This window comes from Misgurnus anguillicaudatus, unplaced genomic scaffold (genome assembly GCF_027580225.2).
Source record: "Misgurnus anguillicaudatus unplaced genomic scaffold, ASM2758022v2 HiC_scaffold_32, whole genome shotgun sequence".
NCBI classification, from domain to species: Eukaryota; Metazoa; Chordata; class Actinopteri; order Cypriniformes; family Cobitidae; genus Misgurnus; species Misgurnus anguillicaudatus.
In genome coordinates, this window is record NW_027395282.1 from 2274681 (window position 1) to 2335628 (window position 60948).

The 60948-nt window shown below is 34.9% G+C and overlaps 1 protein-coding gene and 2 long non-coding RNA genes across 6 annotated transcripts; 2 read left to right on the forward strand and 1 right to left on the reverse strand.

Moving 5' to 3' along the window:
* Positions 1-5495: 5495 nt before the first annotated feature.
* LOC129434477 (uncharacterized) lies at positions 5496-8197 on the forward strand. Of its 3 annotated transcripts, XR_012368614.1 has the most exons (6): positions 5496-5552; positions 6255-6345; positions 6463-6637; positions 6791-6947; positions 7099-7153; positions 7243-8197. It is a non-coding gene; the product is annotated as an uncharacterized lncRNA (long non-coding RNA). The 3 variants fall into 3 exon arrangements; XR_012368613.1 differs by lacking the exon at positions 5496-5552 and having other exon boundaries at positions 6037-6345; XR_012368615.1 differs by lacking the exon at positions 5496-5552 and having other exon boundaries at positions 6046-6345; positions 6514-6637.
* Positions 8198-12898: 4701 nt separating this feature from the next.
* On the reverse strand, positions 12899-58898 carry LOC141363134 (uncharacterized). Its single transcript, XR_012368641.1, has 4 exons — positions 58761-58898; positions 58611-58671; positions 56698-56738; positions 12899-13119 (listed from the first exon to the last, which is right to left on the reverse strand). It is a non-coding gene; the product is annotated as an uncharacterized lncRNA (long non-coding RNA).
* Positions 16388-25615, forward strand: LOC141363127 (V-set domain-containing T-cell activation inhibitor 1-like). 2 transcript variants are annotated; one of them, XM_073865677.1, is made up of 4 exons: positions 16388-16489; positions 22329-22366; positions 22469-22789; positions 23763-25615. In XM_073865677.1, exons 1-4 carry the CDS (start codon positions 16479-16481, stop codon positions 23906-23908), a joined length of 516 nt encoding a protein of 171 aa, XP_073721778.1. In that variant the 5' UTR covers positions 16388-16478; the 3' UTR covers positions 23909-25615. The 2 variants fall into 2 exon arrangements, with proteins under 2 accessions (XP_073721778.1, XP_073721779.1); XM_073865678.1 differs by lacking the exon at positions 16388-16489 and adding an exon at positions 21826-22040.
* Positions 58899-60948: the final 2050 nt, after the last annotated feature.

A 60948-nucleotide genomic window follows, 5' to 3' on the forward strand; every position in this document is an offset into this window, starting at 1 on the left:
AAAAACATTCAATGCAGGTACAATCCAAATTACAGCTATAAACCAAATGTGTGTGTGAGAACATTTCAGTCTGACCAAAGAAAGAAAGTCAAACTCAGATTCAATTTCAACCAATCATAATCAATACAACACATGGTTACTGAAAAACAAATAGATTCTCAAAGGGTGATGTGAAATACAAAATCATTTTTGAAAATATGCATCTGAGGTTTATTGAACTCTTATACATGGATGTTGATAAAAATCACAGTACTCTATTCACAATTGATACCCTCCTTTGCAGACATCTGAACTCAGTTAAAGCTAAACAGTGAGCTACAACCCATAAAAGCTAGCAGCTATTGTGGTCAGTTGTTGCACGAAGGTCTCCAGAGAGCTAACATCTTAAAAATTGATTATCAAGATGTTGCTCAGTATGTGTATCATACTCTTGTATTCACAATTTTGGAAGCTTAAGAGCAGCATAGATACTACTGGCTTTGTTGTCAAAACAATACTAAAGGTTACTGAAGTAATACAGCATTACAATTTTTCATCCAATTAGCTTTATAAAAACAAATTGATGACATCATGGTTTGACATATTTTACCCATACACATCATAGCAGTAGGTCACCGGCTGTTGATCAGTACTAAAATTGTTGTGAATATTCTTCCAATGTTTTATTTCATACTATAGACTTTTAATAGTACTTAAAGGCGACATTTCATGAAAATCTGACTTTTTTCATGTTTAAGTGCTATAATTGGGTCCCCAGTGTTTCTATCAACCTAGAAAATATGAAAAAGATCAACCTAGTTTTGTAAACCATTCTCTGCAATCATATGAAAAAATAGGTGTTTAAAATCTGGCTCCCCTTGTGATGTCAGATGGGGATCTTACTATAATAATACTTCCCCTTAATGTGCACTATCCAACCACGACACTGGCATTTAGTGCAGAGATAAACTCATTTGCATGTAAAAGGACTATAATTAGAAATAAATTATCTATATGGTTTTTTGAGCTAAAACCTTACATGCATACGACTGGGAACACCAAAGCTTTATTTGACATCTTAAAAAATGTCTCCTTTAGGAACAACAATTAATTTAAAATTAGTTTAAAAGACATGCAGCATATTATATTTGTATTATATTATTGTATATTTGTATTGCTATATTTTGGAGCCTGAATTGAAGAGATAAACTCCCATATGTCCACAATGAACAAACCACCATTCAGTAGACCAAGAATGATGGTAAGAATCTGCTATAGACAACATTAACAAATGGCTTTTGTGGACCAAACTTAACTTCCAGTAGACTTTCGCATAGAATCAATAACAACAGAGCTCTTCTAGAGTAGATTATTTTTAATAACAAGCATAATAAGTGACCAGTAAATTACCAGTTCAAATCATAGCTAAAGCGTATCAACTATTACACTGAGCTAACATTACTGTGTAAAATTAATCTATACAATGTTAACTATAGATCCTCGAATTCATGTCTAGCTGCTAAATTCGCACAGCGGGAATCCATACTCATAGCCTCCCCTTGTTTTTTAGAAACTAAAACATTTTAATTTTCCACAAGGTATTTGGTAAGGTAACCTTTTACATGATTCTTCTCGGTTTGTGCTTTTTGTTGGCTTTACAAACAAAGTATGCAATCTTTAATGGTATAATTAATGTTAAATTATATCTAAAGTATACTGTATCTAAAAAAAATATATGATTACAATACAGCATGCAAGTGCTCTTGATAACGGCATGATCACTTATTTATATATGTAGTCTGGTGGCATTGCTAAATTTTAGAGGTGTATTTGTCTTAAACTCCTAAGTCATCAATAGTGATGTTATTTATAAACAGATGATTTCTTCAATGAATGATTTCTTCATGCAATGTTTGAACCCTATAGCCAAGATACAATTTGCCGAATTAATGTAAAAAAACAGTGCAAACAGCATGCTTACAGATAGAGTTTCAACCAGTCTCAGTCATTTTTAAGATACATTTATTGTAAAACACAGATTTACAAAAAAGACAAATAAGACAATATAGAAAAAGGTTTGTGATCAAATGTTTTATAAGCTAAATTTGTCAGCAGTTCATGCTTAATTGTTGCATTTTTTTTTCAGTATTGATGATTGATATGGTATGATGTAAAATTCTTGTGTCTATGAGTTTGGCAGGTTTAAAGCAGCATAGGTGCTGTTTTCTTGGCTGGGCCGGATATGTTTACGCAGTTTGAAAAAATCCACCGCCACATACTGAAAGATCAACAACAGAAAATAGTATTTGCATTTAAAGTGATGCTCTTTCTGAACAAAATGAAATGTTTCAGAATCTATCAGTCTACTTTGATATTTTGGTGTAATAGTTTGGCAAAATCTTCTGTAATGTTTTACCTGCAATTGGTTTGGGTCTTGATGCTCCTCTATAACTTGTGTCTGTAGATCAGTGTTATGTTTTCCTGAACTGTTTCCACATCTTTTCCAGCTTTCATTTCTCACAACATAAACCTTTAATAGTCCTAATGGCACAGGGAATTTTTATGCAATATAACATGAGCATTAGCTTTAGATTTGATTAAAAAATTCTGCATAATCTGCATTCTGTTAAAACACTGTAAAACATGTGCTGTAATTATGCAGCTAGTTGCCAGTAACTTACTGTAGAAGATAAAGACTGAAAATGTTTCATGTTCATTTAATTTCGAACAAACTGTTGCCAGTAAATAACATAAATGTAAATCTACAGTAAGTTACTGCCAAACAGCTGCCAGTAATACTGTTATTTCTCCAGAAATACATTCTACAGTGTACATAAATATATAAAGAAATATATTTTGAATGTTAAGATTGGTCATCAATTCACATTTCACCAGTTTAATTGTTTTGTCCCTGTTTGCCGTGTTGTATTACAAATCAGTCTGTAAAACTATAAAACTTTTAAATTAAATCATTAGAAATCCACGCATAATATCTAGAAAATACTAGTAAATATCTTTGTAAATGGAAAGTATCATGTCACACCGCAGGACATCTCAATTCCCTTTTACTAATGTTTATGTATAAGCCGTTTTATCCACCTAAAAATGTCTTCATGCAAGGCTTACAGTCCAATTAAGATATACATGCTTTCACAATCATGCTCTACCAATTGAGCTACAGAAACACTTTTTAAATAACAAATATATAAACAAATATAAACACACATGCAAGCATGCACGCACACTCGAGGGCACACACACATACACACACACACACGTGCGCGCCCACGCACACACACATTCTGGTTCAATAAACATCATTTTGTTTGATTTATAAGCTTGTTTTCTCATGGGGACCTCAAAGTGTCCCGACAAGGTCACAGAAATACTGATATTCCTGTCGTTGTGGGGACAATTGATCCCCACAACGTGATAATTACCAGGTACACTGCAAAAAATGACTTTCTTACTTAGTATTTTTGTCTTGTTTTCAGTAGAAATATCTAAATATTCTTAAATTAAGATGCTTTTTCTTGATGAGCAAATTGACCTTATTAAATAAGTCTAGTTTTAAGACAAATAATATACAATTTAAGTGAAATTGTACTTAAAACAAGCTAAATTATCTGCCAATGGGGTGAGAAAAAAAATATGAAAGAAAAAATTTATTTTTTCTTAAACACTTAATTCAAGTAAAATTTTCTCACTCCATTGGCAGATATTTTTGCTTGTTTTAAGCAGAATTTCACTTAAATTGTATATTTTTGTCTAAAAACTAGTATTAATTTCTTAGGTCATTTTGCTCATCAAGAAAATACATCTTGATTTAAGAATATTAATATAAAATATAGATAATATAGAAATATAGATATTTCTACTGAAAACAAGACAAAAATACTAAGTAAGAAAGTCATTTTTTGCAGTGTATACACACACACACACACACACACACACACACACACACACACACACACACACACACACACACACACACACATATATATGTAAATATAAATATAAACAAATAGCAAAAAGTAAGTATTATAGACAAAATGATAAATAATTTGATTTTTATATAGTTAAAACCTCATCAATTTACTAGTGGACAGTGTCATGTCAATATTTAAACAACCATGTATTTATATTTTTACTAAAGAATAAAGCATCACCCACCTATGACTGTAATGATAAGAACACCATTCAGCAAACCAGATACAAGAGTGAAAGTCATCCATTGTGTCCAACTGGTTTCTGGCATATTTGTTGAATTTCCCCCCGTTACATTTGTGGGATTCGTGCTTAACTCACTTAGTTGAGTTGGTTCTGTAAATAAAGTTTGCAAACTCTGTTAAGGTAATGCATGTTATTATTTGTGGACAGTAACTGACTGCATAGAAATTAGTTTAATATGTATAACACATTTATTTCTGGATGGAGCAAATAAGGAGTGACTCAATTATGTTTTACATACAGTAAGTGTATGGATTTCCTAAAAATAACACTGTTAATCAATATGTTTTATTCACGTGAGCAAATGTACTTACCAATGATGTTCAGTCTTGTGCTGTTACTGAGTTTTGGAGGTGTATCTGTGTTCATGCAGTAATAAACTCCTAACTCATCTACAGTAATATTATATATCACCAGACGGTGTTTAGATTGTGTTGAATATTTGTTTTTAAATGTTTTATTAAAGTAATGAGCTGATTTTGAGAATGAGCGCAGTATCACTGTATGAGAATCTGATTGTTTCAGTAAAATCCAATAAACTTCATTTAAGTCCAGATCACAGTTTATACACTCTTAAAATTGATGTGTTAAAATTTTACACAAAATATGTGTAAAAGGATTCCAACACATTTTTGTGTTAGAACTGACACATAATGTGTAAATATTATGCTTAACTGCTTACACAATGAATGTGTAAAACATGTTTACCAGTAATTTAATGATGATTTATATTTAAACGAAGTAACAAAATAAAATATATCTACTGTTAACCAAAATATATCTACTGTTAACCACTACTACCACATAACAGCCAGCGGGGATTTTCATAAGGACTTGCCGAGATCAAGCTGCGTTGGGCGGGGTACATTAGCGCTGAGTATCCGGTGGTTGTCTGGATCAGAACTCCGAAAGAGTCGGAGCAGATTTTTTAATAAACGCTATCTTTATAAACCGACCGCACATTTGATCTTTTTATACATACATTCTCGCCTAAATAGCTTTTGAATATACATTTTGTGACACAATAAGAGTAATATTTCAAACATTATGCAGGCGTTCTCTTCCATTGGTGGCTGTTGTAAGTTCACACGAGTCAGCTGATGACGTTTCACTTGGACAGACAACCACGCATTGTTGTATATTTTTTTGCGTGTGTTATTATTATTTTATTATTATGAAATTCGTGAACATTATTATTGAGCCTTGGCAGTGTATTTAGTATTTGTTTTATTGAGGAGAAAAAAAACAGACAAGAACGCATATTGTGTTGCGCCTGCGCTGTGACGTTCTTTTTTCAACCGCATTTCCAGTCGAGAGGTCAAGAATGCTCCTGTCTACATCAGGTAAGAATTTAAATAAAAAATTACCGTTATAATATGATATCTATTTTTCATTTAGTGTAATAAACTTTAGCATTAATTGTGCAGGAGACTGTTCATTTAAACTTTATTGTGGTAACGTTAAATGCTCGCTCGTTTTGCAAAGTTACGTTTGGAGATTCATGTTAACAGTCATTGTTTAATGAAAGGCACATTGGACGGGTTAGTATGTGTGACACTTGCAGCACTTTAACGTAAATCTTTAACACCGTGTCATAAATAGACGTGACACGCGGTAACGGGTTTCTTTTCAGTTTATGTCCTGACGTTAATAGGACGGGATATTATAAATTATGCCTTTCGATTATCGCGACGCCTCGTCGCGTTTGGTTAAGCACATGGTGGATCAGTATGCACGTCACTGTACCTACTGTACACCTTTGAGCGGCATGACGAGACAAAAGACGGTAAAACTCATTATTATTCGGTGATGCTGTAACATACTGGATGCACCACCACATTTTATAATAATGTTTTTTATTTTCGTGTCGCACCCTCGCGTTCAACATAACGTAGTGGTCTAAATGTAAGGAGTCAAACTTTACGAACCTTTCACTGCTTGCAGTAAGGCTGAAGTGCTAGGTAGTGAATAAAATGGGTGTAGTCTTGTGCTACTAGATGTAAATCACAATTCTTGTGTCAATGTTTGTTTGTAATCTTTTTCAGCTATCCATCTGAAAAAGAAAAGCTGGCACTCGCAAAGGAGATTGTGTTGTTGGATTATGGTCTCATTTGGTCAAAATGAGGGACATGTACTGTAAGGATGCTTTGTTTTACATACTTCATTAATGTGTATGAAATTACTTACTTGACAATGTGTATAAAAACTGTACTTGACTCTAACTTAGTGCTATTTTTGCATTGATCATGATAGGAGCATTTTTCTTTTTTTTTTCTTTTTTTTTTTTGATGGGCCATCACACAGTGGATTTATAAAAATGAGACTACAGAACATCAGACGGAAGCTTCAATGGATTTGACGTGAGAGGACATCATCAATAAAGAATGCCATTGACCAAACCTTCAGTCATCAACGGAGATGGATACAGGTAATGACAAAATCACCAACTGTTGGTGAAATCTTTAAGGAATATCCCCAATGTCTGGACATGCCAGTCTTTGTAATATACTTAACTGCAGATAACTTTAAACAAAGTGTTTCATCATTTCAATATTAATATTTCTTATTAAATTTACTGAAGGTGGACATCAAGTTTTCCAGACTTACCGATAGGAAAGAAGACATGTTTATCAGGAAATGGGAGGTGACAATTATTGAGAAACTCAGGGAAATAGCATCTTTAGAGAAGAAAATGGACATCAGACATTCATTGAAGAAAGCTGACAGTCAACATAATGGTATGATTTCCTGTCTCTGTTCCAAATTTTTTATTTGGAAAATGACATTTAAAATGTAACATTTAATGTAAGATATAAAAGTAATCCTTTTTAAAGATTTTTTTCTCATAATTTATATTTTGCATGTGACCTGCATGTTTACCACACCCAGATCTTCTGCTGTGTGAATTCTGTGTGAAGTCTCAGACCTGTGGGACTTGGTGGCGGTAAGCTTTGTGACTAAAAACTTTATATAAAATAAGTAATTTTCATGCAACAACATTTTCTAATGATGTATATTGTTTCATTTCTGTAGGCTGGTACCAGCGTGACCTCTTTGCTTACTAAATCATGAAAAGGTGTCTAAAATCAGCTCAGCCACAGTTGGTTTCCAGCGGTTCTTCAGGACATAGAGGCCACTATGTAATTGTCGCAATGAATGATTCTCTTGCCTTTCCACTTGATGTTTACAATCTGACCTGTGCGGTAGAAAGACTTTTCAAATTTACTAGCTAAGTAACCTTAAGTATCCCTGCCAACTGTCTTCAGGTTTTTTTTTGGTATGAATATGATCTACCCTTGTCCCAGTCCTCTTGCAAACGATCCAAGCCAATGGAGTTTCAAAATGGACCGAAAATTGCAGTCTGTTTTAACCAATGCATGCACTGTGTGGCGGTTTCCCGGACAGGGATTAGACTAGTCCTAGACTAAAACATTTTTAAGAGCTGTCCAAACTGAAAACAACTTGCACTGACATATCTTAAAATACATCAGTGCCCTTTGTTTTGCCTCAAAATGCACACAGGTAATGTTTTTAGTAAGGCATGTTTGTTAAAACCAGATATATTTCCTAATTAATCTAAGGCCTAGTCCTGGATTAAGATAATCCCTGTCCGGGAAACCGCCCCTAAATATTTTGTGATGGAAATTTCTTTGAATACACTTGTCAAGTTCATTTGAAGTATTTTTCTTAATGTAAAATAACGTGTTAATGTTTCAGGACAAGGTAAGAATTTTTGATAACTTGTATGTTGAAAACGATTTCAGACATTGTTTCAACATGTTTAACACATGTGCTTTTAAATTCAATGAATTATTTTATAAATGGTGTTTTTTTATGTATGAATGTAATGTATGTTTGAAGTGATTATACTTGCACTTAAATTTATTTAAATTAGCATACATCTTGCAGCATAAAGTACTAGCATATTTTCATGCTAGCATTAATTGTCAAATATTTATTATTATACAAATAAATGTTGTGAACAATATTTAATAGTTGTCTGCTTGATTTCATTATTTAAAGTTTACAAATCGTATGTTTTTTTTCTCTTTTATATTAAAACTAAACAATTACTGGGTAACACACAGTTGTGTTAAATTAATAGAAAGTTACACATTAATGTGTTTACTGAAGCAACACATTTTTTGTGTTGCATTTTATAACACATATTCTGTGTTAAATTTAACTCAACATGTGTTGTCCCTGCGCACACTCAGAACATGTGTAAAAAATAACACATGTTGTGTTGTTTTTAACACATTTGTTTTAAGAGTGTAGTCACATTTTGTCCAAAATCTGTTAGTTGATCTAAAGACACTGCCGCTTGACACAACATTAACACATCTGAAAAACAATAAAATCACCATAAAATCGAAAACTGTAAAGCCAAAGAAAACAATGTATTACATTAAAAACCTAAACTCGCATAAATTAACATTAATTAACTCACAAATCTGAATTTGAATAATCCTCATATTGTAGACTTGTAAACAGCCATGTAATGTCTCCCTTTACGCAGCATTTAATCAAACTCTGCTGCAGAGAGCTCTGACACAAAGACAGGAAAACCTTTTTCATTTAAAAGTCTGTCAAAGCAGAGAGGAAGTCTCTCAAGTAAGCTCTGGCCACGTTGTATTCTTTCTCCCCATGCACAGAATGCCCACTAAATGCACCATTAATATTATTACATGAATCAGTTAATCAAGTCAGAAAACTTTCTTTTATTACCCTGTACCATTTTTTTTGGTAACCTATTCATTTTGATAACATTTACATTTAGGTATTTAGCAAGGCTAAAGAAATTCTTATCTTCATGATTGTGATCTATAAAGTACACAAAATAATGTAAAATGCAGTCCCACATCCTTGCATTTGTAAAACACCCTCTATGTGTCAGGGTTCTGCTATTTGTGTTCATGTCTTTAATTTTGAAGTTGCCTTTTTATTTTGTAGTCCTTGGATCATGGTCATTGTAGTCTTGTCATGTTTCCCTGCCTTAATTGTTTCCAGGTTGTGTGTGTATACCCCTGTGTTTGCCATTGTCCTTGGTTGATTATTGTTTCATGCAATGTGTGTTTTTCTGTCCTGTTCATTGCCGTGCCATGAAGGCATGTTTCTGTTTTTAATGTCATTAAAGTTATAGATTCTTCTCAAGCCTTTGTTTGGATTTCATGTAATTATAGGCAACCTGTATACAGTATATAGTATATCATTTACGTTGTTGTATTTGGATTATGTTTTAAGTTACATATGTATTAGAAATTAGACATTTGTAGCCTACTGTAAAATCACAATAATATAATTAAATCATCAGTAGCCTACATATGAAATGCATATAAATAGCATGCAGTGTGAAAAGTATTGCAATACATACACCAATTTCATAAAAAAGTTGGGTCTTGAGAATACCTTTTGGGTAATTCTCCTGGTCCTCCCTATGGCAAATCCAGGCAAGAAATCATGCATAGAGAAATGTACACCACCCCTGGTGTACATTTCTCTATGCGTGATTTCTTGCCTGGATCAATAATATTTTTATTTTATTTTGTAGGCTACTCTTTTGAAATGATTTCCTTAAGCAATATTGTTTACACATTGCAATCTCCACAGTTTTTAGAGAACATGAACCTTGTTATGTAAATTGCGAGTCTGTTGTACACTATAGGCCTCAAAAGCAGCTGGTCAATAGGGGTTGTTATGGTGCAACCCTTCCTTTGCACACAAACAAAATAAAAATATTATAAAGCCCCTTTAAAGTAAATTTTGTTAATTGTCCAAACACATAAATCTTAGAGATGTATTGCTAAAACACATCACTGTAACCTATGTAGTAGATCGTTAAACAGTTTTTCACTATTTCTGAGTTCAGGATTTTAGGCGGGCCTAAAATGATGGCAAGATGAGACACTTGAGCCACCGCGCATGACCCCACCCCTAACACAATCACAAGCATCTATTCAGGGGTATTTAAAAGTTAAGAGAGATGACAGCTTTCCCACTAATGTGCATGGTTTCAATGCAGACAGTGGACACGCCCCCACCGCTTGAGATTTCCAAGATTTTTTCAAGATAACTTATTTTATTTATTTGCTGTTTTTTCTATCACTTAAATTTTGCCGGGTGATTAATAACACATTTTTCTGTGGTGTGATAATTTCAGAATACATTTAGTATCTGACTTTACAGGGATATAATAATAAATGACAAAATATGTTAGAAAATCATCTCTGCAAAATATATTCTTTCCCTACCTCAAGTCTGTCTGTCCTCACGTCTTAAACTCATAGCGAGATCACCCACAGAAGGTGGGTCAATGTACAAATTAAGGCTAATGAAAATGAACATATTCTTTACATGCCATAAAATTTAGCCAGTCAGTATGAGTGTGAGTGTGTGATTTATCTGAAAGGTTTCAGACAGCATTAATGCAGGACTCATTGACTTTTTCCAGGCAAAGTAAGTAAAATAATAATAAAAGACTCTAATACTAAATTTATGGAATTTATTTGCGATATTTTATTTATTAATGTTTATTCATGTAACAACAAACTTTAAACACCTTTTTTATTTACAGTAGCTGTGTGGTTGTGTGACTTACACAGTTTGTGTTTTAGTGGGATGATCAACAGTAGATGTTCACTATTATAAAAATTCTGGCATTACATTCATCCTCATTCATTTCACCATTTGCAGTTTCATCACAATACCTGGATCTGCGTGAGGATCATCAGTTTGCTCAAACCATGTTATGATTAAAGAAGATACAGCAGAGGTGTAAAGAGTAGCTGAAAGCCATACTTGAGTAAAAGTACAGATTCCTTACTGTAAAAATTACTCCACTACAAGTTACAAGTCACCAATTTAAATACAACTTGAGTAAAAGTATTAAAGTAACCCAATTTAAAAGTACTTAAGTATTTTTACTCATACTGAATGTTGGCTCAAGATGCACTAGTCCTCAACACAAAGAGACATTGTAGGTCAGTGAAAACCAAGAAAGTTTATTTATGAGGTTTTACTTCCTAATATAGAAAAGAAATCTAACACCTCAAAATTTTGACCTGGCAGAACAAACACAGATTAAACATAGTCATAGTCTTTTGACTAAAATTTAATTTAGTTTTAGTTATTTTTGTCATCTGAATTCATTTAGTTTTAGTCTAATTTTATTCAACTAAATGCCATGAGATTTTAGTCTACATTAAATTTAATTTAAACCCATATAATTTAACTCTACTGGACTTGAATGTGCCATGCTGACAAATATATAGCCTAACTGTTAAAATATGGTAACACTTTACAATAAGGTTCATTAGTTAACATTAGTTAGCTACATGAGTTAACATGAACTAATAATGAACTGCACTTATACAGCATTTATTAATCTTTGTTAATGTTAATTTCAACAATTACTTATACTTTAATAAAATCTTGTTAACATTAGTTAATGCACTCTGAAATAACATGAACAAACAATTAAAGCTTAAATTTTTATTAAGTAACATTTACAAAGATGAATAAATACTGTAACAAATGTATTGCTCATGGTTTGTTCAAGTTAGTTAATACATTAGCTAATGTTAACTAATCAACCTTATTGTAAAGTGTTACCAAATATTCTTATAGGCCAATCCTAAAAAAGTTATAATCTAAATATATCAAAAATTCCAGTATTAGAGTAGGTTGTTACAGTTAATATACAGTAACAGAAATGTGCATATTAAAAACGTGAAGTTGTTCATTTGAAAGATTAATTGAAAACACATGTAGTAGACGTAACACCACTATCTCACATTAAGTGCACTACATTTCTTCAGTCATGCATCCCTCTTTAAAGTAAATACATTACAGCATCCTTGAGGACAGTGAAATTGTACACTTATTATCAATCTTAGGCAATCAGTACAGGACATCGCTGGTTTATTTTGGCTTATAGTAAGTTATATCAACCAGCTCAGGTTAGCTGATAAAGTAGCATCAGAGTATATAAAACATTTGTGCTTGCCTTTGAGGTGCGGGATGGCCCTCCTGCAATCGCGCATCACTTTTGTTTTGATTGCAGCATCACATGTTTAACAAAGGGTCCCTTGAGGAATATACTATTGAAAACTGCGGTCATAAAACTGCAGCCTCCGGTTGTGCAGGAATATACTATTGAGCAAATGTGATATGCATCCATATGTTTGCGCTTTATCTCTTCTCTCAGATAAGACGCTAACTTTTCTCTACAGTTTATGACATACGCAGCACGCAGATGTCCCGCTACGGTGGCTCTGTGCAAGCCATTCAGCGTTTGACATCAAAGTACCGCGAGACCAGACTTCTCCATATGCATTTGATTCGCTCTCGCAGTACTTTGATTTCATACGATTGCTCTGCGTAGCGCCACATGAAGTCCCTCAGTTGTGTGTGTGCGTGTAACCTCGCGACCACAGATTCTATCCATCATCACACTCTGACACTTTCGTCTCGTTTTACTTTGACGAATAAACAATGTAGCGAGTAACGTTAAGTGTCATTTCAAATGTAGTGGAGTAAAGAGTACAAATACCCAATCAAAAATGTAATTGAGTAGAGAGTAAAAGTTGCTTATATTTTTGATACTCAGTACAAGTACAAAGTAGCCCAAAAAATACTTAAGTACAGTAACGAAGTACATTTACTTGAGTACTTTACACCTCTGAGATACAGTGACATAAAATCATAGTTTTACACTCTTGTTAATAGACCGCTAATGTTTATTTCAGTTTCCATGTGAATAAGTCTGATGGTATTAAGCATTGAGTATATTATTGAGCATTGAGTGAGTTATTTAACATAGAGATTGTGAAAAAAGGCTTCAAAATATTTTGTTAACACACATTAACAAAGATGGTGACTCGTCAGATAAGCAGGTAAGCAGTCCAGACCCTGTGAAAGAGTGAGAAATTAAGATATTAGGTTTTGTTCAACCATATGCACTCTGGATAAGAAACATACTTACATCTTGTACAAGAATAAACAACCAATGGTTTGGTAAATTACAAAATTAAGTGTACTGCTTTGGTAAAAATAAAGTGGCGACATGTTTCTTTGGGACATCATATATTTACTTTTGTCTAAAATTTACTTTTTTCTTTGTGTTTGAAAGGAAATTCAACATCTTGACATCTTTTAGATCGTGTTTGTGGTTCAGATATGCATTATAGCAGCTATCTGACTGTGGTTAGTAAAATATTGGCGGTCAAATCAAAAGTGCATAACATGTTAAAAACAATTATTTAATGGGGTACTTCATGTGGACTTTCGGTCTTGTGGCCTTAAATTGCGTGTGCTCTCTTAGTCTACGAGTCCTTAGGGTGTCCCATCTGTCATTTTTATGCTTCAAAGTGTGCTCATCAGCGCCCCCTTTGCCCCCTTGATGCGGTCTTCAGCAAAGCCCGCACTGCAGCAGGCTTTGCGCACTTTACCAACCCAGAAGTCCTTGCGAAAGAGCAATCAGACCAATCAGACGACTGAGGGAGAAGTTCACACTGATGGGCAACTTATCTTCCTATTTCTGGCGTGACCCTTGAGTCTGTCCCAAAATATGGCTCCGGTGCACCCTCGTGAACTCGCGTCAAGGGTCTCTAAGGTCTGCCCTACATGATGTCATCAAAGGGTGGACTCTGAGGAAGTCCATTTTCCGGAGTGTGCCATTTCGGACAAAGCCAAAGAGTATACCATACTGTCTTGTGGACTTAACAGACACACGCATGCAATGGCCATTGTAAGTCCACAAGTGTTTGTCATTTGGGACGCAGCCAATGGAGTTACACGCACCATCCATGTATATTTGAATGTCAATTATTTACTGGATTTATTACAGTATAGTCTTATTGGACTTTATGCACTGCCGCAAGAACTGACAGGCAGTGCCATTTTGGACGCAGCCTCAACCAAGACTTAATGCATCACACTGGTACAATTTATGGGTTAGTAATCTGGCCTTCAAGTGGAGTCAGGAATATCGTCATTTTGATGAACATTCAGACAAAGTTGTATTTAAATAATAAAAAAATTTGCAAGTTGTGGCACGTTCATTTCAGTTGTCAATTGTAATGAGTGATTTTTCATAGTTATTTTAGTTTAAGGCTACATGCTCTGTCAGTACTTTATACAATCATCAAAAAAGATTACTAGGATTTTCATGCTTTTGGTATTGGGAAAACTGTCTAGGCACTTTTCCCCACTTGAACGTGTCATATGTCATAATAACGAAAGTCCTACTTGGAGGTACAAGTTTCCCAGATGTACCTGAAGGCAACGTAAGCCGTGCCATTTCGAAGCATCCTTCGGGTTATCCCAAGATTTGTAAGGATAAATATACATCTCAAAGTCCCTGTCCCAAATGGCATACTCCGGACTTATGGACTTCCTCAGAGTTCACACTTTGATGACATCATGTAGTGCAGACCATTGGGACCCTTGACTTGAGTCCAAGAGGGGCACTGGAGTCGTATTTTGGGACAGACTGGAGCGTCACCCTGGAAATAGGAAGATAAGTTGCCCATGAGTGTGAACTCCTCCCTTCCGTTGTCTGATTGGTCAGATTGCTCTTTCGCAAAGACTTCTGGGTTGGTAAAGTGCGCGAAGCCTGCTGCAGTGCGGGCTTCGCTGAAGACCGCATCAAGGGGGCAAAGGAGGCGCTGATGAGCACACTTTGAAGCATAAAAATGACAGATGGGACACCCTACGGACTCGTAGACTAAGAGAGGCCACGCAATTTAAGCTCACAAGACCGAAAGTTCACATGAAGTACCCAATTTGTGACTTTTGTGGACATCAACAAAGCGACCATTTGTCCTTCCTATTAGACGTATTGCAAGTGCTGCTTGGTAATGAGGCATTTACTTTGGGGGTTTGTCACGTCATGCTTCTTGCGCCAGGTGTGGACAGTTGACACAGTGTAAAGACTAGAATATGTTCACCATATACATATATGCGGTAGATTCTATTTACATACATACATACATACCTACAAACTCACACAAATACATAAATGTATGCGGATAAATATATTTTTGTTTATTTCTGGTACATATATTTCATTCAGTATCATAAAACTATAGCTCATATAAAATCCCATGTTAAATTCTTAAAGCATTTTGTTCAGGAACAAACTCATGCACACTTTACACATATAAACTTTTTAGGCCTTTACACATATAAACTTAATAGCACCAGACTATAGACCGATTGTGTCACAGCAGCGTGACTAAAGGCTAATAAGGCCATCACAATTCGAAGGATACTTCTGAGGCAGCATACCAAGGCAGGAAGGCATCAAGGCATGTACGAATCCAATGTTAGGTTTACTTCCTGACTCCTGAGATACCTCCATCGTCCTGTCCCACAATTCTATGCGTGTCTGCGCATGGGGAAGGTGATTGGTCGAGCCTGGTCAAGTTCGAAAAAAATAAAATGGTGGTCAAGCAAGCGGCTGGAGCAAACATTTTGTGTAAATAAATCCTTTTTACACCTTTTAATTGCATTTCTAGCGAAAACAAATTGTATTGTAGTTTTCAAATATGTGATTAGTTATCACAAAGGCGCTCTCTGTTTATATTTCAAACGTGCTGCCTATGAAGTGTGTCCAAAAGCCTTTCTCTAAGCTGCCTTCATGCATCTGAAGTCATTGCCTCATGAGGCAGTGAGGCAAAAAGTTAGCTGTAAGTTTTCGGACGCAGCACTAAAATGAAGCCTCAAAATGCGTCCTTATTTCTCTGCACTGTTAAGATAGAACAAATGGATCCTTCACAGCCGAGGCTATCCCAATATTCTAAAATAAACAATTAAAACCTTTTTTAAATAAAAGTGTGTATTTAGCAGAAAACATTTTTCTTGTCACTACTTTAGTATTTTAAGTTATGTTTTTTGTTAAAGGGATAGTTCGGCCAACAAAATAATACTTTATTATTTTCGGTCGCTTGTTCTCCCGACAGCATCAAGTTGCTCTCATGCTAGCACATTGACCCCAGGGGATTTACCGAAAAACTTTCCATTATTTTATTCAAAGTCAACGAAAATCGAGCAGGACCAAACCATTTTACAGCTGATCCCCTGTGTGCCAATTCAACTTGGAATTGATTCTTCTTGGAATCGATTCCCAGCCATAGTAAAAAAGAGACAACTGTTGGTAAAAATGCGGAAGTGTCGCGTTTTATAGAAATAGTGGTTTACCTTAATTCCAGATAGCTATTTAAACTATATATATATCTCGCAAGATATATTCATAGTATTGCAGTACCATGAGCATCAGGTATGTAAAAAAATATCGAAGTTAGTTACTGTACGTTGTAAAAAGACGTGTCGTAGTTAGCTAGCATTAAAGGCTAATGTTACTTTATATTAGTTGTGGATTGATTTTAGTTCGCTGTGATCTAATTAAATCGTGGCATTTGCTATAATGATTACTTATTGCAGTAATTCATTGCAATGTTATACTGACAGTGTGCAGTGCAGTTTGCACAAAACTGCCTTCAAGCTAGTGTTTTTCAAAAATGTTAAGCGTCAAGTATAACCACAGCAATGGCAGTGTTCTTAATATGACAAAGTAAGTGTTTTGTAAGTGTTTTTTAATCAGTGTACCACTGTTCAACTAAATGAATATAAAATGGCAAAGATGAATGCACATTTATACTATAGACTTATAGCATTTTGAAAAAAAAACTTTATTTATTAACTTTATGGATTTATTGCATTTTGTGGAAAAAAATATTCGTTTTTATTAAAATATTTGAAAATAAAGTTATGGATTTGATTGTTTTTATGTTTTATAACCTAAAGATGTTATGTGAAAGTTTGTAACAGAAAAAAGTGGTTTTCATCTTGTCACTTTCTTGGTATAGAATCACGTTTTACAGAGGGGCAACCTTCCGCTTCACCCATGTCCAGCCTCTTTACCCATTTTCGGTTTTCCGCGAGTGATTCGTGGTGACGCACGGCCAAGATGGCGACCGCAGGCAATGCCTACTTTAAGCTTCAAAAACGATCTTCAAAAACCAATGGGTGATGTCACACTACATCCATATTTTTTAAGGTCTATGCTTTTACCGAAATTTGTCAAAACGGATTTATTGCGTTTTGGAACCAAACTCTTTAAATATCCATTTTAAAAACTTTAAAAACGAAAATAACTAGCTTCTGGTAAGGCCGCCATCTTAGTGGCGTCCGCATTCAAGATCAGAGAATACGCAGTTTACAGAGGTTTCTTTGCTGCTGCTCTGTGCCCCCGCACTCCGAATTTGTCATACGTCACTAAGAAAAGTGCATACACTATGCTGATCTCTCCTGAATACAGAGGAGTTTAAGATAGTGGCTCTACCGGAAGCTAGTTATTTTTGTATATTAAGTTTTAAATATGGATATTTTTACAACAACACCGCGCGGATTACCCTCAGAAGGCCTTTGTTTATCATCGTGGAGCCGTTTGGATTTATTTTGTGAAGGATAAATACACATTTTTTGGACTTGAAGGACGTGGACCCCATAACTTCACATTTGATTAACTGAAAGATCTAAAACATTTTCTAAAATAACTGAAAATGTTTTCTTCTCAAAAAAGATGGACATATGCATCTCAAACCGCTTGGGGGTGAGTAAATCATGGGTTTAATATCATCTATCCCTTTAATAATATTATTCTGTTTATGTTGCGTATATTTCTAAGGTTGATTAATTTGATATAGCGTAGTGTTAGTTTAATCTACATCAAATTGTAACATTTTCTAAAATAAATTAATATTTTTTTGGTTTCATATTTATTTTAATACGTCAGACGTCTACGCTGTTTTGCTAACAGGAGCGAAGGGCGCGTGCTAGCCTGGTGCAATCAGACTCTCGTACATTAATTTCATTTGTACAGAGAGTCTGGCCACGCTCCATTGCAAAGCGTTACTTCCGTTAAGGAGGGTCCTCTGTTGAAGTTTAAAATTATTGGATCTGCCCAGAGTCACTCTGAATCTGCCATAACCAATCGCTAACGTTTGGTCGTGACGTATGTCACTCAGTCTGGCGAACGACCTCAACGTCTGTGTTCTTAGCCACTCCCCGCTGTTCGCTGATTGGACCTGAAGATTTTTGCTGGAGAAAACGAAACTCTACAGAGCAGTCCCAGACGTTGTTCTGAAGCGAAATGAAAATTAAGCGGAAGAACGTAGGAGGGCGGAGCCAGGCTAGGCGCGTGCAGCAGGTGATGCAAATGATGGGTCCTTTGAAGCCTAGACCGACACAGGCGTTGGAAAGTTAGAGTCGACTCCCCTTAATGGGGGAATCGACTCTCAACGCCTGTGTTCCAATTCAACTTGGAATCGTTTCTTCTTGGAATCGATTCTCAGCCCTAGTAAAAAAGAGGCGACTGTCTGTTGGTAAAAATGCGGAAGTGTCGCTTATGCTTTTTGTTGTTTTATAGAAATAGTGGTTTACCTTAATTTCAGATAGCTATTTAAACTATATATATCTCGTTATATTCATAGCATTGCGGTACCATGAGCATCAGGTATGTAAAAAAATATCGAAGTAAGTTACTGTACGTAGTAAAAAGATGTGTCGTAGTTAGCTAGCATTAAAGGCTAATGATATTAGTTGTGGATTGATTTTAGATTGCCAGGTTGTTCGCTGTGATCTAATTTAATCGTGGCATTTGCTACAATGATTCCTTATTGCATTAATTCATTGCAATTTTATACTGACAGTGCAGTGCAGTTTGCACATATCTGCGTTCAAGCTAGTGTTTTTCAAAAATGTTAAGCGATGATGACGTCAAGTAACTGCAGCAATGGCAGTGTTCTATATACGATAAAGTAAGTGTTTTGATTAATGCCATTAAAGTAACAGTATGTAAGAAATTTATATAAATTAATCATAAAATGGCCCTGATATGTCACTAGACATTAAGAACTCTTTTTTATTTCAAATACTTATATCACTGACAACAGTGGTCTGGCCAGGATATTGTCATTTAAAAAGTGGAGTTGCAGCCCTCAACTGATGTTTATGTTGTCATTTTGTGTATTGGCCACCAGTTGTGTGATTGCAATACCTGTTTTGGCCACAATCCTACATACTGTTCCTTTAATGTTTTTTATCAGTGTACCACTGTTCAACTATATAAAATGACAAAGATGAACGCACATTTATATATTGATTCAACAGATTTTTTTATGTTTTTATAACCTAAAGATGCTATGTGAAAGTTTGTAACAGAAAATAGTGGTTTTCATCAGGTCACTTTCTTGGTATAGAAATTTGTCAAAATGAATTTATTGCGTTTTGGAACCACACTCTTAAAATATCCATATTTAAAACTTTATGAACGAAAACGCCACCATCTTAGTCACATCCGCATTCAAGATGAGAGCATACGCAGTTTACAATGGTTACTCTGCTGCTGCTCTGTGCCCCCGCCCTCCGCATTTGTCATACGTCACTAAGAAAAGTGCGTACACTACGCTCGCTGATCGCTCCTAAATACAGAGGAGTTTAAGATGGTGGCTCTATCGGAAGCTAGTTATTTTGGTTTATAAAGTTTGAAATATGGATATTTTTACAACAACACCGCGCGGATTACACTCAGAAGGCCTTTGTTTATCATCGTGGAGCCGTTTGGATTTATTTTGTGAAGGATAAATGCACATTTTTTGGACTTGAAGGACGTGGACCCCGTAACTTCACATTTGATTAACTGATGTCATCGTCTGAAAAATGATGGACACATTTCGGACCGCTTGGGGGTGAGTAAATCATGTCATTTTTGGCCGAACTATCCCTTTAATAATATTAGTCTGTTTATGTTGCGTATATTTCTAAGGTTGATTCATTTGATATGTTAGTTTAATCTACATCAACGTGTAACATTTTCTAAAATAGATTAATATTTTTTTGGTTTCATATTTATTTTAATAAGTCAGAAGTCTACGCTGTTTTGCTAACAGGAGCGATAGAGACAGAGCGCAGTTATGCAAATTTGAAAACCACGCCTACCGGGGGGAAAGCGATCCAACCGTCTCCATTGACTTTGTATTGCGAGAAGCCGCCTCCTTGTCTTTTCTGGCTTATAACAAAAAACTGAATAATGCCTAAAAGCTGCTGTGTGACAATATGTACAGCTAACAAGCCAAAGAACCCAGAAATAAGTTTTTATAAGCTGTCGAGCCGTAAAACCCAGCTTTTAAGGAGAATAAAGTGGATCGCCGACTACGTTTCCCCCTATTGGACGCAGTTCTACTAATAGAAGTACTATGAAAAGTTGCCTGTATCCATTTTTGTGTCTTTAAACGCTCGTTTTTTGGGGTCGACAGCTTATAAAAAGTTATTTACAGATTAAACTTAAAAACAGATTAATACCTAAAAGCTGCTGTGTGACAATGTGTACATCTAACAACCCCCCAAAAAAACAAATACGTTTTTATAAGCTTTCAACTTCAAAAAAACGAGCGTTTATAGACACAGAAATGGAAACAGGCAACTTTTCATAGTACTCCTATTAGTAAAACTGCGTCCAATAGGGGGAAACGTAGTCGGCGATCCACTTTATTCTCCTTAAAAGCTGGGTTTTACGGCTCGACAGCTTATAAAAACTTATTTCTGGGTTCTTTGGCTTGTTAGCTGTACATATTGTCACACAGCAGCTTTTAGGCATTATTCAGTTTTTTGTTATAAGCCAGAAATGACAAGGAGGCGGCTTCTCGCAATACAAAGTCAATGGAGACGTTTGGTTTGCTTCCCCCCCGGTGGGCGTGGTTTTCAGGTTATGACGCGCTGCGCTCTGTCTCTATGGGCGCGTGCAGCAGGGCTGCGTTCAGCCCCGACAAAACGTTGCACAACGTTTATTAAACAGAAACGGTGATGCGTTGAACACCCTGTTGTGATGACGCAAGAGTTGCAACTACGGTAGCTGAGAGGCCATTCTTTGTGTTCTTTTTTAAATGTTTCTGAAGCCTGATGGAATAGTTATAAATGTGTGTTTAATACTGTAAAAGACACTCAATGTTACAGTCACTGACCTTGCTGTCCAGAATGAAAGACAACATTCCAACTTGAACCCATTGAGCGAGCTGTCTCTTTACTACCGCGTGGTTTTATACATCTTGCCCCTGATTGGGCTGACATTTCTAACACACCCACCAAACAAGAGAAAACGCTTCTAAAACCTGTTGCATTCCGTTGCACACCGTTTCCAGGAAACATGTCGTTCAACCCGGAAACCGTAGCAAAACGTTGTGCACCGTTGTGAGATTGAACGTGCCCCAGGTGACGCAAATTATGGGTCCTCCGAAGGCTAGACCGACACAGGCGTTGGGAAGTAATGCTGCGTTCCAGGCAACCTGTAACCCGTGAATCACGACTTCAAAACCACGACTCACGACTTTGAACTGGGAGTACATCGATCTAGTACGAGTTCACGGCTGGGAAGTCACGGGTTTGACTGCCGTTCCAGTGCACGTTCACAGGTAGAAGGTTGTAAAAACACGGGTTACAGGCTGCCTGGAACGCATAGAGTCATGCATGGTTTTGAAGTCGTAATTCACGGGTTAAAAAACCTACCTGGAACGCAGCATTAGAGTCGACTCCCCTTAATGGGGGAATCGACTCTCAACGCCTGTGTTCCAATTCAACTTGGAATCGTTTCTTCTTGGAATCGATTCTCAGCCCTAGTAAAAAAGAGGCGACTGTTGGTAAAAATGCGGAAGTGTCGCTTATGCTTTTTGTTGTTTTATAGAAATAGTGGTTTACCTTAATTTCAGATAGCTATTTAAACTATATATATCTCGCAATATATATTCATAGTATTGCGGTACCATGAGCATCAGGTATGTAAAAAAATATCGACGTAAGTTACTGTACGTTGGAAAAAGATGTGTCGTAGTTAGCTAGCATTAAAGGCTAATGCTACTTTATTAGTTGTGGATTGATTTTAGATTGCCATGTTTTTCGCTGTGATCTAATTTAATCGTGGCATCTGCTACAATGATTACTTATTGCAGTAATTCATTGCAATTTTATACTGACAGTGTGCAGTGCAGTTTGCACATAACTGCGTTCAAGCTAGTGTTTTTGGTCCTAGAAACTTGTTTTCGACTTTTTTCTTTTTTTTACAGTTACTGCATCTGTGTGTTGGCACTGCTGATAAACAAAGGTAAGCAGCTTGTGTAAACTAATTTTGAACTTGAAACTTGTGCTTTATTCAGAAATGCCAAATTGTGTGTTTGTTTGTAAAAAAAAATTTCTTTCATTTCAGTATCCCTGCATGTTGTTGGTGTTATTGGAGGTTCAGTGGTTTTACCATGTACTTCCAGTGAAATTGAGGTCAAACTTTCTAAAATTATTGTGCACTGGAGATACAATGGTAGCTTAACTGTGTATGACATAATAAATGGCCAATGTTCAGTAGAGGACCAGGAGCCAGTCTTCAAGAACCGAGCTGAACCTGTGTCCAAGGAGTATGAGAAAGGAAACTTCTCTCTCAAACTTAAGAGTCTTAAACACTCTGATGCAGGAGAATACCAGTGCTTCATCACACATTCATCTGAACTTGTAAAGGAACACCTGCTGATTAAAGGTGTGTAAGGTGGCTGGATATTACATGAAATTTTTATCTTTAGAACTCTGAGGTTTTGTTCACATTAGAGCATTTTGTTAAAACTAAAACAACCCGCGACCTTACATATTGCGCAAGCATGTGAAAAAGCTCATGCATGACGTATTCGAATCTACCGCTCAGTATTTACAAGTGAGGAGAAAGAGGACCATTCCGATGTTGCTGTATGTAACAAGTAGGATGTGCTGATTCACCCCAGCATAGGTTTATTTATCACCCAACACATGTTCTGTCTAATATTTTCCCAGAATTGAGTTAGTTAGGTTGGTGTGGTAATTGTCCCGCCCTTCCTCCACTTTGATAGGACAGCTAAGAGAAAAGTGCCAAGCACAGCATTTTCCCCACAGTTAAACATTTCTCAAATCTTTAGAGGACCCAAAACTCACCAATAACAACATTCTAAGGCATGTGGTGTGCTTTCATATGGTGATAATTTTGTAGTTGTCGAAATCACTTATGGGGGACACAGAGCTCCACTGCTGGTGACTGACTAAAAGGCAGGACTAAATTTAAAAAAAAAAAACATATTTTTTAAATCCTCTTATTCTCCTCTTATTTTTAACTTTTCCATATTTGTCAAGTTGTATGTTCACATTTGACCACCACTACCATGATATTACACTATAGACTAAAACTAAATAAAAACTAAAAGTCATGATTTTTGAAAAATATAAACAAAATTAAAACTATTTATGTACCACTAAAAAGAACTAAAACTAAACTGAAATAAAATAAAATAACACATTACTAAACTAAATAAAAATAAAAACTACTACTTTTTTAACTATAATAACCGTGCTGTGTATGTAACGCATTAAAATTAATGCCGTCTGAATACTTTAAATGTCCTAAATTTAATTTAACTAGTTTCAGTATGAATTTTGATGCTTTTATCACATTGAAGTGATGTTTTTTCAACTATTCTTTGCTGCAGAATCAACAGCAGATAATGGAGTCCAAGAAGCAGAAACAACACTGCAGACAATATTAATTTCTTCTGTTTTTGCTCTATTAGTTATTTGTATCTGTATAGTAATTATAGTAAAGAAAAAGAGCTTCTTCATGAGGAGTGTCCTGTAGAGGTTTGATGCCACTAATCAAACACACTTGAATCAGCTGTTCAGGGTCTTTAAAATTACTCAGGGCTTCAAATATTTGAGAGTGGTGGCACTGGTATCAATAAGTTATCAGATTGTTGCATCTCCACACAATTTTGAGGTTTTTTTCAAATTGTGTTTCAAGGTCTATGCATTTCATTACAGGATATGTTGCTAATCAACTGAGATCTGTCTGTCAGTAAAAAAATTTGCTCTGTGCATACTCAGAGCCCTTGGGCTGTACAGAAAACTGGCTTGTCATTAGGTGTTTCCCATATGCAAAAGTAAACTGCATCACATAACCAATGAGGTTTGGCCAAATTTGCAGGCATTTTTGTTGCCATTGGGAATCTGTTACTGGAAAATTACAAACAGGGTGTTTGAATATTTAGTTAAAACAAAATTTTGCCCCACAGCAGATCTCTAGGAGCAAGAGTGGACACTAATGTTAACAATATCAAACATACATTCATATACTGCTTTAATTCCGCTTGGGAAAGTAGACATATTCTGTTACAGCAATAATAATAGTTTTTTTTTTTCAATTAGACATAAAGATTTGGTCACTAGTGTGGCCTTGAGGTATAGTCAGAAATATCTTAGTGTTGAGTTCAAAGTCTTGCTTGTAGCATTTCAATACTACCAATTTATTACATGCAAACACACATATACTACTAACTATGAGCTAATGACTCACACAAGTTGCTTTAAATTAATACAGATTTTTTTTTTTAGATGCCATGCATAGTAAATCATTTGATATGGTTGCATTTATTTCAACAATTTATTAAAAAAAAAAAAACATTGTAGTCATTTATTGTTTTTGTTTTCAACCTGAATGTATGACGTGTTTAATAATAAATGTCCAACTTGTTATAAAAGTTTAAGTTACAGCACCTTGATACTTTACCTCATCTCTATAGCACTCTCTACCTGTTTTTTTAGCCTTGTATATTGCACTTGTTGTTGGCCTTAAAAGCGAACTGTTAAGTTCCCCCTTATTTACATGTTGTCTTTTGTATAAATGTGTACTAATATGTCATTTAAAATCTCTTTTACTAATATGTTTAATTCTGTTGCTCGATTTTAACAGTATGAAACATAACCTTTACTATTTATCAAATTTTATTTGAGTAATGAGTAATTCAGGTTCTTGGTGCAGATAGGTCATTATGCATGGTGTATTGTGAAGACATTTGTGGCCATTTGACAGAGCAAATATCATTTTTAGCACACGTAGCTCTTTTACAAGTTACATTTGTTGCATGGCAATGTTTTTACACTGTATATGTGAAAGAATGAATACATAATTTACTTCATAAAATCATATAAAGTTGTGTCTAATAATAATCCATGTGTGGTATTTTATAAAATCAGTAAGGAATTCTGCTAGTATTTAATATTCTTGGCATATTGCATATTTTGCATGCAAAATTTGGTTCAGTGATTAAGATAAATCTGTCCTTTTTCTGCTTTTAAAGTGGTTGGTGCTGTAATATATGTGATCTGCCACAATTGTGATCTTTTCTGCTGGTTTGTCACAGTTTTGGTTTAGATTTTGTTTTTTGTTTGTTTGTTTTTAGATAATTGCTTGGATTTGGGGTTTTTAATATTCAAACTCTCATCTGTTCATTGGACTTGTGCTAGTTGTATTTTGAGTGCTTTTTAATAAAGTTTTTCAAATTAAGCCCATAGTTGTCTTAGTCACATAACTGCATCTTTCTAAAATGTTAAACTTTGAACTAGAAGAATATATATACATAAAGACTAATAATTGGCATACACAACTCCATGGGAAACATATTCGTATATTATAAGCTTGAGTTGACCATTTATCTAAACAAAAAATCTGTTTATATAAACATATTTGTTTTGGATGCTATTTTTTATTTATTTATTTATTTATCTTTGCTTTAAATATGTATTTAAAAATGTGTCTGATATGAGTGTTCGTGTTATCTTTGTGACAGACATAATCTGACATGAGAATATACGCAAATTATACACTTGCATTTTGTCTACTTTTAGATTTAATGACAAAAGTGTGCATAATTAAAAGGGGATTTCGTTTTAATGATTTTTTTGCCCTAAATAAAACTAAAAACGCATAATACGCTTTTAATTATGTCTTAATTAAGTTCAATTTTTTTAAAATATTTTAATACAAATCTTGATATCATTTTGTAAAATAAAGTGTTAAATGTTTGGACCGATCTGCTTTTAAACTATTTTGACCAGCAGGTGTCGCCAGCGTGTGTGGTATTCCGTACGCTTCGAAAAACTGAATCAATTTTTGAAGCAATTGGTTCAATTGATTCGAAACTTCGTTTCTCCCATCTCTTCCGAGTTCACCTACACTGGTCATTTGTGATCAACTCCCCCTAGTGGTGAATCGTCGGATTTTCGAAACGTTTCGAAACAGTTGTGATGTAATGAAGCCTCGTTTGCTAAAATCACGTGACTTGGCACGCTCCGAACCAATTGATTCGAAACAAAAGATTCATAACTGTTTCGAAGCCTCATGAAGCACTGCTTCAAAGCAACCACCACTAACTTTAGAAGATATCAAGTCTATATTTTTATATTAGAATTTTTTTTACATTTATGTAGGAGGATTTTATGTAGAAAACAGTAAACCACAAATAAATACTTCAGATGGGTTTTCACAGGCATTGTCACAATATCTTTAATGTTGCATCTTCTCTGATGTACCATATTTTTCAATTAAATTTACATTTGCACAATAAATTATCTTAGCTGCAGACATTGTAAGTCTCTATAAATACTGATAATTGTGGTAAAAACAATAACAAAAGAAATAGGTCTGTATTATTAAATTGCAGACAAAGATTTTGAATAGCTAGGTTACAGTGGCGGCTCGTGACTGCTCTTATGAGGGGCGCAAATTCAAAACAAGTGTTTTCGGAGTGTCACCATGTGCATCACGTGTTTTGTCAAAATAAGTGTCTGCTGCACATGCGTCAAAACGCTTTCACAAAATACACACAAGACACTCTTTTACCTTAACAGTAAACTCTGATTACACATGAGATTATTAGGGTTCCCACGGGTCCTTGAAATCCTTAAAGTTTGTGACTCTGGGGGGGGGGATTCAAGGCCCTGGAAAGTTTAAAAAAATATACATACATACAGGTCATTGAAAGTGCTTGAATCTGTTATGTGCAAGAAGTTTTCTGGGAAAAAAAATCCATATTATTCCGCGTGTAGTGTAGGATAATATCATAAAAATTCTACACTTTTTAATCACACGTGCTAAACTGTTCACTTTAAATGCTTATATATTCTGTATGCGAATGTTGATTCATACCAAAATGTTTTTTTGGATAGTTGTGTTTGACACATGAAAACGTCTCGGGTTACGAATGTAACTGTTGTTCTCTGAGAAGGGAACGAGATGCTGCGTCTCCCTTGCCATACTTCCTGCGTCCCTGTAACACCATCTTTGTCAATATTTCAGATAGCGATATACTTCCTGACTCCCTCGTCACCCTGTCTTTGTCGTTAAGCCTCACCATTGGTTGAAATTGATATACACATTCAGACGCACTTACCCCTGGAGGCGTCCCCAAAGTGTCACCGCAGTGACGCAGCGCGAGTTCCCTCGAAAGAGAACTGTAACAATGTATCTTAAAAGGTAACATGATATAACCTTGCTCTCACTTGAAATGTGTCCTCACATTAAGTTCTTGAATTTGAGGGTATTGGACCTGGAAAGTCTTGAATTTGAAGTACTAAGGAGTGGGAATTCTGTGATTATCTGGCAAGAGTTTTTTATCTCGTTTATCATAAACCCTTTAGCGGCGTCTGCAGCTGGCACAAGACACGTGATGCACATAGGTTCACTCGACGCGCTGAACACATATTTTGAAATTACAAACCACACACATGACAGGCTACGTATTATGTTGTGACAAACTTTGCATCGTGCACCCTCGATAAAAGAAGTCACCGGCTGCCACTGCTAGGTTGTATTGTATGTTTGGTGTTAATGGGTATGGTAGGGGGCCCGACCTATTATTACATTGGGCCCAAAAATGCTAGCGGCGCTCCTGTACACATATGCATTAAAAATCCCGTCTTTGCAAGTATCTTCATAAAACGGGTCATTAAGGTCTTAGGAGAAAGTAAACAGCAGAAAAAATGCATGAGTAACAATAGCGTTATTTGGATCCGGAGTTTGGTGTTAAAGATGCAATTTGTATTATCTGCGCTGCTAGATGGCGCCAGATCAAATCAATAACAATGACGTTGTTTAATGACGCTCTGAAGCAGCGTGGAATTATGGGATTTGTAGTCTTTAACTCAACCGCTGATGGCCATCAATCAGACGAGAACGAGAAATCACGTTGATGGATAAGGTAATCAAGTCTTATAAATGTTGCGTTTGATGACATTGTTTATTTCATTATGTAAGTTTATATGTGATGTTCAAAATGAAATTGTTAGTCATATTGATATTACAGTATTAGTCCAAATTCGATGGTTAACACAGCTCAGAATTAAGTTTTCAACTTACAATCTACAATGATTTTTTCACATAATGTATTGACAGTACAAATCTTATTGTGAAGTGTCTTAAAATGACCATTTATATTGCTGTACAATACCTTTTGATGTGCATATCGTCCGCGGGAAGACGCACTTCAAAGGCAGCATGTTTGAAATATAAACAGAGAGCGCCTTTGTGATAACTAATCACATATTTGAAAACTACAATACTAATTTCTTGCTAAAAATGCAATTAAAATGTGTAAAAGTGAAAATATACCTTTATTTACACTAAATTTGTGCTCCAGGCGCTTCCTTGGCCGCCATTTTATTTTTTCGAGCTCGACCAGTGTTGTCATGTGGGTTACGTCAGTAAAGGCGGTGACAAAGGGTCACATGGATATTAACGTCATTGACAGGAGACTGCACTGCCCCGTGTCAATGTTTTGAATGCCAATTTTCTCACGATTTACAAGTAGTTGAAAACATTACAGATATTGATATTAATCAGCTGGACAAAATATATAACACTGGCCTAGTGGTTTTTGGAGATTTTACTGCAAATATCTTACAAATTGCACCTTTTATTGGGAAGTTACCTAATTTTGCTTTATCTGTCAGTAGCTTAATAAAAAATTAATATCTCAATGCTCTTGACTAAATTACGTTTATACCTTTATGAAGATATATGCATTATTTCATCACTGACTGTTTTGTGTGTAATATACACACAATGCGTTGGTTTTAAGTGCATAACGCTGCGCATAAAATAACACTTCATCGCTGCCTCCATTGTAAAATAAAACTTTGTTGATGAAGGTACAGTCATTCAATTTACACCTGTCACTATGGTTACAGGCATCCTGTGCGAATTGACTGTGTGAACAGAACAGACCCTGCATTATTCGTTTATGTGTACTGAATAATATGATATACAAATTTCTGTAACACTTTTCAAAAAGGTTGCATTTGTTCACATTAGTAAATGCATCATATAACATGAACAAACAATGAAAAATATAAGCATTTATTAATTATTTATGTCATTACAGTAACGGATGTTAGTTCATGGTGCATTAACTAATGTTCACAGTTTCAACTTTGATTTAGAAAAATATATAAGTAAATGCTAAAATTAATTAGATTTACAATTAATAAAAAGATTAATTAAAGATGGCGATATTCATAAGATATTTTTATATAGTGAGTTATTTTCACCTTAATCTCAAATGACCTGCAAACTACTAGCCTGGTCCAACCAGACTCTGGTACATTCATTTCATTTGTACAGATGTCAATGTCAAGGATACTTTCTTGGCAGGATAGTCCTTACAAGTCACTTCCTTCAGAGTCAAGGCGAGGCTCCTCTTAAGCATTCGGAGAACACGTAAATGGAACAGGCTAGCAAGTGCACGTCATTGCGTCATTGCGTCAATGAAAGGTGTGCTGCGCGCATAGGATCGTGGGTGATTTCAGCGCGTGAAGAGCGCAAAGGCTACACATTTGCATCCTTTCCTGTACATGGGATATTTCTCGAATAAAGGACTCAGTCCTTGGCTGAAATTTCGAGGATCCTCGACATTGGAACAGTCCTTTGACGGACGTCAATGACGTAGCATCCTTGAAATTCTGGCTTCCGAGGATCCTTTCTTGACATTGAGAAACGGCCATTGTCTGGTCATGCTCTATTGCAAAGCGTTACTTCCATTATGGAGGGTCCTCTGTTGAACTTTAAAACTATTGGATCTGCCCAGATTCCCTCATACGCACAACTGACACAACATCATAGAATGTCTCTGAACAGGTTCACGGCCACTTTTGGGGGAAAACAAACTAGGGCTGCGTTCCACTCCAGTTACACGCACTCGTGAACTTCCCTGAACACTTCCCCTCGGGGGAATCCCTGTCGCCATTCTGAATTGCGTTCCACTTCGTCAAGTGGACGAGGGAAGTTTGTATGGACAGACCCTCGCTTCAGCGATTTTGACAGAGGCAGCGAGTCTGCTTCATATGTACACTGCAGCTTCATATCCCACAATGCAACACGATTGTGACGTCACTTCAGTAACTCGCGCTTTGCACAGTTCAAATGATGGAGGGGACGGTCTCCACTTTCCATGTGATCAAGGGCTTAGGACGATCCATTTGAACCCACTTCAAGTGTTTTAGCAGTAGTGGGCACTCGTACAACGTATGCAATGAGGTACATCCAAATGAACGAGACTGAGGAAAGTTAGCGAGGGAATGTCATAAAAAACGACCTGGAACGCAGGACTAGACTTCCCATTGACTTCCATACAAAATAGCAGAACAAAGCAACGTTTGTACACAGCCGGCAGGCGTAAATAACTTATGAAATCACTCAGATTAAACATGTTGAGTTATTATCTGTCCACCCTGCCTGCCATAGAGCGCGAAAGATACATTAACACATTTAATTTGGTCATAATAAAAATATGTCCCTTTCATTCTTCCAGCGTCAAATTTGTGTATCAACGCTCCCTATTGGTCAGAGGTGTCTTACCCGGACATTTACTCGTACCTCATTGACTCAACAGGGAAGACAGTAAATGATTTTACTTCGTATTTGAAAGTTACTTCGTATTTATATATTATACCTTTATATTTAGAGTACTGAGTGCACTTTTCCGTCCAGCCATACAACTAGCCTTAGCGATATTTACAGCAATCACTGGATGGCGTTGTTACACAAATTTGACGCTGTGAGAATGAAAGGGACATGTTTTTATATTGACCAAATTAAATGTGTTAATGTATCTTTCGGGCTCTATGGCAGGCAGGGTGGACAGATAAATACTCAACATGTTTAATCTAAGTGATTTCATAAGTTATTTACGCCTGCCGGCTGTGTACGAACGTTGCTTTGTTCTGCTATTTTGTATGGAAGTCTATGAGAAGTCTAGTTTGTTTTCCCCCAAAAAGGGGCGGTGACGAAATTTACAGTCAAGTTCCCGGATGTGCCGGTAGTCTGTTTCTGCCATAGGCAATCGCTAACATGTGGTCGTGACGTGTATCATGCGCCGAAACCGGCCGGAAACAACAAGTCCGAATGATCAGATCAACAAAACTTAGCAAACGTTCTTGCTCCGGCTTTAACTTCTGTATATTCTGCAGTTTTGCAACAATCGATCGAATAGCTTTTCTCACGTCTTTCTCCGCTGCTATTACTGAACTACAACTCAAACTGACGCACAACCTCAACGTCATAGTTCTATTTTTTGTTAGTTTTTTACTCTAAAATCATTTATTTTTCACAACGGTTTCGTTGGAACGGGTATATTTCACTTAAATTGTAGGCTGATATTTAAATGATATATATCCCACTATATTAATTCATAGTAGTGCGGTAACATGGCCATCAGGTATGTTAAATAAATTCTGGGTAAAATAGTGTACATGGGCAAAGCAAGCCATGCCGTTGTCGCTAGTTAGCATTGAAGTGCTAATGTACCAATATAATGTTGTTGATCAAATGAACTTGCTGTTTTCAGAAATTCATTCCATTTTTATTTTAGATTGTCTTACAAAGTATCTACAAAGTGTGTTGCTCATATTTGTGTCTAGTAAAGAGGGTTTTTTTGTTCCTATTTCTTATTTAAACTAGTGTGCATAGTTTCACTTTCTATAGAAACACTTAATAGCCACAACCTAATATTTATTTTTATTGCATATATACCAGATTAGTGGCAAATCATAAGTAATGATGTTAATATATAAGCTTAATGTTTTTTGTACTACTACAGCTTGTTATTCATATACATATATATGTTATACAGCATAATACAATTTTTTTATCAGAGAAACTAAGAAAACTTTAATTTTTTGCCAAAGACCTGCAAGATGACCTAATAAAAGGAAAAATAAATATTTTAATGTAGTGCTCAGTAGGCTACGTTTGTATTACAGTTCCCTGAGCCGAAGCTCATAACATTTTTTATGCTAGTTGAGCTATAGACTTACAGAAACTTGTTGTTATGTTTTTTACAGTTACTTCATTGTCTGTGTATTTGCACTGCTGATCAACAAAGGTAAGCACCTTTAGAAAACTGAATTTAAAGGGGTCATATTATGAGATATTTTTAAGATGTAAAATAAAACAATAAGGCCCAAGAAGCAGTGTGTTACCAGTGCAGGTCATCATATGACCCCTTTAAAGGTCCCGTTCTTTCTGTGTCTTTGAAGCTTTGATTGTGTTTATAGAGCGCAATATAACATGTGTTCATGTTTCACTTGTAAAAAAGCGAAAAAAAACAAAATTGACACATCTGTATAGCGCTGTTTTCACTGTCAAAAACGGTCTGATGTCTTCCTTGTTCTATAAAGTCCCTCCTTCAGAAATACGTATCGAGTTCTGATTGTGTAGTTTGTTTAGTAGTGTGTTGTGATTCGATAACAGCTTAGCTTGCCGTTAGCTTAGCTGGCGATTGACATATTCCTGTGAGCGGAGTTTAGTCAAAAACTCTAATATTAACATCATTAAAGCAGGAAGTAGAGGGCTATAGTCCAAACCGGAAGTTCGCTGTAGGCTTTGAAAGGTGAATTCTGAAGAAAATAAATCGCCTGGCAGTGAACTTTGACTTTTATAATTTTACAGATATTATTTATGCTATTATAGCAACATTACACACTAACTAGGGTTTAAAACATGGGATCAGGAAGAACGTGACCTTTAAGAGCTAAATTTGTGCCACTTTCAGAATTTATTTTTTTGTATATGAGTTTGTCTTTAATGTGTTTTCACTCTTTTTAGTCTCCGCAGAGACAGAAAATCTTGTGGGTGTAATTGGACGTTCCACTATCTTGCCATGTTTCTTCAGTGATAATGGGAACACAGTTACTGAAGTTAATGTCCGCTGGAGACACAGTGGCACCCTGAATGTGTGTGACATAATTGAGGACAAATGTTTAGGAGAGTACCAGGAGCCAGGCTACAGGAACAGAACTGAAGTTTTCCCTGACGAGTTTGATAAAGGAAACTTCTCCCTGAAACTCTCAAATCTTACGGCCACTGATGCAGGAGAATACCAATGCTACATCTTACATTCATCTGAACTTGTTAAAGTACAACTACACTTAAACAGTGTGTAAAACTAATTGATATTACATGACTTTTTAATTTTTAAAGCTCCGCTAACCTAAAAATGCACTTTTAAATGTGTTTCTATCAGAACGTAAGTCGTGTGTGTGTGTGTGTGTGTGCAGAAATGTTATTATACAAATCCATCTTTTCTTCTTTGTGTAATCTCCTTTAAACCGCAACAGTCACACAAAACAGGCTGTTGGGTATCCCCTATCAATATGATGTCACATTGATGACGCGCCCACCCATAATCGCTCACAGACTCCGCCTTATGAGCATGTAGTTCAATCCTCTGCCAGAGACACGTGTTTTGATGTAGTCCAAAGCAGACGTGTAAGCGCTCTACACCCTACTTTACATACACGGAGGGGAACAGCAGCTTTCTTTGCATTTAAAGCGGCACACACAAAAACAGCACATTTTTAATTGCAAACAAATGGCCATGTTCAACATCATATAACTTAAAGGGATAGTTTGGCCAAAAACGATATTAAACCCATGATTTACTCACCCCCAAGCTGTCCGAGTTGCATATGTCCATTGTTTTTCAGACAAACACATTTTCGGATATTTTAGATCTTTCTGTTGATTAAATGTAATGTTACGGGGTCCAGCCATAGTCCATGACCTTCAAGTCCAAAAAAAGTGCGTCCATCCTTCACAAATTAAATCCAAACGTAATTAACTACCTTCCGGTAGCGCCGCCATCTTAGACTCAGGAGAGAGTATTAGCGTAGTGTACGCACTTTTCTTAGTGACGTATGACAAATTTGGAGGGCGGGGGACAGAGCAGCAGCAGAGAAACCTCTTTACGCTGCGTAAGCACTCATCCTGAATGCGGATGATACTAAGATGGCGGCGCTACTGGAAGGTAGTTAATTACGTTAATAACATTTTAAATATGGATATTTCTACAACAACACCGCATGGATTATCCTCAGAAGACCTTTGTTTATCATCCTGGAGCTGTTTGGATTTAATTTGTGAAGGATGGACGCACTTTTTTTGGACTTGAAGGTCGTGGACTATGGCTGGACCCCGTAACATTACATTTAATCAACAGAAAGATCTAAAATATCCGAAAATGTGTTTGTCTGAAAAACGATGGACATATGCAACATATGGTGTATTTTGAGCTGAAACTTTACCAGATGCAGAGAGTATTTTTATATTGCTGAAAACACCTAAATTTTGGTCACTTTAAGTCTCCAATCACATTTAATTAGTTTCAGTCTACATATTGATGTATAGAAATTACAGTCGTCTTTATCACAATGCAGTGATGTTTTTCTAAACGTTTGTTGCAGAATCAACAGCAGATAAAGAAGACCCAACAGCAGATAAAGAAGACACAACAACAGATAAAGGAGACCCAACAACAGAAAAAAGGCTCATGTTGAGGATAATAATTTCTGTGTTAAGTGTTGTTTTGTTGCTGTTAGTTTGTGTCATTATAATTACATATAAGAAAAGATGTTATAAATCCTCTGGTTCAGTGGTGTCTGCTAATGGAGGGCACTTCTCTGACAATGATTCCTTTCAACCATTATCAAACCCACCTGAATCAGCTAATCAAAATCATCAGGATTTCTCAGAGCTTCAGACTATCATATGATTGGTAAGACTTTTACAAATAACTCTACAGGTTTAGCACATCATTTTTGGTAAGCTTCTAAATTTTATCCACTACAGAATTTATTACTGCTGATCAATTGATATCTGTCTGTAAAGATCATCTTCTCTTTGCCTGCTCCAGCTGTGCAGAGTTGTTCTCAGTTTTGGGGCTGCATTTCAACATTAACAATTTGTTATGCAACATCATTTATAGTCAGAAAACCCTATTGAGCTAATGATCTACATTTCACGGTTTGCTTTTTGCAAATTAATATTTGTTTAGTATCTCTACATTGTATTTTTTGCTGAGTTGCCAAATATAGTGCCACAGTTGCCTTGGTAGAATTTCACCTATAAACTAACTTACTCTCCTAGTGAACTTCATGAGCTAACACCCAGCTTACATAACATTTCTTCTCGTTCATGTAGTGTTGTATACTGTGCTTATTGTTGGTTATTAAGGGAAGATATGGGGTGGTGATGGCCCAGTGGATAAGACACATGCCTTTGGTGTGAGAGATCCAGGTTTGAATCCACTGTGATGCACCATTGTGTCCCTGAGCAAGACATTTAACCCCTAGTTGCTCCAGAGGCATGCAGCCTCTGACGTATATAGGAATTGTACGTTTTTTTTATTTTTTTTTTTGATAAAAACGTCAGCTAAATGAGTAAGATGTTAATTATAAGCAACTTATTTTTAAGTAGCTTATAATAAGTTGCTTCTAAATAAATAGAAATGTAACTATTCTGTTATTTAAAATCTTAAAGTATTCTGCACTAACAGTTTTTTTATTTCTGTTTCTTTGTGTTCAACTTATAAGACAATCTTTAATATTTATAGTATTTTATAAAATTGATATTTCAGGTCCAATATATTTTTTTGGTCTAGATTTCTTAAACATGGCAATATTCTGTTACAGTAGAATCTAGATATTTTGGTTTCACTCTTGTTTTATTTATTTTTCAGTGTGACTGGCTGGATTTGATTTTGGCTTGCCTTAATATTTAAATCTATTTGGTTCATTGGGCTTGTATTTATTGAATTTTGATTGCTGTTTTAAATTTTTTTTTGAAATTGAATCATTCCTCGTGATATAGTTGCAAAACTGCAAGTTTCTAAAGATTTTAAACTTGGTTTCAATTTAAGGGTTAAATATATTGTTAATATTAAAATAGTGTATTTAGTTGTAAAGAGAAAACGGTTAAAATTAAGAGGACCAATTTACTCATATGTACTTATAAATGTAGATTTTTTTCTAATTATTTCGCATTTTCCATGGGGCTTTGACTACAACATATATTTACAATTAAACTTTTTAAACTTGTCACGGGTGCAACTTTTAGATACGTTTTTTATTGTGTATGAAACCACAGAACTCTGAGCAGTCACAACAGTTTGAGATATACAAGCATAGCTTTGTTTTAAAGATGCATTCAGATTAATTTCACTGTCAAATGCATGATGCATTAGTAATGGCTCCTTAGTAATGGTTATATGTATATGAATTTTAAATTTAAATCTTTATTTATACAACAACAAAAGAACATCAGTCTGACATAGGAGTGTCAGTGTTCAGTGACTTTTAATCTGAGACAGAATTAATCAGAGGCCATAAAGTTAAATCAGTATTACAAATTACATATACTAGTGATCGAATCAATTGAACCAAAAATTGATTCAGTTCGAAACAACACAAATGCTGGCGACATCTGCTGGTCAAAAAACTGTTAAAGCAGATCTGTCCAAACATTTTACACTTTATTTTCCAAAATAATAGCAAGATTTGTATTAAAATATGTTAAAATATATGTTATGAATATTTAATTTAATTAAGACATAATTTAAAGTGTATTATGTGTTTGTTTCATTTAGGGCAAACACATCATTAAAACTAGCTCACCTTTTAATTATGCACATTTTTGTCATTAAATCTGTCTATAAACAAAAATTAGAAAAAATTGTAATGTTATTAGTCAGACGGATTCATTTTATGAACTTGCATAATAAAACTGACCCGAGTTCACCTAAACCAGACACTGATCATGTGATCAACTCCCCCTAGTGGTGAATCGTCGGATGTTCGAAACGTTTCGAAACAGTTATGACGTAATGAAGCCTCGTTTGCTAAAATCACATGACTTGAAACAAGCTCCGAACCAATGATTCGAAACAAAAGATTCGTAAAAGTTTCGAAGCCTCATGAAGCAGTGCTTCAAAATGTCCCATCAGTCACTAGTATATAGGCTACTGAGTGACCAAATAAAAATGAATAAATGAAAAACACGGAGAGTGCTAATGCTTTTATTATACTATTCTATTAATTATTATATTATCATTAATAAATATATACAAAATAATAGCATTATGTTAATCTTAATAAAAAAATTTACTTGACACCAAGCATTAAGTTACCTAATTTTTACTTGCACATAATTGATAATATATGTAATGTATATAAAAATCTGGCCAAGTAAGAAGTCATTTATGATTATTAATTCAATCATATTACACACAAAAAGTCACAAATATTTATTAAACACACCTATATAATTGAATCGATTTAATTATAATATAATGTACAGTCAATCCTGTCACACTTACCAGTTTCACACTGCTGGTGGCAAATATCAATGATGAAGGGGCAGAATATTCCTCTCCCTTTAAATATGTTGTAAATACTGACTGTCATTATATTACCAGTCGCTCACTAACAGACAGAGAAACATAATTTGTATTTCAGTATGAAGAGTGCAGTACAATTATATACTGTATATTTCTACCTGTGATTGGATGGTTGCCAGAGCGCTTGGCAGTGATTGGCTATAATAGTAACCTGGTCATTGTAACCTAGTGATATGCAGAGTGAAAGTAAACATACAATCGCCCTCAACGCAAAACTTTTTTTTTGCATTCTGCACAAGTTTCCTTTCAAATATAACTAACATAAGTTCATACAACTAAAACCACTAGCACTGTCATATTCAACTTATATGTTCACTGGAATCAAACCCATGACCTGCTGTTACTAGCCTGATACTCAGCATACCAGCTGAGTTATAGGAAAACATAATAAAGATATACCGGAGTATACTGCCTACATCTCTCTCTCTCTCTCTCTCTCTCTCTCTCTCTCTCTCTCTCTCTCTCTCTCTCTCTCTCTCTCTCTCTCTCTCTCAAAATAAACCCTTAAGAGAAATCAGCTCCTGAGGGGACTGACAGACTGTAACAACAAGTTTTGTAAGGAGACGAAGATGAAACCTCAAGAATCATGAATCTCTACAAATTAAATCTGCTTTTGAGAATAACAAATAACATGTGGATCAATGTGGTTTATATTTACAATCAAAAAGATCATCAACATAACATGCACAAATCATTATAAATGATTAATATTCTGTAACACATATAAGGCAAATCCTTTTTGTGCACAATGTGTAAAGGTTAAACAGAAAAAGATCTGTTCATGGCAGTCCGACAGATAAAACATGTCAAGAACTTCCGTCAGCAAAGTACTCGTACTAAAGTATGTAAGATATCTCTTAAGAAATATCTTCACATTATTTGTGAACTCTAAGCGGCTTTATCTAAATAACAAAGGTTTAGATAATTTATTAATAGTGCTTTATTTCTTTGATTTTGCAGTGTCTACAATTAGTTTCATATTTCTTTTGGCAAATATTTGATATTGTGTATTTTTGTATTATTTTGTCTTTGTATTACAAAAACATGTGGATGTCGTGGAAACAAATTGTTAATTTGAATTATATCCGGAGCTCCGTATCAAACTGGATCTAAGATACAGCTAACAAACAACTGTATGTAAATACAGAACAACACACTACAAAAGTTACTCCATCATTTTAAAATATTATTTAAAAAAAATTAACTGAACCATTAAGCAGACATAGAATTTAGATGTAGGCAACAGTAAATAATAATAATAATAAATCATTATTCTTCTAAATATCAATATATTTGCAGCACTTTTTTTTTTAATTATTAAGTTCATTGTTATTTTGAGAAGTAAGGGGGCACAGTGACTCAAGTGGCCGGGCCATGCCCCCTAGGGCCCGCTCGTGGCGCCGACACTGACCACCTGTGTTTTTTTATTCTGCTTTTTAAGTTGCTGTTACAAACAGACAAAATAGCATTTAACTGTTTTTAAAAGAGACTTAAAGTACTTTAGGAGCATCAAAGTTTAATTACAATCATTAATTTCAATATTTGACAAGCATAGTAAAGATATCAAGATTATATTTTTACAGAAAATTGTACATTATATAGGGTAATTTTATGTACAAAAGTAGCTTTAACTGGGTTTTTAAATTCAGTGTCATAAAAAGTTCACAATCTTTCATCAATAGCTCTCACTGCAGGGGTTAAAAATGGGCGTGTTCTTGGCCATTGTAACAACTGGCCAATCACAGCGTGGCTGATCAGTGTTTCTACTATCGATATGTGTTGCCTTTTCTTGCAGTGCACGAAGGCACAGTGATCTCAGATAATTCAATCCTGCCATACTGATCATCAACAGCGGTGGTGTTCAAAGAACCAAATAAGCGAGATCATAATTAGTGAGATCTAAACATCTCAGACGTCTCGTTTGATCTCGGATGTACACTGAAAAAATGATTCATTGAATTTAATAAATTTTTTTAAGGTAAGTGGTTGCAATCAATTTATTTAAGCTACATTTAAACAAAAAAGATTAGTAACGTAAAATAAAATATAAAACTTTTGTTTAAATGTAGCTTAAATAAATTGATTGCAACCACTTACCTTAAAAAAATTGATTAAATTCAATGAATCATTTTTTTCAGTGTATTAAGCGACGTACGAAGAACGGGCCCCAGCAGTGTTGATTTAACACTGGTGATTTTGCTGTGTGGTTTCTTGAACATGACAATGGGTTCAGATGACCTCTAAAGTATTTGGATCTCAATCCAACAGAGTTTGGGGGGTAGTGGAACATCATGGATGTGTAGCAGACAAATATGCAGTAACTGTGTGATGCTATCAGACCAAAATATCTGATCTGAGCAATGTGTACAGCACCTTCATGCTAAAAATAAAGTTGGAGTTCTGGAGAGAAATTCTTTTAGGTATTACACAGTGTACATAGTAAAGTAAAGTGGCCGCTAAATGTATTTTTGTTCATGTTATACAACAGAAAGACAAAAAATCCTCTTTTACACCTCTCACATACAAGACATTCCTCAAACAAGAAATTTTAAAGTAAATGTTGATGCACTTTTTTATTATATAATTATATCAAATTATATCAATGTATCATGCAAAATTACTACTACGTGAATGAATATAAATGTGATTGATGAAACTTGCAGGGAGCGAAACATATTAAGCAACATATTATAAAATATGTGCAACATATTAAGCAATGTTGTTATAATGCAACAACTGAAGTGCAACAGAACTACACTGAAAAAAATGATTCATTGAATTTAATAAATTTTTTTAAGGTAAGTGGTTGCAATCAATTTATTTAAGCTACATTTAAACAAAAAAGATTAGTAAAGCAAAGTAAAATATAAAACTTTTGTTTAAATGTAGCTTAAATAAATTGATTGCAACCACTTACCTTAAAAAAATTGATTAAATTCAATGAATCATTTTTTTCAGTGTACAGTACTGTATGAATCAATAGAAATATCATGGATATTAACACTGAATAATTACTATAGGGTGATATAATATTTTGTTTACTGTTTTTGAACCTTCCTATAGTCATTTTGATAGCACTTTATTGTACAGTACATACCTTGTATGGTGGTACTTACAGACAAATGTGTATTATTACTGTACTTACCAGTGGTACATACTTGGTAGTTATTATGTAACTCTAATAAGTACAGGGTAATACCAGATACATACTTACTGATGTTTTATTATCAAAGTTCGAGAGAAGCACGTTCAAATTATCCGCCAAACTATCTTGTAATTACGACCAGCTGTCAACAATCAGCAATCAGGTGTCCACAGGTACTTATATGATAGCTAATTATAAATATTACTGATGTGCCATTTTTGTACTCAGTATCTTAGTCCTTTATTGTACTTTTGTAAACCCAAGAACTGAATATCGTACGTATTAAAAACCCTACTAATCCCACCGGTCATGATTGTACACTGTAAAACAATTCCGTAGAAATTGCAACTGGGTTGCCGGTAACTTACCATAGATTTAAATTTATGTTTTTACTGGCAAAATGTTGTTCAAAGTTAATTGAACATTATACATTTACAAGTCTTTGTCTTTACAGAGTAAAACTAAAAAACAGCATCAAGGAAAACATTCTGGGAAACAAAATCTGAAGCAAAAAACTGAAAAAGGTTGATGATGATTTCTGGTTCCCAGAATGCTTTGCATGAGGCTGTTATTGTATAGTTTTATTCTGTAAAGATAAAGACTGGTAATATTTAAATTTTATTTAACTTTGAACAAACTCTTGCCAGCAAATAACATAAATTTAAATCTACTGTAAATTACCGGCAACCCAGCTGCAATAACATTGTAATTTCTACGGAATTTTTTTACAGTGTGACCGTGTCTTTTTTCTTATTTCTGACAGCTCTAAAAGTGTTGATGTTGGTTCTGGGAAAGAAATTAAACTTTTAAATGAAAAAATTGATTGTCTTAATTAAAGGCAGGATAGACAGGAATTATCTAAAAAAAAAAAACTTTTTTTACAAATTTGTTTAAACTGTCTTTATATACCAATACATAAGTAACATGCTAGTACTCCGAAAAAGAGAGTATAAAAATCGAGTAGACGTCTCACCACTGTTTTATAGACAAGTTTTTGAGCCGTTTCCGCTTTACGTCTTAAACTCCTACCATCGATGCAACCCACTTCCGTTCTGGCGGGCTGGGTTTGTTTTGCTTGCTAGCTCTGTTGTGCTGACAAAGCACTGATATCCCATTGACAAAGAGGATATAACAATTACAACATGAAGAAAAGTGGTTCGGGAACGACGTGTGCAGTAGTTGGTTGCAAACACTCGAGAAAGCACCCGAACGAGTGGTTAGACAGTGAGTGCTATGACCACAAACTAGCTACGAAAAGGCAATGTCCATGCGCTCAATTGTTTACATTTTTTCGCAAGCCTGATACCGACTCGGACCTAGAGAGATATAGTAAAAACATTTTATTATTTATTTGCAGAGGCGGACACTACTTGAGTACTTCAAGTAAATTTTCCAAGCATCTATGCTTTATCAGAGTGTTTGTCTTGGGAAAAAAATTACCTTACTAATAAATGTTCACTACATTCTAAAGCATATAATCATACTGAGTATTCCTTTTATATTGCATATTAAAATTGATTTAATACCTAATTACATAAAAAATGTGTACTTTTACTTTCTTGAGTAAAAGATGCATTAGAATGTATGTTTTCCAAAGAAAAACACTGATAAAATACAAATATATGAAAATGTACTTTTTTGTAGAAAGTAAAAATACTCAAGTAGTGTCCCCCTCTGTTTAGTTGCTTATTTAATATCTTTGGAATTGGAATATGTTCTATATGTGTGTGTTCATTTTATATATGAAGAGCTCTTTTCCAAAACGCAATAAACACCATTTTAAAAAATGACTTTGTCGTGTCATTTTGCTGCTCCATCAACGTTTCATGACAAATCACTATATTTAAAATGTACTGCAACAAGCAGTTTCTTTCCAAACCGCAATAAGCGCGTTAAGTTAAACAAATCTTATTCTCTCCCTCTCAATTTTTTCGGTGCTGATGCCGTGTTGACACGTTCATATAAACAGCACCTAAAAGCTGTATCAAAGAACCAGCAAAAGTAATGAATATGTAAAATATTTCAATGAGACATTTTTATTATTTATTAATAAACAAGTGTTCGGTTCATGATGATATCAGATCCAGTTCATGCCTCGGAGGATTTCAGATTGTCCATTGCTTTTCCATCTATTGCCATGGATTGCACGAAGTAAGTTAGGAGCAAATCTTGCTGTATATTATGCTGGGCCACGTCGTCATGTTATCTTGCAAGTTCAGAAACTGAATTCGGGTGGGGAAAGTAACGCAATCTCCAGTCAAAGTAGTAGAACCGTGTTCCCAAATCGCTGTGTTTACACCGGCAGACGCTGCGCAAACCACTTCCGGAGGAAATGAAATGCATATGTGTAGAGTAATGGCGCCTCCCGTGATTTGGCGCATAAACTTGTCTATACACAGCTCCTTTTTCCATTCACTTCACCCCCTCCCTTCTGGGTTTCTTCTAAAGCCACCCCCCAAAACACATGAATGCGCAACGCTGATCGGCTCTGCTGGGAGAAGCATCATTTACCTCAGATGAGGGGAAAGGAAGGAACGCGGTGCATGTAGTAACATCATGTCACAATCACATGTAATAATATACACCTAACTTTATCACTATGAATATAAACAGATAGGATGGCTTTTAGTACTCACTATTAAGCCAGTGTTTTGCATGTAAGAGTTTCCGTGATGAAAGCATTGTTGACTCTGATGAGGACTACACTCCGCAGACAATACCGCTACCGCATCGTAGACTCGAGGAAAAGCCACGTGATATTTACTCTTGTTTGATTGCTTCGTTTATTCCTTTTTTTGCCTCGTTTGCCTTCGCTGACTGCATATGCAGGTACTGTGAGTTCTGAATGCTCTTTCTCTGCCGTACTTTTGCTCTTCTCAAAGTGCCTCGTGCACGTTCAAATCAATCAGGTGTGCGCATGCGTGGGCAGATCCCATAGCAAAAGGGGTGGTTCCATGGTAGCGAGAGAGAGTGACAGTCGCCCAAGCCAATCATTTGTTTCGTCCCGAATGGAAATAATTAGCTGTGTTTAAAACAGTGGTGAGAGGTCTACAGACACTCGAGTTTTATACTCTGTTTTTCAGAGTACTTACATTTTACTTATGTATTGGTATATAAAGACAGTTTAAACAAATTTGTAAAAAAAAGTTTTTTAGATAATTCCTGCCTATCATGCCTTTAAAATGTATCAATGTCATGTGACTAGCGTGAAAGGTCACATGACCAGATCAGTTTACTTCCTGCTTGCACATCTAGAAGAAGATGTCTACCTCAGACTACTACAAAAAGAAGTAAAACGTCTTAATTAACAACTATAACTATCAAATTTTGTAGGTGGGGTCTACTACAGATATATTTTGAGGATTTTTAATGGTCACAATTGTGACCGGTACTACACTGTTTCTAATGTAACTATGTCTAATTGAATTGAAGTCCGACTATGCTGTTTCTATTGTGACCGAGTATAAAACCTACTATTTCCCTAACTTAACCAACATAAAATCAAAGAAGGCATAAAGTTTGTGTGTTAGGGAGGTCTAAGGAGTAGATTGCATGTATTCAAATTCCAAGAAAAAATGTGGGATTAAACGGGTGCATTCAGTAGTACATCCATTATAACTGCATGAAGTTTATTGAGTTGATTCGCGTGGTTTTCGGTTGGAGCTTTAGAAAAGGTCACGTGGTTTCCGGTAAAGGAGTTACCATCAATCACAGACGTTATATATGTAGACACCACATGACGATCTGCAACATAATCCAGCGTCGCTGCCATATTGGTTTGGTCCCCTTACTCTATTCTAGCACCAGAGTCAATCGGAGCGAGCAACTATGCTCGTATTTTGTGCTGCTTACATTATTAATAACGGATCACATGGGATTACCTTTCACAATTAAGATTGAAAAATATTTTTGTTATTTTACCATTTACAAAATTATGTTAACGTTATTTAGCCTACGTGTGACAATTCTGTAAAAATTCAGGGAGTTATGATTATTTTTGGGGATACACCTCTCACTTTAGAAATAAATGCAGGGGGGCGCATTGGGGACCCATCCAAGATGGCAGCCACGCTGATACGTGAGCTTCATTAGGCAGTGTTAGTCTATAAGACGTCAACATAAATAATGTCTATGCCATCAATGCTCACTGGTTTTTGGGCTGCATTGTGTGAATTTTTATGGACAAACAATTCCCACAGTGCTCCAGTGCACTGTAAGGATTTTGTAACTGAGACAGCCCTTAAAATGTCCAACTCCCTGATCAGTGCCCTGACTACTGAACAAGGGAGCTGATTAAGACACAGCCAGTGTTTCATGAAGCCTCAAAACATTTACAAATCATTTGTTTCGAATCAGTGGTTCAGAGCGTGTTTCAAACTGGCCAAGTCATGCGATTTTAGCAAACAAGACTTATTTACGTCATAACCGTTTCGAAACATTTTGAAAATTCAATGGTTCACCACTAGGGGGAGTTGATCACAAATTACCAATGTCTAATAAGGTTAGGTGAACTCTGGTTAGTTTTATTATGCAAGTTCATAAAACATTTATCCTTCTGACTGTTTTTTGGTGTGTTGAAATATGTTATATTAACCCTCATAATTTCTACATAGGAAAATCTAGTTCTCAAAAAATTTTAATATTACTAAGTAAAATAATGATAAATACACAATTAATTAATGTACAAAAGGAACTGTGTGGGAATAGTAGATCGTATTATATATTTTCTTGTATTATTTAACTGTTTTATAGTCACTGCACATATCCCTAAAATAATTAAGTACATTTTAATCAAAAACTTTAGCGCGTTCAAGTCAAAAATCTGAGTTAATTTAACTTAAGCGTATAAAATCCATTCAAGTAACACACAGATTAAAGAGCCACACAGATCCAAAATCGAAAATGACCTGTTTACATCAATATAAACAATGTGCAAAGTAGTTGAACCAAAAAGTGCACGATTAATAAAGTTATTGGCTTCTAAAGTAGGGAGTCAACTCTGAATCGCTGAAACGAGTCGTCATATGGATTGAATGTCCTGCCTGTCCTTATCCACGTAATACCAACACTTTGCATAATAATCTCCGCCTACAGCCTTGCCCGGGGAAATGAAAACTATGACCTGCCCACAGAGACTTCAGCTAGTTGGTGTGTAAACTTCATATCACGCTGTATATTTCAGTTTGTGTTGTTTTTACTATCAAAGATTGAAGATATAAAGAATCAGTGGTTAAAATAACTTTTTCAAGGAGGGATTTACTAAACGTTACCAACGAAAGATGGTTCAGCACCCAATTTATTTGGAACAACATGCGTCTCCTAACCACAACCTGTAAGTATGATTACTACATTGTGTTTATTTTTCCCAGAGTGCTCTAAAATGTCTAGTTTACTGTAATGTCTTGTCAGTAAGCTGCGGCCCGGTTAGCTTAAGTTACACTTGCTTAAATGGGTGTAAAAATGTTAATGTCTGTCGTTGTTTTTATAACTTGGACTAATGATGAATGATGTGTATTGATGTTGGTGTTTAAACTCTTAATTTGTGTAAAGATGAGCTACACAAATCGAGAGAGAGAGACAAATCCATATGCAGAGTGTTTATTAAAATCCACACAGGCAAGCAAGCAAATCCAAAACAAGGTAATCCAAATAGCGTAATTCACATAAACAGGCAAGGGTCAAAACCATGAACAAGAATATCAACTTAAAACAATGACTAAATCCAAAAATGCTTGGTGAGGCAGGTTTTACAGAATCCAGGGGAGGATTGTTTATTTCCAGCCAGCAACAATGAATCCAGCATATGCATTGTTTGAATTACGTCAGGGCAACTGCCCAATTGAGGATTACGTTCAGGATTTTCTCAATTTAAGTTACCAGGTAAACTATAACTATAGGACCTATTTCATAATAGACTGAAAGAGACCGTAAGTCATTATATGCCACGTAATGCCTCAACATGGTCCTTAGAGCAATATATTGACTTTACTTTGTTAATGAGTGGATCTCCCTTCACTGTGGGTGTTGTGAATGGAAAACCAGAGACTGTTCACAACACACCAACCCATGCTATGCCTTTTTTGCCACAGTTAGCTCAAGCTAAGCCTGTTTCTAAGATTGCTGCCAACATGCCTACTTCTAAGATGGGTGCCACCATGCCTGTCTCTAAGATGGGTGCCACCATGCCAGTCTCTGCAGCCAAGATGGCTGTAACTTTCCTTGCACCTGTTTTTAAGATGGCTACTACCATACCTGCACCTGTTATCTAAAGAGCCATTGCCACAACCACACCAGTCTTCCAGAGGGCCACTATCATCCCTGCACCTGCTATCAAGACGGCCGCCATATCTGCACCAGAGCCACTTCACAAGATGGCTGTCACACCCGAGCCACTTCACAAAATGGCTGTCTCAAAAACCTCTCCAGTTCATCCCAAAACCTGACTATTGGTCAAGTCTGCTGGATACCCAGATGGTGTCAGTACAGACGTTATCATGTTGTGTGGTTCCTACAACAACAGAGGTATGTCCTTTGAACTCTGTGCACAAATTAACAACATTCACGGCGAGAAATGTCAGCAAACTGGACTGAAGCAGAATCAGGTAAGTTAGCTTGTCATTTACTGCGTTGAAACGGAGATCATTCAGCAGCATAAAAGAATATCGCGTCACATGCTCATTTGAGCTATAATAAACAAAAATACCTGCGCGTCATCGCAACAAGATATATCGTTCAGCTCCTCAAAATGCAGGTTTTAAATGCATATAAACAATCATGATGAGAAATGTCTGAAAACTGTATTAAAGCAGAGATCAGGGAGCTCGTCAAATATCCACTCTGAAGCTGAAATCATTCACCAGAACTGTGCATTCACGCACTCCTTTGTAGTCTTATCATAAACAAAAATGCACGCGAGTTGTTTCTGGAGAAAGGAATAATAAATACTTTGCAAACTTCAGACGCTGCGTAGAAGAGAGGGCGGGACTTTCAACATGTTATGTGTCTTTCCGGGACCATCAGATGCCGTGTAATCTTGGCAGTGTGAATGAACAAAAACTCTAACTATTCCGGAAAAATCCAGGATGCCTGTCCCGTGTATTTTACGGAATGTCTGTGTGAAAAGGGCTAATCTGTGTCTGTTCCTTAACTTTGTTGCTTTCACAGGTAGATTCATTACATTACCTCAGTTGTTGATCAGCTGAATTAGTGATTTGTTTGTTTTTGTATTTCGGTCGGTAATGATTTGCTCTCTGTCTTCTAAAATTGTTAACAACTTAGCAAGCAAACAGGTACGTCAAGATGTACGTCTGTTAAAGAGAATTTTTACATACATTCTAAATCGTGGTCGTCTTGACGCGCAGTGCTAGTGGTGGAAGAAACAAAGCTTTGAATCAATTGAACCAATTGCTTCGCAAATTGATTCAGTTTTTTGAAGCGTTCGAAACACCAAAAAGCAATATGTTTTTAAGAAAAATTGATTATTGAATTTAATTATGACATAATTAAGACAACGTATTCTGTGTTTTTAGTTTTATTTATGGCAAACAAATCCTTAAAACTAACTCCCTTTTTAATTATGCACATTTTTGTCATTTAAATGTGTCTATAAACAAAAAGTAGACAAAATGGTAGTGTTATTAGTCAGAAGGATGAATGTTTTATAAACCTTTACAAAAAAACTGACTTGAGTTCACCTCTATTGGTCATTTGTGATCAACTCCCCCTAGTGGTGAATCGTCGGATTTTTTTATTAATAAAAATGTATTGTACGTACATACATATGAATACAACATTAAATATGTCACAGGAACATATTAGGGAAGGGGAGGGAAGGGAGGCGGTATCAATAAGTCATTTCATATCAAGTTTGTGTAGTAAGAGTTCATCATAGAAAGAAAGAAGCATCATGTTTTTCTTCTTGTTAATTCTTCACAGCGTGGATAAGAGGTACTGGAATTCAATGAGAAACATTTTAAATATAGGTTTTTCTTTTTTAAATTTCTGTTTGTGAATGTAATGTTTGGATACAAGTATAAAAAAAATTGGTAAAATTCAATACATTTCTGTTTGTGCTCAAAATAGAAAACAATATCTTTTTTTGTAAAAGTGTAAGAATTATCAAGAAAACCAAGGTGATAATATCAACCAGAAATTACGTACAACATCACATTCATAGAAAATTTGCAAAATGGATTCATCATCTTTACACAATGAACATTTTTGGTCAATGTCTATATATTTGGAGAGCAATAGATTACAAGGGTATATCTTATGAAGAATTTTAAACGGAGTCTCTATTATCCTGTTGGAGATGCAAAACTTTTATATTAACAACCTTCTTCCAATCAACATCTGGAATCAGATTGTCCCAAAAAAAATCCCTCAGGGGGTGCTCTTTTTCTTACTATGTATCACATTTCTAATAAATTTGTTGTTACATTTTCTATCAGTCGGATTTTCGAAACGTTTCGAAACAGTTATGACGTAATGAAGCCTCGTTTGCTAAAATCACGTGACTTTGGCCAGTTTGAAACAAGAGGCTTGTTCGACAGTAAGAACCGACAGCCGGATGCCGTCAAAGTACCGCGAGAACGATTAGAGAAATCATACGAAGTCTAATTTCGTCTCGATCTCGCGGTACTTCTGCGAATTTAGTAAGAGTTTACGGGTGGGAAGTCATGCGTTTGACTGCCGTTTCAGTGCACTTTTGCGGATAGAAGGATGGAAAAACACGAGTTACAGGTTGCCTTGAACGCGTTATAAATAGGCTGGCAAACTCGAGAATTTACATATAATTCACTCCGCGTAGGCCTACCACACTTTTTGGAGAACCACTGTTCTAAATCAAAGACTTCTTCAATAGCCAATGACATCTTTTAGGAAACGTCTCAGAGACGTATTGCAGATGAGCAAACAATCAAAAAACAACATCTTGCACATGTGCACTTTGTAGACAAAAAAAATACAAAAACTGCTTAAGGCAGCTCAGCATTGCAAACATGGATTCAAAGCTCCAACAAGCCATCAGGTAAATCATATAGAACATTTAGCAGTTTGTCACACTTTAATTATTAATATTTTTTAATAAATGTCCACTGGAAAAAACATTAATGTTGTCAGATTGCTGCATACAGTGGATAAAGCAAACTAACAACTTACAAGTCTGTGGACATTTATTATGAAATATTAGCTTACAACCTAAAGGGTTTCTGCAGATGATATTAAATAGTTTTAATTTACCTTGACATCTGCTCAAAATTGGGTATTGACGTCAAAATCCAAAGTTGGTCTGATGTCAAAATCAGACATTGATCCCGCCGTCAGGATCCAATGTTGTTCCGACATCAAAATCCAAAGTTGATACGACACCGAAATCCAACGTTGATCCTGACATCAGAATCCAATGTTAATACGATTTGGAAATCCTTTGTTGATCCGACGTCAAAATCCAACATTGATCTGATGTGGAAGTCCTACGTTGATCCCACGTCAAAATCCAACGTTGATCTGACGTCCAAATCCAATGTTGATTCGACGTTAAAAACCAAATGTTTATCCAACGTCCAAATCCAACGTTGATCAGGATTCAAAATTCAACATCGAGCTGATGTCAAAATCCAACACAAGTGGATACAGCAATCTGACAACCAAACCACCTCTGGATGTAGCCTGAAACAGATTAGCAAAAACAGATTTCATGTAGTTTTGGGATGTTCACATGTTCTAATTGTGATTGAATATGCACCAGAATCAGATTTGGACTGACAGTGTTTAAGGTCTAATACACCTCTTCCTGCATCGGCTGCCTGTGAGAGACTTTATACTCACAATTTTGAAAATCAACTTCTGCTTAAGTTAAATCTAAGATTTTACAACTTTGAGTAGCATTTTGCATACTGAAATTAGGTAATCTTATAGTTTGATAATTAAATACAATTAAATACAAACTGTAAAGCAGGATAAAACCTTGTATGTGGTTCATTCACTTCATTTTTTTTAGAGATTAAAAGCTTAAACAAGAATCTCTAGTTTTTATCTTCCTGTTACTTTTACTTTTTTAATACTAAAGTAGGCCTACAATTTTAATGTGGTACTTTTTGTACTTTTACTCAAGTATGATTCTGGCCAGATACTTTTAATTGAGTAAAATTTACACTCAGTACTTGTACTTTCACTTGAGTGACATTTTAGTGTACTTTTTACACCTCTGATAATGTTCCTGAAACAAATATCTGTAATATTGACCGTTTCAGGAATAGCTGTCAATATTTCAATAAGACTAAGGCCAACTTACAGAAATGTGTTTTTTCTGTTTTGCAGTTTTTGCCTCATCTGTGCAGTTGCATTGCTAAGCAAAGGTAAGCAAAAAGGCACACGGTTTTAAAAGTAAATTGGTATTATATGATAAAATGCTTGAATTTAATCTTTTTTTTTTTTCATTTCAGCATCTATGCAGGCCAGAGTTGAGGGTGTTACTGGAGGTTTCGTTATCCTACCATGCCCTATCAATAGTACGGATAAGCTGAAAAATGAAGACATTACTGTGCATTGGAGATACAATGATGTCAAAATTGTGTGCGATATTATTAAAGGACAATATTCAGGTAGTGGCCAGGATCCAAAGTACAAAAGCAGAGCTGAAACTTTCCCTGATGAGTATAAGAATGGAAACTTCTCTCTCAAACTCACAAATCTTACACACACTGATGGAGGAGATTACCAGTGCTTTGTCACACAGCCTACATCTAAACTTGTGACCATACAGCTGATCATCAACGGTATGTTAAACTGATATTGATATTTCTTTAAATAGCCTAAGTGCATAAATTATAGTCCAAATGCTTGAAGTTCACTAAATTAGTTCCCTTTTACATGCCGCTGTACAGTATATAAATTACAGAAGTAAACTGTCATCACATGCCAGTTATGTTTTCCTGAAGTTTTCCTGATGTTTTTTTTTTGTAGAATCAACAGCACATACAAAAGAGCAGCCAACAGAAGGAAATGAAATTAAAGAAGAAACGCGAACAAAGTGGATATTAACCTCTGTTTTTTGTGCTTTCATGTTTTGTGTTTTTGCTATATGTGCAACACTAAAACTTAGGGGTGGGCGATAAACCGGTATGATAGTAATTACCAGTATTGTGTCACGCCATGATATGGATTTTGCAGAACCATTAATACCGACGTTACATATTTATAAATTCTATTTTTGCACTTATCAGGGTTCCTGCGGGGTGTTAAAAAACTAAACGCCCAGATCTTCATCCTAGGACTTAAATTTAACTTTCTTAATTTTAGTTTTTTAAAAGACCACGCGAGAGTTTATCAAAGTCTTAAAAGTCATACCTCCGTTCCTGAAATTCGCTGTCTACAGAAACACAAAACGAAAAGCTGCAATCGCACTTCAATCCATTTTTAAAGCCCTATAAAGTGGATAACAGCAACATACCAAACACATTAACATTAACAGCCTTTAATGGTAAATTTAGTTTTCTTAATTCAGATTTATTTATTAGAGAAGCTATAAAACGCAATGGCAATAAATAGATAATATTTACACATAAAAACATATGAGTGGAGTGTTTTTGGCACTGTGAATCTGCTGGTTAATTAAATTAAATGCAATAAATACATTTATTAATATAACTTGCATTAATAAACTGGGATTAATAATAATATAAAGTGATGCAGATGCCTTATGAGTCTTTTTATAAATCTTGTTCTTTGTAAATTTATAAATCAAACAGACACAAGATATACACACAGCTTTAAAGTTGTTGGACGTATTGTAAAACATTCTAATAAGGCACATACCAGCAAATGACCAGGGCTGCGTTCCCCGAAACGTTCTTAGCTCTACGTCGTTCTTAAGTTGTACCTTAAGCTGTACCTTATCGTTAATACGTGTTTCCCGAAACGTTCTTAGTTACGTATCACTTCTGTAAGTCATTTGTTCGGAAGGTTGGTCTGGAGCACTCTTAGCTATACCTTATCCCACTTGACTCCGCTAGGGGCCATCACTGTGATAAAAGCTTGTGTAGATTGCAGTCTATATAACTAAATATCTGTAAAAAAAAGTTGAAGTACACTCCGTGTTAAATTAGGCAATTTTTTTTATTTAAAGAATAAAATATTCACATAATTAGACATTATTACACTGATGGTTGTTAGATTTTTAATATTTTTTTTCCAAAGGAACATCAGCTTCGAACTATTATTACAGGCTTAAGAAACTATTAAAAAAGAGTTTGGGTGGAGGAGTAGGTGAAACTATGGCAGGCAGCTACACAGCGAATCGTACTAGTTAATTTGTGCATTTCAAATCTGTTAAATCTTTAGTTTACCGGCTATTTTAGCTGCAATAAAACAAATCAAGTAAAATCGCAGACCACGGGAGCAACATATGGCAACATACCGTAATACCGCTATACCGGCTGTAAAGTGGAAAATACCTTGATATTAATTTTAGCTTATACCGCCCACCCCTAACTAAACTGAGGAAAAAGTGTGCTAAAACCTCTGGGTCAGGAATATCTGTTCCTGGAGGCCTGTCCTGTGGAGATTTAAAATCTGAACCAGCTAATATTAATCATCAGGATTACTCCGTGCTCCAGACTTACACCAAAAGTATACTTAGATTTGTATGTGCACGCTATTGGTGTATAGCCATGTGCTCTTGTGTGCACATAAAAAATGGAAGTAATTTGTGTTTAACAAATGAGATCAGTGGTATTGTTTAGATGGATGTTGTTGTTGTAAATATCAGTTATTTAAGATATAATCTATTCTCTTTCTGCTGTCTTACTATAATGTTTGTGCCTGCAGCTCCACTACACAATTCCTTTATTCTGAACTGTACTCTGCACATTACCTGCTTTAAATTTCTAGTTGTAACTATTGACAGACCATGTCAAGATGTTGTGTTGTGAATTTTTTGCTGGTTTGTCAATCACAGTTTTGCTTTAGATTTTGTGTTTTTTGTTGTTGGGTAACTATTCTGTAATATTTTGGGCTGGCAACTTATTGAATCATTTATTTTTAATTATAGTTTCTGTTCTGTTCACAACTGTTTGCTGTCTGTATCCTTTTTCCATATTTTATGGTGTGATTATTTTATTTTCATTTGTTTTTGCCTTTATTTCTAACAGGAAAAATGTATTCAGGTATGTGATGTAAGGTTAAATGCAAGCATTTTGTTTCAACAGAATAGTTAGTTTTTTTCTAAACTTAATAAATATTTATTAATAGTTCTTTATTTCTTTGATTTGGCACTGTCTGCACTTTGTTTAATATTTCTGTTGGCAAATATTTGGTAGTATATTTGTGTAATATTTTATTTGTATTGCTTCCTTAACCTATAATAAACTCTTTGTCTATGTTAGTATGCATTGCCTAATATTTATTCAAGTCACAGAGTAATAAATATTTTGTTACTGGTTGTAGGTGTAAGTGAATCATGTGCACTACTGGTATGCAGAATATGTGTTACATATAATGGACCAATAGAGGGCGCCAAAGATTAAAAGATAATGAGGCCTACAAGTCTCCAGGTAATATTGTATCCCAAATAATATTAAATATCACTCGACATCAATTAAAAAACCAACTGAAAAGAGTAAGGGTCTCTTTATTATGTTAGCTAATTATTCTAAAAATAATAAGGAATTTTTTTTATTGGACAATAATTATTTTTTTATTTTTAGTTTCTGGAGGTCACAGTTAAACATTTTGTTAGATAATCTTGCACAGAAGATATAAAGCAATGACAGAAATACAACGACAGTAAGAAGTTGTATGAGTTTAGTGCAGACTGTATTTTACAAAATGTAAAGTACAACATGTAAGCTGAATCTAGTACGGAAAAAGAAAATATAGGAACATTGTTTTTTAAAGAAACCAGTTATTGATTTCCAACCCTAAAGATCTAAAATCTGATTATGGCAAATGTTGACCAAACTAGACCTCAGACATTATCACAAATTTATGAAAAGGTTGCTGGTTTCTGTATTACCATCTTCAAATGTGTTTGCACAGTTTATTATTATTAGTGTTTATTTGCATTGTTTTCAATTCCCTCAAACAGATTAACTAAATTATATTTTGTTTTGTTCATTTTTTGGGTGACATTTTTATGCTTGATTTACATCCGCTGGCTTTATTTAATGTTGTGGCAAATTAATACATTTGTGTTTCATTTCTCATAAACATAAACCAATAGTGTATTTCAGGGTGTAGGTTATTTCTCGTACAATGTTGTTGGACTGGTTTTAGTGGTTGAGCAGATTGTAAGCATTGCATTGCATTCATACAGACAGATCCACAGTCTAACTGGTCTTGAAAGGCTGTAAAGTGTGCACAAAGTGCAGATATGCAGAAGGACATCACCTTTTTTAGGAATTCATGTTTAAAGTAAATATTTTTTTTAGTTTGCAGTGCTTTTGAATAAAAATATACAATAATAAGAAGTAATAGATGTCAGTTTTTCTTGGAGTTTGAGTTGCTGTTTTCATTGCACACATAACTTTTGTTATGTTTTTATTTCTCACTGACCATTTTATTATGTACACTTGTTTAGACGCCTGTTAACATATATTTCTAATCAGCCAATCACAGGGCAGCAAACGAATGCATTTAGGCATGTAGACAGGTGAAGAGGATTCGCTCAAGTTCAAACCAGTAGAAAAGGTCAGAAAGATGACTTTGGGTTCACAGAATATGGTTTGAAAAAGAAACAAAAATCCAGTAAGTAAGATTCTCTGAAAATGTTTGTTGATGTCACAGGAAAATGGTCAAGCTGATTCAAGCTGAAAGAAAGCCAACAATAACTGAAATGACCACTCAGTGGTATTCAGATGATCATCTTTGAATGTAAACATGCAGATGATGGACTAAAGCAGCTGAAGACCACAAAAGTTAAACCACTCTGTTACAAAGCTTAGATCAAAATGGGTTCACTGTCAGATGACCTCCAAGGATTGTGTGTTTTGGAGGTGGTGGAAGAAGAGATTTGCATAATGGATAGCAGATAAATCTGCAGTAACTGTGTGATGCTATGACGCCATTTCAAAAATCTGTGAAGAATATGTACAGCACCTTCTTGAATTCATGATGTAAGAAAGAAAGTTGAAGTTCGGAAGAGAAAACTGGGTACTAACACAGTGTACATAATAAAGTGAACACCTCTCATTTACAAGACATTTCTCAAACAAGAAATTAAAAAAGTGAATGTGAAATGCAAACACTGACGTTGACGCACTTTTTTGGACTTACCTTAAATTCCAAAACTTGTAAGACGTTTAACTGTTTAAGACGTAAGGGTGTAGTTTTTTATTAATCTTCTGAAACTTTGTACTTAATATTATTTATAACTATTTCATACTATCTGTTTTCGATATTTGATGTATTTATATTAATGTATCAATTATTAGTATGTGAATGAATATAAATGTGATTGATGAAACTTGTAATGCTTGTGTTTTTTAGGGATTGGAGAAATAGTTTGAAAAGACATTCTCATCATACTATAACATCTTTGTGCATGTCCATCTCTGTGATCATTATAGTTGATTTGATTGGTGTATATCTCTAAATTGTAAGGAAATATTAATGATCAGCTATAAAGATGTCTCTGTGGTTTGAGTCATATGGGATGTCAAAAGTGAGAAATCTTCATGAGACAGCATTTGTTTTTTTTTTAGGATTTCCTGAGTGACCTACCTCATGTCACCTATCAGCATTGCCTTCAGCAGATTCAGGATCTGAAAAGATAAAAAACTTAAGTCAATTATCTAGACTCAAAACTCAAAACTATATATATATATATATATATATATATATATATATATATATATATATTTTTTTTTTTTTTTTTTTTTTGATACAAAACATATCAGCAATTTCACTTATAGTTAATATACTAAATATATAATTATGTATTTATCACTGCCACAATTTTTTTAAACTACTTTTTATTTCTGAACCGTTCTTAAATTGCTGCAATTAGTTCTTCCCCGCCATTGACGAGTTATCTTGTCAATTAAGAGAAAACATTTCCCTGCCAAATTATGTTGCTTCCTGAGTTTTTATGGTAATCTGCAATTCCGCTTTTATCCAATTTATAAAAAACTGAAGCAAAAACTATTTTAATTAATTTTAAACTACAAAAAATTTAATTATTTTAGGTTTTTGATCAAAATTATATTTTTAAAGAAACTGTTCTTTCATTTGATATATTTGTATGTTTAGATATTTTTAGAAGAAAATTTTCCTGGAAGGCATTTTGTGAAACTTATGTGAAAATCACAAAAAAATGCTGGTGGAGAATGAGTTAATTGATATCTTGCATTTTAAATGTCACACATTCATACACTTTACGGGCAATTTAAAGTCTTCTAATGCACATTACAGAACACTTTTTTTGCAGGTTTGTCATTATTGATTTAAATGTTGTGAATGCATATTTAAATACATTGTTGTGACATACATGAAGTTGTGTTCTAGTTAACACATATGTTCGTATTTTATTTAAAGGCGTGTCTTGATGCAACCTTTCAGATCTATCAGACCTTTTAGATCTTGAATAAAACCATCTTGTATGTATGTGCATATTATTTTGTATTTGAATTTGATTTAGTTATTCCTATAAGATGAGCAATCTGGGCCATTATATGGTAACAACTGTTTCCCTCAAAGTGTACAGTGGGGGGGGGCACAGTTTCGTTTTAAATGTTATTTAACTCTCAAATGTATGACGCATTAGATGCTGTCAACAATGTCTAAACAATGGTAACTTGGGCTACACACTGAATGTCTTTAAAGTCTTGCATGCTTTTAAACCAGAAAAACTGGCCCATTACAGACTTCAAAAAGCATGACAGCAAATGACAGCAGCATAAAAGCCTATAATAGAGATTCAGTAAAGTCTTTATGAATGTGATTTTTAGCCTTAAATGTGTATTTTACAACAACAAAGGAAGTGTTTGAAGTCTTTGAGACCATTAATGCTTTATGACTGATCTATTAAGGCCTTATTAAGTTAAACATGACAATATCACAAGCATCAGTAGACACTGACAATAAATAAATTAATAAAAGCACTAAGCATCTCACTAAACATCGATTGAAATACCTGTTTTATTGTAATTATTAAAATAACATTATTTTTGATTAAATTTTTCCGTGACATATAAATTGTATACATATTCACTTCTGTTTGTTATTATGTAAACAATTATTTAATTCCCCGATTTTATTTTTTATTATTTATGATTATTAATTAAATTGTATTATATATTATACTGTATAAAAAACAGGCACCTACACTGTAAAAAATATTTTGCTGCCTTAAAATTTTAGACAGAGATGAGTTGTCACAACTTATAAAATATAGTTGAGAAAAGTCAACTTAATTTTATAATTTATAACAACTCACCTGTTATAACAACTCATCTCTAGTCAAGATAAATAATAGTAAGTTGAAATGACTTGTATATCCAAGTTGATTCAACAAAAAATTTTAAGGCAGCAAAGTGTTTTTTACAGTGTAGTAATTCGAGATACTTTAAATTTTAAATAAAAGTCATGTATTAATCCTCATATGATGTACAGTAAATACCAGAGATTCAACATACCTGTAATTAATGTTGGACACTGCCGTGGCAAATATGATATGATGATCATCTTCTCTTTACCCTGAAAAATGTTAGAAGTATACTTGCTGTTATTATATTACGAGTTTCAAAGTCGCTTGCTGACAGAAAGATCCTCTTAAAATACATTACCATCCTCATTGAAGAGTGCAGTACAGGTCTATTACTGTATATTGTCTATCTGTGAATGGATTGTTGACAGTCTGCTTGCTTAAATAACATTAAAGGGCTTGACTCAGTAACCAGGTGATATGCAGATCTGCAGTGACTGTAAACACAAGAATGCAAAAAGGATGTTTTGCATTCTGCACAAGTTTTCCTTTCAAACATCTTACGTACTTTACCTATAAAAAGTACAGACAAACAAACCGGAAACTACAAAACATAAGTTAAAAGTAGTTATATCCACTAAACTGTCAGGGTCAACTAATGTTTCCCAAACTCATGATCTGGGCAAGCACCATACTCAGTGTACCTGTTGCAGAGTTAAGAAAAACACATTTTAAACGTATAAGAAATTGCTTATATATAGTGCAGATAAATATAATGTTGATCATTGTGGTCTATGTCTGTGCTCGACCTGACTTAGCCAAGTGAGAGATGTCCTCAAGGCAAAACATTGTGTTGACCCAAGGACAACATTTTTGTAAATAAACCTAAACCCACCCTAAACATAACAAACTGTACACTTATTTCTGAAATCTGATTGGTTGATTGAAATGTTGTCCCGGGAGTTAACATAATGTTGCCCTGAGCACATCAATCACTTTGCAAAAGCTGGAGAGCCCTTTATTTACATTTAAAGTAACAATCAACAAAACAAATAAATGATACATGTACTATGTTAAATGACTTTAGGCAATAAATAAATGCAATCTTCCCGTCCTGCATATTTCAGTTCCAACCCTACTCAAACACAGCTGGATAATTTTTATGTCTAGCCCTGAACAACTTGATTAGCAGGTTAATGTGTGTTTAATTGGTGTTGGAAATGAAATGTGCAGAACAGGTGCCAGGGTTGAAGACCTAAACCTTTTACCCATTTATACTATATTTTACTTACCAGTATACTTATTGTATTATACTATAAAGGTCGTCTGATATGTTTCCTGTATTACTATACTTTTGAATAACAAATATCCCTCATTCATTTTTATTAAGGAAGTAAAATGAATTTAAATTCCTGGACTGATAACACATCATTAAACAAATCGTTTCTGTGCAGACTGTGCAAATGGAAAACAGATAAACATGAAAGCCTGACAGATGAAAATGTCAAAACTCCCATCAGCAAAGCATTCTTAACACGTTCTGAAGTATTTAAATTATCTCTTTAAATATCTCTTAGAAATTATTTCTGACCTCTGATTGGTTTTATCTAAATTTTACTATCAGTTGTTTGCTTTATGAAGTGATGGTCAGAATTTGATCACCAACTCTAAGTGGTTTATCTGATGATCATCTTAAATAACAAAGCTGCATATAACTTTATACAGGATCTGAATAATCTGCACAATCTAATGTAGAAATGGTCTAGAATCTAGTTAAAATCATGTTAAATTTTTATGGGTGTCTATTTCTGAGTCAAAGTAATTTGCCAAATTCAATATTGAAAAGGTGTCAACCAAACTGCAGATCATTCACGTTTAAGTAAATAATATAGCCTACTTTAAATGATTAGAAATCATTTTCAAGCAATATTGCTAACTGTAAAATAAACTTAATGTCTTTACTTTCAAAAAACATAACCTGAGAAAAAGCAAAAGAGATCCTAAGAGTAAAGCGTTTTAAATTTTACACAGAAAAAAAAATGTTTTTCTAACATGTTTACTAACATTAGTTTTTGTCTTTTAGACATTTTACAGCATTGTATTACGTAATCTGCGGCTAAAGTTAAGTCTTTACCTTTACACGTATTTGACCAACAGATGTCCTCCGCGTGCCGTGTGTCATTTGACAACAGAAAGGGTGTGTTTGACTTTAAGAACCGACAAGCAGATGACGTCAAAGTACTGCGAGACTGATACGAGAGAAGTCTGAGTTCGAATCGCTCTCGCGGTACTTTGACGTCATCCGAATGTCGGTTATGGCGCCGCATGAAGTCGTACATACAAAAAGTCACAGTACGAGCAGCGGAGCTCCCCCTTCAGTCACGACAGTTTCATTTAAGTCTGATGTGAACTGAAGCGCGAGAGAAACAAAATCAGGTTCGTTTTTTGGTCCCATTTTTACTTTAAAAAAGCTCAGGCAAGTGTGATATTTTATTCGCAAATGTAAATGTACCAAAATCAAACCCTACTTTTCTGTGTTTAAAAAAAAT

Coding starts and splice junctions, on each gene's coding strand:
- LOC141363127 (XM_073865677.1), top strand. Junction 22,367..22,468: donor GGCACTGCTGATAAACAAAG/GTAAGCAGCTTG, acceptor CTTTCATTTCAG/TATCCCTGCATGTTGTTGGT. Junction 22,790..23,762: donor GGAACACCTGCTGATTAAAG/GTGTGTAAGGTG, acceptor TCTTTGCTGCAG/AATCAACAGCAGATAATGGA.